Raw genomic sequence first — 72089 nt, forward strand, 5'->3', positions numbered from 1 at the left:
AATTTAAGGATTAAAAATAAAAGACTTTGACTTTTAGTAAAATAAAAATTACCAACATTAATAACTAATTATTAATTAATTATTAACTTTGTCCCTTTAAAAAGGGTACATTTAATGCTCGATATCTTCAAATAAGATTACCTCAAAAAATATGAAGATAAAAAAGATTCGAATTTTTATTTTTTTTAGAATAAGGACCAACCCTATATATATATATATATCACACCATGCATCAACCTCGTGTTCTCATTCAGTCACTTTCACTCAACAACACAACACAAAATCCACACCCTGTTCCTCAAACTATGAAACTTGTAGCATCCTTTTCAACACAATCCTAGCACAACACAAACACAAACCAAAACAGAGTTTTCATTTTTTTAACCTTAATTCAAACAATTAATCCAACAACAACAAACAACAATGGATCCATGTCCTTTTGTTCGTCTCACAATTGAATCATTAGCACTAAATCTTCCATTACCAACAAAATCATCACCAATTTCACGTATTCATCCATCAACAACAACATCAACACCATGTTTTTGCAACATTAATATACCCAATTTCCCTTCTCAAACCGCACTTCTCCCTGTTTCATCATCGTCGACACCGGAAACCACTGCTTCTGCTAGTGGTTTCCACCTCGACTCTGCTTCACTACGGCGTTTAATAGGGAAACAAATTCCTCTTCGTTTCTCTGTTTACGCCGGAACCATGAATCGAACCTGCGGTATCACAGGTATAGCAGGTTCGAAGCTTCTGGGTCGAGCTGTTGTTAACATTGATTTAAAAAATTGTCTTTCTCGTTCTGTTATGTTTCATAGCGGTTGGATTGTGTTGGGAAAAAAGAAGAAAGGGTTTGAACCGGAAAAAAATGATTCGGTTCGGCTTCATTTGGTGGTTCGGTGTGAACCGGATCCACGGTTTGTTTTTCAATTTGGTGGTGAACCGGAGTGTAGTCCTGTGGTTTTTCAGATTCAAGAGAATATTAGACAACCGGTTTTTAGTTGCAAGTTCAGTGCTGATCGGAATTCTAGATCAAGGTTAGTTTTTTTAATTTTATTTTGTGCATTTTAGTTTTCCATCATTCTCTATGCTAATGTGAGCATGAACCATGAGTTTTTTTTCCGGGTACATTAGACCAATCAATAAAAATTGAACCCATTTAGAAGGTTAAACCGGTCAAATCATCGATATTATTTTATTCTGACTCGAGCGGTTTAAAGTGGCTGAACAATGACCAAAACGTTTTGTCGGTTTGATGTTCTATTAAATTTTTAACACATTACCTTCGACCTTACTCTTATTTTTTTTGTTGATAATAATAAGCGCATAAACCCGACATTATTCTCATTTTCTATGCTAAATGTTTCTTTTATGAAAACATTAATTAAATATTGAGAAGGGAAGAATTACATATTAAATATCTTTTTAATTACTTTCCTTTCTAGTATGACAGATTAATGAGGATTTTTTTTATTATTGTGTATTATTTTAATTAACAAGAAATAGAAATACTTTTAGTTTTTACTATATTAAAAAATTTAAAGAAAAACTATCGTATTAATCTTTGACAAGGTATATAGTAGATGTTATTTGCCATTGAAAAGATTATCAAATTCTTTCATTTATTTATAACAGACAGCTGTATTACACTAAATGACAATAATGGTAAATTTATACTAGTATGTGATGATACTCTGTCTCAATCAGAGAAATTATTACTATATATAATTATTGAAGCTTTAATTATTTTATTAATTATGTACTTTTTTTCTTAATTTGTTTTTTTTTTTTTGTATAAATCATCAATATAATTTTTTTAGACATTTGTACAAAAAGAAAAATACTTTTAGACATACATTTAATCAGATAATTTTATAATAATATTTTTTTAAAATTAACTTAAAAAATATTTCTAGAAATACCTATTTTAATACCTATTTTCTTAGGTTCATTGAAAAAGTAATGTATTTAATCTATATTATTGATCAAATACATTTTTTTTTTTGGTTACAAAATACATTTTTTTTTATTAAACCTAAAAAGTAATTTTTTTTCTTATAATAAGAGTAGTCGGATGAAATATATAATTAAATGCACTTGTAGAAAAAATGTAAACCGTTGATGAATAGAAATTTTTTTTGTTTTAATTACAATAGAGTCAGAGAGGATTGAACCTAGAACATCTTGCATACTATCTAAATTCCACACCACTAAATCAAAGTTGATGAATAGAAATCAAATTACTCACAAGCTATGTTGCCCGGGTACCGGTACGGGGTACATCATTTTTAGAAAAAATAAGGTACGGGTACGTCCCTATAATTTTTTTAAAATATATATATATATATATATATATATATATATATATATATATATATATAATAGACTTATATTGTTAAAACAAATAATTAAACATAAAAATATCACACCACACTTTAAATGTAATTTAAATTGTTCGAAACATCAAAATATGAAATTAAAAACCAATTAGCTCAAAAAGAGTCAATTATTTCCCTCTTCATTATCACTAAAAAGAGTGACCTCTAGTTAGGTTCACCGCGATAAAGACTAGCAATTTCAAGAATATCAACTATATATTAAATAAACCTCATTCATCTCTACGAATATCCCATATTTTTGTTGCACTTTCATTATAAGTTAATATTTCTCTTTCTTGAGAGAAGACGAAGATTGGTATGAATAAAAACTAGATTTTCATCTCACTTTAAATTGAGTCTATTCCTTTTCAATGAATGAGTGAATAATTCCGGCGGTTACTTTGTTATTATTTTTTAGCAATAGTTGCTACTTTTATATTATAAACAAATAAAAAACGTAAATCTTCCTATAAAAAAAAATAATAATAAAAGAAAAAGAACAAAAAAAAATCGTGTTTTTTTGGATTGACGTACCACGCACGTACCACACGCGTACCCATTATAAGAAAAATAATTAGGTACGGCGTCGATGCGTACTGAGATAATACCGGTACTCATTTTAATGGATTACCCATGAAACATAAGCTCCCAAGTTGAAGTAATACTAAGATAATTATGTTACATTCATTTATTTGTTATTGTCATAAATCTTTGTGAATTTTTTTACAAGTGGTGGACTATATATATATATTATTAAAGTGGGTTAATTTGATTAACTATGGTTGGTTATGAATTAAATAAGGTATAGTTTAATTTAATCATGTGGGGTTGCTTATGAATATCTTTATTCTTTAGAGTTGGTACCTACCATATCCTACCATTAGGTGCACATGCTTAGTCTGGTCTCATCTTATACAGCTCAATTTCATTATCATGTCTCTCTCATGGCTATGGCTGCTTAGTTGTTATCCTTTTTGTTCTCATTTCATTTTGTGTTCATGAATTATATCACCTTAGTTTGTTTCTTTCTATTTTCTTGTGAAAGAAACACAAAAAACATGTTATTGTCACTTGCACCACAATTTTGACATTCTATAAACTTTTGTCATTTCCCTGTCCACAAGTTTTGTTTTGGGCAGTTACACAAAGTTTGCATTCATTCAATTATAAACTATGAGTTTCATCATTAAAATGTACTACCTCCTCCGGTCGTTATCGTTATTGGTGTATCTGGATTATATCATTGATCAAATAGTTTTGCACATACAAATAATTAGTTTAGTTAATATTTTTTTTATATTAAAAAGTTTAGAAATTATAGACTCATTAGAATTAAGGCAGATCTCATGTGCTGCGCTAGTTCTATACTCTATCTTCAATTGGACCTCTTGCTTATGAACGGTGAAATTGGTCTTCCGAATTAGTCGATGCTTAGGTTGGAAATCAAGTTTTCAAAAAGCGAAAAAATCAAAATAATTAAGACAATCTCAAAACTTAAAAAGCGCCGACAAAAGTACTTATAAATTACCTAATTGGTTTTGAATTTTCTTTATGTTAAAATATTTAGGTTTATGTCTCCTCAAGTTTTTGTTCTTTTTTCTTCTTATTTTTAATCTATTTCTAGCTTATATAAAACAATATTATAGGGTTTTTTTAACCTTTATTAAGATAGCATAGCATAAGCATATACTAGTATAGCATATTAACTTAGTACAATCATAAATTCATCATTCAAAAATGTGACAACTTTCTGCTATTTCTACCTTTAAACAAAGGTGTCTATGGTTTTAAGCAAAACCTCTGGTTTTTGCTGAATCTGAACTTGTTTTCTTTGCATGCAAGATTTCATAACCAATTTTAAACTCAATTTTTTTCCCACTTGTTCTTTACATTATGCTTAACCTTAAGGTTCACTCTAATTAATTAAAGTCCACTCATTTAAAAACAGGTTAACTATATACTAAATTATATTTAATCAAATTAGAAATTCGATACTAAATTATGATGTTTTAGAATAAATAGTTTATGTTTATAACTGCATAAACAGATTTGGTCAAACAGACAAGTTGAGATTTTCCAAACTTTGAAACATAACTGTCATGGATTCCCTCCCATGTGCTAGTATCTGGTTGCAAACTCAATATCTAATATATATAATTTATTATCCTAACAACATGTTTGACATTTTTATTAGGTTGTTACTTGCTACATTAAATTATTGAATGCTTAATTAAATATAGTACTTCTTAATTTGATTTAATGTTAGCTACCATTGACACAAGTGGTTAAGGATCTTGTGTTGACTCTCACATATTCCATTGGTGAGAGTTTGATTCCTCTAAACTAAATACCCCTCGGTCGTAAGCAACCTTCTAGTTGCATTTAGCAACGCGACAATGCTTGTGCTATAAACCAATGACTAAAATCGGATGGTTGAGATCTTTCTTTAGTCACTATTTGACTGCAGGAATCCATTTCCATGTGAAAACCGAAAAATGATTCCATCTTGAGTTTAAATTTGAATAGCGCAAATTTCATCTGACAAATGTAATTAGTAAACCGCGTGACTGCAAAATTCTCCTATGACTATAGGAAATTCATGTATGTAGAAAAGAAACGAAGAATTAATTTTAACCATGCCTCTTGTTGATGACTTTTTTTTGTTTGTTGATCTTTCAGGTCTAATGCCTCAGATTTTGCAAACACTCCTAGTAGATGGAGAAGGACATTCAGTGGTGTTCGAGAGCGTCATGGTAGAGAAAGAAAGGGGTGGATGATAACAGTTCACGATCTCTCCGGTTCACCAGTTGCCACAGCCTCAATGGTCACACCATTTGTCCCATCCCCTGGCACAGACAGAGTATCAAGATCAAACCCCGGCGCGTGGCTCATTCTTCGTCCAAATGGCGCCTGCGTGAGTAGCTGGAAACCGTGGGGACGCTTAGAGGCATGGAGAGAAAGAGGTCCGGTAGATGTCTTGGGATACAAGTTTGAACTCGTAACCGAAAATAACGGAATACCTATTGCTGAATCCACAATGAATGTGAAAAAAGGTGGACAATTTTGCATTGATTATAAAGTTATGAAAGAGTATTATGGATTGTGTTCAAGGTTACCACCAGGTAAAGGTTTTGTGATGAGTTCTAGTGTTGAAGGTGAAGGAAAAATTAGTAAACCTTTTGTTCAAGTTGGAGCACAACATGTTACATGTATGGCTGATGCTGCATTGTTTGTTGCTTTGTCTGCTGCAATTGATCTTAGTATGGATGCTTGTCAGCTTTTCTCACATAAACTTAGGAAAGAACTTTGTCATGAAGAACATGTTTCTTTTCCATAATAACATGGTCAAAGGTGTGTCCGGTGTCTGATACTGACACATGGTTGAAGTTGAAGAGAATTGAATTACATTATTCTTGCAATGTTACATTTGTAACACTAACACTTTTGATTGAAGGTGTGTTATGTGTCTGACACATGTGATTACATTTATTTAATCCATTTTCTCAAATTATTACTGATGTCGACATATCAATAATAATGTCGCATCTGGTGTCGGTATTTGTATCGGTGTTTGATAACTTGTTGCCATTTACCATGTGTTGCACTGATTGCCTGTTTCTACTTGATACCCTGTGGGAATATTTAGTTTGAGCTAGAGTTGCTAGTTTTGATTATCATTCTTTCAATTTAATTGATTTTTTTATAATATATGAAATTAGGAAATTGATTGTAACATTTATTTTTTGGGTACTGAATTGAATATTTGAATTGTACAGACAAACCAAAGTCTGCTTATATATATATTCTTTTTTCTTCATCAATGCAAATTTATATTTATTCTTAATAGAATTAACATTTGTGTTTTGCACCAAAATAAAATAAAATAAAATTAACATGTTTGTCTTTTAAGTACATATATTAGACTATTAATGAGAGTTTTTCCCCTCATAATAGAAAATAGTTATGAAGTTTCCACATCATTAGCGTTGACTAATCACAGTCAAGAAATCTGTGGGGCACATAAGGTGGATTTTTTCCTCTCAACCGATTTTTTTTATTGTATTTTAGCACATGTTTATTTGAATAATTATGATCTAAAATATGAGATTTTCTTGATTTAAATAAATTATTTGAATAATTATGATCTAAAATATGAGATTTTCCTGATTTAAATAAAGTTATTTACCCTTCAATATTGGGCCTAATTAAAGCCAAGAGTGCAATTTTTTTTTTTAAAGAATTTTCAGATTTCATATTGAACTAATAAATTATACTTGACACTCCACAACTTACACAACTAAGCTATAAGTATTATAGGAATCCATGTGATGAAAATCGAAAATTAAAAGAAGGAGGCCTATGATGTAAGCTAGTACAGTCGTACAGACACTCTTTCGATTAGACGTGTTAGTGTTGTGTTTGGTATCCGTGTTTGTGTCTGTATAAGACATAACATGCAAACTATCTAGTTAGTAGTTATATTATACATACATTAATTTATAACAGAATGGAATATAGCCAAGATTTTACAAACAATTCTACCCATAATAAAGCATGAAGCTTAATACACCATAATAAAGCAATTCCTTAAATACATGATCAACAGATTGCAATTAGTGTACAACATGTTAAATGTGTTAATCCATATTGTAATTAGTGTTAGTAGTTAGTTAGGTGAATAACTAACTTTCTGTTAGTTGGTTTAGTGTGTTACTTAACCAACAACTAAGTCATATAAATAAGTTGTAACCTTCACCATTCATTAATCAATGAATCATAGTTATAATCATTAACTCTCCCTTAGATATTCATTCATAAAATTTTGTTTTAGATTGAGTGATCATAGATTGCTTGTGAAGCAAGAAAACAAGTGTTGTGCTAACAGAACATTGGTCAGTACTATGAATTGTCTCTAATTAAAATAAGGTTAGATAGAAATTATGATTGTTCACATTTAATTAAACCAAGTTGTTATGAAATGGAATAGGGTCATCTCAAGCATAACATAGATATGATTTGTTTTTAATCTTCAAAGTTAGTTATGATCTCCAATCATATCTAACACATAGGTTTGATAAAAAACTTTTATAACAAACCTTTTGATAGCAAAAAATCTTATATTCGCGCATTGTAACAAATTAGAGAGAGATTCATGTGCATAAGACAACGATGTATTATTCAGCCTGTAGTTCTGGTGCAAGATGTCCTACTCAAATTTTGGAAGAAAACTTTTTAATTTATCCTCTTCATGTATTCATAAGCGTGTGAACATAAATGCACCATTTGTAAATTACTGGAATAAGTTGATGTTCATACTTTGTGTGTTGATAAACTTGGAAGGCGATTGGATTTCTTCGGTTCATTGCATTATATTTTGTTTGGTGAATCATATTCGAAACTCGTGAATTATTCAATTAGCTTTAAGATAGAATTAATAAAATGATTATCCCCAATCTCTTGGGAAATAATCCTCTCACTTAATCACAATTCCCCAATCTCTTGGGAGAATTCATGTTCAAGTGAGGTTTGCACAAACCTTTGATTCATTAACCACAATCAATTATCCTAAATCTCTAAAGTGAAAATCAATTGTTCAATTACTCTCAAGTCCATAGTTAATCCTCACTCTCATGATCAAATCAACTATTAAATTCATCACACAATTTCGTCAAATTATATAAAGCATAAAGCATAGAGAGATGATTGATTAAAGCTAAATCATAATCCATTTATCAAGAATTAAGTTCACATGGTTCAAACAAAATACAATTCAAATCCCCTAAAAATCCAATCTAAAGAACTTACCAATTCATGACAATGAAAAGAAATACATGAAGAAGAAAAGAAGATTGAATCATCACAAGATGTTTGGAGGTGTTTCCACCCTTAATTCCTTGCTAAAATCCACTACCAATAAGCTCCAATGACCAATTTTGCTTCCAAAATGCGTAACCCTTTCCAATGGGTATTTTTCTCTTCAAACAGTGCAAAAATGGGTCAAAAGGGTCGCGCCTGCGCTAGGCGCAACTTACATCAAGAAAAAGGTGAAAAATACAGCTTAATTGCGCTAGGCGCAGCATTTGGGGCGCAAGGCGCAACATTTTCAGCAACAGTTTTTAGGCCTTCAGCAACAGTTTTTGACAGCTTTTTGGCTTTCAGCAACACTTTTTGACAGCTTTTCCTTATTTCTTCCAACACAAACCAACTCTCCAAAACCTTGAATTTCACTTATTCTAAGCTTAAAAATCATCAAAATGTCCTCTAAATCTTCCTTGAATTAAGTCACTTTTAGCGTGTAATAACAGAGTTATCAGGGTGTACTTCTAGAACAGATTTACAATGTATAGGACTCTGATACAATTGTAGTTGTGCTATTTTATCTTGGGAATGACGTGATTGATAGTTTGTTTGCACAATTTTGGGGAGTGCTGCCAAATTTCTTAAAAAAAAGCGACCTAGTCTACGACTCATCCCGATAATGTCTTCTTTGACTGAAAAATCATTTTGAATCAATTTAATTCCAGTAACAATAGATATAAAATCAGATCAGACGCCACAACAATAGAATTAAAATAAGTCAAGAAATTTTTAAAAAGATACGCTATAACCATCACGTGTCTTATTCTAGTGTGTAAAACTAAATTTTTAAATCAAAACAAATCAACGAGTATTATTTGGTGTCAACAAATTTGACCGACCAACTCTTAATAGTATTTATTTTTTGCTTTTTTTTAAGAAGCCAAAAAAACATATATTAGACGTATAAGCACAAGGTGTGCCTAAAAACCAACCGTTATTAAGTGTAAAATTCAAACGAGAGCAAAATAAAAAAGACGTAAAACCTAAAGAAGCAGCTGAATTTATCATCAAAGAGTGTAAATCATAACAAAAATTCTTTTTTCTTGCCTTCAGTTAGATATTGTAGATTAGCTTTTCATGAGAAGATTCCTTGTGTTCAAACACTCTCTTGTTTCTTTCTTTCCACACAGGTCAGACTCTAGCCAATCAAATTGCTTCAATATCCATCCTAATATCTTTACGAAATAGATGAACTCCACAAAATTGATAAGCGAGAGAAACAACATTATTAGGGAGAACACAAAGCACGTCCACCCATCGAAAAATATCGCACCAAACTGATCCAAAAAAACACAATTCAAGAATAAGTGATTAAGATCCTTTGAAACTCCACACCCTGCAGGGCATAAAACCGAATCATTTTGAAGACAACCGCGAATAACTAGATTGGAATTCGTTGGTAATCTATCACAAAAAAGTCTCGCAGAAGTGGAAATTTCAATGGCACAAACTTATTCCAAACCAGATTCCAAAAAGTTGACACTTCCCTTTGGTTCAGGCGAGTCAATAAATGATACGCCCTCCAACAAAATAACATGTGTCAGGATCAACAATCCACACCCAAGTGTCTAAAATAGATTCATGCAAAATAATGTTATACAAAGGAAAACAACACTCCGCTAATAACTAGTATTCTTCCCAAGCGAACAAACGTCTACGCCACATCCACCCATTACCATCAGGCCCCCATCCCAACCTTCTCATATTATCCACCGTCACATCTTTATTTTCTATTTTTTCTCAATAAACTTAACTCAGTTGATAGAGACATCGTATTATTTATATTTATTTATATATATATATATATATATATATATATATATATATCATCTTAAAGTTAGAATTTTTAGCCACTAAGCTATTTTTTGACCAAACTAAAAATAATTTTTTAACAATTTTTTTTAAAAAAGGTTTAAATAATAATAATAATAATAATTTAATAAAGAACAATAATTATCGTAAAAACAATAACAGTAATAACCGTTTAGCCGTATATCTTGTAAAAATAACCGTATATACATACGTATATAGGATATTATTTTGGTATAAAAGGATTTTGAATTTTTGTTATCTGATAAATGACAATCATTCATTGAATACATTAAAAAAATTCTGAGAACAAAAACACGTCGCCGGAAACTGTTTCCCTGAAAACCGTCACCATTCGCCGGCGATGGATTCCGTCGCCCGGCTCACAATCATTCTATTCTTCTCATGGATCGGTCAAATATCTTCAGAATCAATACTAAAGCTTCCGTCGGAAAAAGAAATCTCCGGCGAGTACTGCGACAGCTGGAGATTAGCGGTGGAGACGAATAATGTCGGATCATGGAATCAGATTCCGGCGAATTGTGTTGATTCGGTAGCGGAATATATGATCGGAGAACGATACAAAAGAGATTGCGATGTTGTGGGGAAATTTTCAACCGAGTTTGCTAAGCGCGTGGCGATTGGTGGTGACGGAAGAGACGCGTGGGTGTTTGATATTGATGAGACTCTTCTTTCTAATGTGCCTTACTATCAAGCCGTTGGATTTGGGTACGTGATTTATTAGCCGTTGGATTTTTGTTTGTTCATTCGCATTACCATTTTTTGACAAATTTTAATCATTAGCATAGCTTTCTTTGGTTATATTAATTATTGAAGATTGAAATTATTTTAGAAGTTTATGTAATTAATTAGTGATGTATGGATAAACGATTCAATTAAGTGCTTACCATAAACGTGTTTAAATTTTGTAAAAAAACAAAACAAAAAAAGCAAGTGTTTATGTATATAAGTTATGTTAATAAATGAAGACAACATTAGAGATTAATCCTTATGCACCGCTATTCAATAAAATCATATCATATCATAGTATGAATTTGGTAAGTATGTTCCTAGAATATAACCTTAGATGTCTGCATGTCATGATTTGATTGGATGCGGATGTAAAATAAATTTACATCGTCGGTGTATATGTAGATTAAATCCATAAAGTTAAACTACTTTCATATAAATTATAGAGAACTTATGAAAATAAGCTTGAAAAAAGTTTATGGATATGTTGTAAATTGTTTTTATAAGGTCTTCGAATATGCTATGCTCTTGAGTGTGTATGAGAAAGATATCCATATTCAATAAGTTGTTTTATCCTATGAAAGTTGATTCAGTTGGTAAGAAATTGTTCATACATCATAAGATGAGAGTTCAACTCCTGCCGCCGGCATGAAAACTCTTTGTTGGGTGATCTGTAAGTACCTCTATCAATGCTTTTAAGCATTGAGATCTGCCTTGACTCTGGTTGAGGGATTTGTAATTGTTAAAAAGTCTCACATTGGTTGCGAAATGGCCTGACTAAGTGTTTATATACTAGAGACAATCCTTACTTTCCAAGCCGGTTTTGTAAGAATGAGTTAGGCCCAATACTCATTTCTAAGAGTAATCCTTTATGATTTGAACAGAAATTTTTTTCTTGAGTAAAATATAATTTTGCTGTTTCATACGAAAACATGTATAAGTTATTGTCAGTTACAATTGAACAGAAAATTAAAAGTAAACTCTGTATAAGGTGAAAACAACTTATTATAATAAACTATCTGAAGGAGCTTATGAAAATAAGTTCAAAACAACTTATGTAGATGTTATAAGTTGTTTTTGCTAATCAAAATGATTACCATATATGTACTTATGTCATAAGATAAACTCCCGTAGCGTTTGTTTAGATGAAGTTTTTTGGTTGAGTTCATTATTTATGAGGGTATCTTGTTTCACACTTTGGTGTTTGGACCACAGGTCAGAAATCTTCAATGAGACATCCTTCAATGATTGGGTGAACTTGGCTGATGCACCAGCTTTACCTGCCAGTTTAAATTTGTACAGAAAGCTTCAAGACTTGGGCTTCACAATATTTCTCTTGACTGGTAGGAGTGAGCATCAAAGGAATGCCACAGAGGCAAACCTTTTATTTGCAGGGTACAGAAATTGGGAGAGACTCATCTTAAGGTACATAAAAATTGTTGGTTCTTAGAAAATATGTTTGTTGTGCTTTGTGAAACATTTTTTTATAGGCGAATGTTAGTAAGTTAGTGCCTTAGTGGTTATGTTGATTTCGAGATTTCGAACTTTGAAACTCCTGCTCAAAACTCTTTCAGTGTCTCTTAGGCCACCAATCGAGCTTCCTACACATAATTTTTTTTTTTTTTTTTGACAGTATACACATAAAAATTGTTGGTTCTTAGAAAACATGTACGTTTTGATTTGATTAGTTAATTTTTTATTCTTTTCTTTTATAGGCAAATGCCAATAAGTTAGTGATTATGTTGGTTTTGAGAGTTTGAACCCTACTTAAAATTTCCCCCGTTTCTCTCAAGTCACAAGTTTGAGCTTCCTAATACATAAACTTTGTTGGTTCTTAGAAAACATGTACATTTTGTTTTGTTAAACTTTTTTATTTATAATTATAGGTAAATGTTAGTTAGTGATTATCTTAGTTTGGAGAGTCGAACTCTAGGACTTCTGCGTAAAACTCTTCCCGTTTTTCTTAGGTCACCAATCGAGGTTACTAACTAGTACATATACATCGTTGGTTCTAAGAAAATATGTTTGTTTTGTTCAACTTTTTTTGTATGCAACTATTAGTAAAGTTGGTGATTATGTTAGTTTCAAGTGTTGGTGATTATATTGTTTTGTTCTAGTAAAGTTTTTTTTTTGTATCCTACTTGAGACGTGTTTTGTTGACCTTAATATAAAATTCTTTGTTAATGATACAGAGGCCCTTCTGATCAAGGGAAATCAGCAACTAATTTCAAGTCTCAGAAGAGAGAAGAGTTGATAATTGAAGGCTACAGAATCCATGGAAGCTCCGGAGATCAGTGGAGTGATTTGTGGGGTTTTGCAGTCGCCTCACGGTCTTTTAAACTCCCGAATCCGATGTATTTTATTCCTTAGCACACAAACTTGTATGGCTTCTCCTATCTGTATTCATTTTTCACGATTTGCTTGTTATAACAAGTGTTCATAATTGTTGTTGTAAAATTATGCTTGTTATAACAGGTACTAGTTCTGATATGCTACTGTTATTTTTGTTAGATAAAAGACTTATTTTGAGCTTTCAATGTTTTTAGCTTTCATCAGATAACTTGAGTAAATAAAAACTTGCATTATTTGATTGTTTGATCAACAACTTGTTAGATTTGGCTCATCTGAAGCGAGAAAACGGTTTTAAAAAAGTAAAATAAAAATCCTTAATCGTTTATTACTAAATAAAAATTTGATTGTATGCGCATATGCATACTTTTCAAGTGAATTCCCTTCTAATATGAAAATCTATGCAAAATTTTCGCTGCATTATTTCCTGTTTAACCATTACTATATTGAAATAGTATTGCCTTTTCGTAGTTGAATTCTCACAGATATGGGTTGTGTGCGGTTATAGTCTTGTGATTGCACGCAATCAACCACAGGACAGTCTAAATTGAAAACTTGTAATGAAATCTAAACCTTTCAAATTTTGGTTGGACGGTTCAGATGTGTCTGACTGAGTGCAATCACACTGCGCACAATCTAAATCCAATTCGCGCAGGTGATTTTTTTAAACCCAAGTGGTTATGATTGTGTGATATTGGATGTATAATCTAAAGCATTACACAGTGCTCAAAAGCAATAAAAATGCCTTTGTCAATTGCTTGGAATAAAGTTGTTGAAGAAAGGTATAAGAACCCGTGATATGAACTAATGCACTTTAAATTAACAAATCAAACATGTCACGTGAAACATAAATTATCTATCTTTTTATAAGGTTCAAGACAGATAATTGATGTTTCACAAGTTGCAAATAATTTCCCTGCATGTCTTATCCATACAGCTTAAATATAATTACAAAAGAAATATGCTTACTGAATCTATAAAGAATTTAAATCAAAAGAGTCTGAATTAATAATATTGGTGGTAGCACTAATTAATAGAAAAATCCAAGAACAATCTTTAACTAACTATACTCTAACTTAACTTATGTAGCACAACACTTTAGATTTATGACGTGCCTGATATCATTTGATATCAGACATATGTAAGTGTCCAACACCGACACTGACACATATGGTTACATTTAATTATTCCACGTATAAGTGTCAGTATTATGTCTGGTGTCCGTGTTTGTGCGTCATGTAACTATCAAGGAGAATGTGATTGTGAAGTGGAATCAGTGTTCTTAGAAGCACTTACATACATAGAACCACAAACAAGAGGTTTAGGTGTTGGAATTCTGAGACAACTTAAGCTTCCACCTGGGATCATAGAACACTCAGGTTCAGGTCTCTGCATGATCCTCCCAGGAATACAATTAAGTGAAAAATCAAAACCAACATTCCTAAAATTCAGCTTTGAGCATTGTTGACTAAACCCAGAAAAGAAATTATAAGCAACAGTTAGATTAGCCAAACTTCTCAAAGAACAGATTATATCAGATAATTCTCCAGAAAGCTGATTATGAGCCAAATTAAGCACTTCAATATTCTGTAAACAAGATAATGTATCAGGTAAATGACCCATCAATGAATTGAAACTCACATCAAGAACTTCCATTTCAGTAAAAAGTCCAACTCCTTCTGGTATACAACCAGTTAACTGATTATTCAGAAACAAAATCTCTTTTATCTTTGATCCCATGAAACCAAAACTAGCTGGAATATTTCCACTCAATTTGTTGTTAGCTAAGTTAATCACAGAAGCAGGTGAATTACCTAAGTTTGTAGGAATTTCACCTTCAAATTGATTATTGTTGAGAAATATAGCATCAAGATTCTTGTTGAAAAGCTCTTGAGGTAATGAACCTGAGAAAAAGTTGAATCTTATATCCAAGTAAATGAGACTTGGCATATATAAAGTAACCAAAGGAAAAGAACCAGAAAGTTGATTATTACTTAAATCTAACTCTTGAAGAGAAACAAGATCTTTGAAGTTTTCAGGAACTGTTCCACTGAATCTGTTACTGTTGAGATGAAGAAGTGTCATATCAGTGAGTAAAGATAATTCTTTTACAAATGTTCCTTTAAGATTTGCATGGTTTAGATCTATTCCAGCAACAACTACTGAAGCAGAAGCTGTTGTAGAAGCTATTCCATTTTCAGGATTTGCACAGAAAATTCCTTTGTATGAACAAACATTTGAACCAACCCAAGAATCTAGAATCTTTAAAGGGTCATGAGTGATGGAAGATTTCCATGTTTGTAGAACTGAATAAGCTGAATCCATTTTAGATGTTGGAGATTCAAAGGATTTTGGGTTTTGGTTATTGTTGTTATTTCCACCCCCTATCCAAACAACTCCACCCCCAACACCTACACCAACACCAAAAGAAGCTTTTGTTGTAGTAAAATGGTGAATGAGAATGAGAAAGAGATAATAAGCTAGAATTAAGCTATTTTGACTCTTCATTGTTTAGCTCAAGATGGTTTTGGTTGGTTTGGTTGGTTGGTTTCTAAGGTTGTCTAAAAATGTAAATAAGGTTGATGCATTGAAGTGAGAGAGTGATGAATTGGTGAGGTTGATTGAGGTTTTGAATGAATATGAATGTGTTATGTTTTATTGTTCATATCATTTAACATTTTTCTTTTTTAGTTTATAGTTTGATTATGTGATGAATTTTTGGGCCATTACTTTGTTTTGTACACCCTTTTGTTGTGTATAGATGTTGACTTGTGTTGAATGAAATTTTGTGTGTCAGAAGAATAGGTTTGCTGAGTAATCAATAATAATCACTAGCTAGTGCAACTTTTTGGTGTTTATTATTAGTAGTCACATTTATTATTGGTGGTCACATAAAATATATCTTTTGGGTGTTGTGTGGTTTTAATGTGAGATGAGAGAAATGATCTTTGTAGAATAAAAATTTGTGGTAAAATGTAAATTGTGAGTATTTTTTAAATGGTCTTGCTAATGATTATCTCGGGATACTCTTTAAACATTTTATTTAAGGAAAGACTTTGGAGACACTCGTTAACATTTGTCTTTTTTAAATACGTGCGTGAAGTGTAAAAGATAAAAAGTATGAGAGATAGATATAAATATACGGTGTTACATATGTTATCGATATTTTAATGTTGAAATAACACATCTCATGCTAAATTGGTGTATGTACTTTAGCAAGTAGTCTATCTTTAGCATCCACAACACAATTGCTTTATCGAAATTAGGATGAGTCATAGTGAATTTGTAAAAATTTATATAGTGTATTTTTTATTTATAAATAAATTATGATTCATCGTAAATCTAACAAATTTCCTGTAATATCAAACATTCATTATGCACTAACAGAGAAAGAAGAAAATATAAATTACATCTCTAAATTAAAATCAATAGGAGAGAACAAAAATAGATTATTATAGTCAAATATATTGAAATTAATTTTATACATTGAGTTAATATTGTTGGAGTTGATTGCAATGTAAGTTCCATATTGCTAATGAAGAAGAAAAAAAAGGGTCAAAGAAATTATATTGAAGAAGTCTCACATCGCTTAGAATAGTGAAGCAATGAGGGAATCAAGACTATATAATGGACCTAAGTTCTTTGTTTATAATTGCACCAGTCAGTAGCACTTTAAGCTTATATCTGACTTTTTAGTTTTTCTCTTGTACTCTTGTATTAGAGGGTTGATAGATGTAGTTAGGTATTTGTTTTGGAGAATATGAGTGTATTGGGAGCCAAGGGAAGATTGATGATAGTCTATGTGTTGTAACAATTTTCATATAGTGTTTATTATCTGGTTGTCGGTTTTGACAACGACCGTGATTTTTTCTCCAATTTGAATTTTCCACGTTATATTCTTATATTGTTGATTGTTTTCTTTTATTTTCTCTGTGCCTATTTTTCCTAACAAATTTACATCTCCAAAGATACACTATAAATTTTGCTCGCTAGAAAATCCTTGATCATTTTAAATTCTTACTAATTAATATATATATAACACTCCCATGACTCACTTAATTTTTTGGATGCATTGTCCTCTAAGGTCCTCTAAGGCTGTAATTGATCTGTTTCTTCACGTGTAGATTGCAAATGAAAGTGACATCAAGGTCCAGTGACCTAAGTTATAAGGGCCTACTATGACTAAATTTTGGTCTATTTTTCAACTCAACATTTAATAAAAGAATGTACACTCACACAACATGATTATCAAAAGTATTTGTATTTGCCCATTTTATTTGAAACAACTTTTAAATTTGTCCGTCTTACAATAAAATCTTCAACTCTTAATTTCATAAGTGAGGAAACTCATGTCAACTACACAAACATGTTTCTCTCATATCCACCCATATACCATAATATCCGCTGGACAAAGTGTCAATTTTTTTTTTTGGGTTAGTTAAGAAGTTCACCGTTGCCTGCTTCAAAGAAATTTCCGCAAGCTTAAAAATATCAAAAACCACATCTCTAACCATATCATGCCATGCCTATATTTAAAGTTTGAAATCTCTGTACAATAAGCTGCATACTCCCCAAAAGTATCAAGACATACTTTACAATAAACTGAACAAACATCTTCCTTAGAAAATAATAGAATCATGAGACGATACTTAAAGAATAATACAATACTTTGTCGGCATTTAAAAATAAACTTGGATATAATTGTGAAAAGTGAACACTGTAGTGTCAATGGCAATATCCTTACTATAGGAATGAAAAATGTTATTTTGAAAACAATTTTGTTATTGTATATCTATAAGGCATAAATACGATTTCATTTATTAATAATTTTTTTTTCTCTTCTAGTCAAATCAATAGTTATAAATATATAATGTAGTTTTATATATATTGTTAAATACATTATCAATTTTTAAATGTTTAAATAACATCTCTCTTAGAATTACAATGTTTGTGAAGATATAAGTTTTACTTGATAATGAAGTTAAGGTGTTGAATATAAGAAAATTTAAGTTTTTTTTCATCAAAAATTTATAAGAAAGTAAACATATTCGAAACTTGTCAGAAATTAAATTTAAATACCTCTCTCGATAAAATATAGATAGCTTAGTTAAAATTACAACGAGTTAATTTTTCTCCGTGGGAGTGGTAGATGGAAATGGAATTTAATTTGTGATAATGGTTGCCAGATGGTAGCTACACTTGTACTCATTTTTATCTTTTTTTGGGTGATAGTGATACTACTTGTACTTTTTTTTTTGGGTACATACTACTTGTACTAATTATCCATGCTTATATAGTTTTTTGTGTATTTTTTTTGGTTACAAGCTTTTTGTGTATTTATTTAATTTAACGTAACTATTATTACTTGTTTTTAATTTTCAGTTCCGTATCATGTTAGATTTATCTCCTTTTAATTTTCTTTATTTATTAATTTAAATAAGGGATAATTACTACTAAGTGCATATTGTGGTAATTATTTATGGTGAGCACTCCGGTACACATCTTATGTGGCCGTGTACCGGTACACCGTTAAGGTGTATAATTTTAATTGGTCCACATGTAATAATAATTTAACATGTCATTTCAAGACTTCTTTAAATAGAAATTTCCTAAATTACTCTTTTAATTTACAAAAATTTTAAAATGGAAATTAAAGAAATTTCCTAAATTGTTTTTTGTCAAAATAAATAGAGATGTTTTGTAAAAAAAAAAAAAAAAGAGATGAGATGTTTTAGATGAGATGAGGTTTTTAATTTACAAAAATTTTAAAATGGTTTTTTTTTTTTACAAAAGGGTTTTTTTTTGTTGTGAAATTGACAAAAGGGTTTTAATATGTGTGTTTTTTTGCTTTTCATCAATTTCTATTATTTTTTATTATTATAGCATCACTTGTTTTGAAGTATTTCTTTCAATTTCTCGTAAAGTTCATATTTTTGTTTCATATATGCAATTTCAAGGTTTTTCAATTTCCGGCGGTTGATTTTTTTTTTTAGGTTGTGGGTATCATTCTTCTCTTTCTTGCATCAAAAAATTCTTACTAAATACCCCCTCCGATCCTATATATAAGAAAAAGTTTATTTTTAAATTCAATGTAAAGTTGATGTATCTAGACTATAATGTTATCTAGATACATCAATTTTACAATGAATCTAAAAAATAAACTTTTTCTTATATATAGGATCGGATAGAGTAACATTTTCCTTTAGGGTATGTTTGTTTAGAAGTAGATGGAGTGAAGGGGAGGTGAGGAAATATTTGTAATAAAGGGTAATTTTGGTAGAAATGCTGAAATATCTCAAATGTTATATATTTTTTAAAAAACTCTCTCAAATATTATATATTACCTTTTCTTTTTTTTTTTGAAAACTCTCAAATATATTTTTTGTACAATATTTGAGAGTTTCTACCAAAATTACCCTTTACTAAAAATATTCCTTCAAAAAAAATTTAGTTTTTAATCAAACAAACTTAACGCCTTTCATTAACTAGTAAATGTTCAATACATAAGAGAATAATCTCAAATCTATGGAAACTAGCTCAAGAATTGGCCGCCCGAGCAAGTGAATGAGCAACCATATTCACTTGTCTCCTAACAAACTTCACTTCAAAGTTTATACATAATAACATAATTTGGATAATATCAGCAACAATTAAACTAAATTCCGGATTATCACTATGTCTCGTTCGAATAGCTTCAGTTAAAACCTGCGAGTCGTTTTCAAATTGAACCCTATCCAGACCTCTATTAGGTAAATGAATATTTTTTCGATATATTAGATCATTAAATTATTAGGTAAATGAATATTTTTCCAAAATAAATCATTTTTTATCATTTAAAATATTATAATAACTAAATACTATTTATCAAAATTATAAAAAAAAAATAAATTTTTTATCACTCATAATAGTCAATATTGATTTTTTTTTTATGAAAAAATGTAAAAATATTTGTGTATTGCTTATAAAACATTGAAATTGTGTCTTTTCTTATGAAATTATTATCTCTGAAATACAATAATCGGCAACTAATTTTTTGATTTAATAAATAATTATTAATTAATTGATCTAATGTACCGGTAGATTGAATTTTTCATATGTACCATAGAAGCCCCTTAATAAGTTTGAGGGCTTTACTTACTTAAGCCCTCAACAAGTTTTATTAGAAAATTGAGGTTTTCATGTAGTGTGTGATTCTTAAAAAAAAAAAAGATATGCTAAAACTTAAGGGACTTGACAGGACAACTGTACGTGTTTGATTTTAATTTTTTTCTCAAACAATTCAATACCACCTAATTGGAACGAGACCCATGACATTTAAATTTTTAGCAATATAATATTTGGATGTCAACTAATTGGATTACATGTGAATCAAAAACCTAGTTTGTTGGAACAAAATTGATTTAAAAATGTTTGCCCCTAAATCTATAAAGGTTTTGATGATAACAAAGTATTAATTAACAATTGGAAGGACTAAAAATTTATTTTAAGTGTGCAGATATAAGCATCATATAAGCTCTGAGTGAAGTTCAGAGGATGTGAATTCAGAAGTTCACAAGCGCTCAGAAGATGTTAGACTTCAGAAGTTACAACATTCAGAGGATGAAGACTTCAGAACTTCTTGTCTGTCTACAAGCTTCATCAACCTCTGAAGATCTCTTTGAAAGCTGTAAAGATTCCCTTTGCTAGTCAACTCTTCTACCAATGGAGAAAAGGACCTTTCAAGCCTGATCAGTTCAGCTACCTCTGTTTTGTCTGTCCTAACCTGAGAACGTGGGTCTTCAGTTTTGTTAGCTGAATAAGGAAAGTCTTCTCTGCAGTAGTCAAAGTAACTGAAACTCTTTCTTAGTTTTGGATACAACCAAACTGCATCAAGACAGACTGCTTGAAGACAAAAGGTTATCAACTCCAACGGCTCCTTTTGCAACGACTCTTTTCTAGTGGTATATATACTAGAAGGATCAGCTGCAACTTATAGACAATTATCAAGAATTGAACGTGCGCTGAACAAACTCTGAACTCTGTGATATACAAGCTCTGAACCTTTCTCAAGTGTTTTTGCACTTTAGCCAAATACTCTGTAATATTTGTATTTGCTCTATTTAGGTTCATCTAAGAGCATTTGTATATTTTTATATACTTTACTATTTACTTGAGGAAACTTAAGCTTGTGTGCTTAAGTGTGTAACTTAAGCTTGTGTGCTTAAGTGTGAAGTCTCTTGCTTGTGTGCTTGAGCATTGTTGAGAAGTCTCTTGCTTGTGTGCTTGAGCATTGTTGAGAAGTCTCTTGCTTGTGTGCTTGAGCAGGTGTAATCTTGTGTGATTATAGTGAACTCCCTTGGAAGTGCAAGGGGACTGGACTACTCTCGTTTTGTGAGAGGAACCAGTATAAACTGCTTGTGTGTTTTTCTCTCTCTCTCTCTTGTTATTATTTGTGTTATTTATCCGCTGCGAACGTAGCTGAGTTAAGAACTTGAAAAAGTTTTAACTTAGCTAAAACACAATTCAACCCCCCCCTTCTTGTGTTTTCACACCTTCAATTGGTATCAGAGCCTGGTTTGTTACTTTCACTTAACAGTGAGACAGTAAAGATCTTGTGAGAACACTATGTCTGGAGGAGATGATAGTAGTACTAGAACTACTGGTGAAGGTGAGGCCAGTGGTGCTGGTGGTGGTCCTAGAAATGCTTTTGGTTTTGACTACTTAAGTAATGAATCACATGAACATAGTGGCAATAGAAAAGCCCCTATATTCAATGGTGATGCATCATTATTTGAGTGGTGGAAGGAAAGATTGTATAGCAATATTACTGCTATTGATCATGAGTTGTGGGATTTGGTTGAGCTGGGAGTAACTTTTGAAAACTTAAATGAACATGGAAGGTTGTCCATTGAGCATAGAAAGTTACTCACACCAGCTAACTTAAAAACCTACACTAAGCATCATAGAGTAAAGGACATTGTTGTTGGTGCTATTAGACATGAAGATTATGTCAGAATAGAGGACAAGTCTACTGCTAAATCTATTTTTGATTCTATGTGTGCTACCTATGATGGTAATGAAAAGGTTCAAGAGGCTAAAGCTAGTCTTTTGATAAGGCAATACGAACTATTCACTATGCAACAAGATGAAAACATTGAGACTATGTTTACAAGGTTTCAAATCCTTGTATCTGGTCTTAAAGCTCTTAAGAGAAGTTATTCCACCTATGACCATGTTCAGAAGATTCTGAGAAGTCTTCCTATTGCTTGGAGACCCAAGGTCACTGCAATAGAGGAAGCTCAAAATCTCAAGACTCTGAGTCTTGAAGCTCTGATAAGCAATCTCAGAAGCCATGAGATGGTTCTGGATGCTGATTCAGAAACTAAGAAGAAGTCTAAGTCAGTGGCTTTACAGTCAACTAAGACTACTTCTAAGGCTCTTAAGACTCAGCTTCTTGATATTGAAGAAGAATCTTCTGCTGATGGTCAAGAGGATGAAATGAATGAGGATGAGTTTGCTTTATTCACCAAGTTTCAGCAATGGAACAGATTTAACAAAAGAAATTTCAGAGGTAACAGCTCCAGAAATTTTGTCAGCAAAAAGGATGATCAGAAGAACTGCTTCAACTGTAAGAAGCCAGGACACTTTATTGCTGATTGTCCAGAAATGTCTACTAAAGACAAAAGCAAAAGATACAGCTCAAAGAAGCAACAATTCAAGAGTAAATTGAGAAAGAGTCTGATGGCTACTTTTGAAGAGCTATCATCTGAGGAAGAAGTTGAGGAAGAAGAAGAGGCAAATCTAGCCCTGATGGCTTCAGCTGACTCAGATGTAGACTCAGACGATGAATCAGAATCAGATTCAGAAGTAACTGATGAGGTATTTTCTGACTGCTCTAAATCTCAACTTATAATTGCACTTAACAAGGTCATTGAGAAACATCTCAGAGTGTTAAGTAAACAAAAAGTTTTACAAGAAAAGCTTAACACTCTGACTGAGCAAGCAGAACATTTTCAAGGTCTATATCAAGAAACTCTGAATAGAGTAGATGACTTTGAAAAGGGTTGTGCTGTTTGTCACAAACCTATTGATGAGCAGGAAATAGCTCTTCAACAGTTTGTGCATCTCAACCTTGGGAAGAGCAAAGCTGCTAATAGAATTTATAATGTCTTGAGACATAGAGGAGAAGGACTTGGCTATGAATATGGTAGAACATATTCAAAGCTGAAGACCTTTGCCAAAAAGGTTGGAAAATCTTGGGTTTATTATGTTGTTCCACCAAGTGAAGAGGGAAAGAATCCTGGTAGTGTTGAAAATGACAATGATGATCTGAATGATTTAGAAGCTGACAGCTCAGAGGAACCAAGTGCCTCAGGATCTGGAAAGAAAAGTTCAGAAGATAGAAGCTGTTCAGAACCTGAGAACATTAGTTCAGATGTTCTGAAAGATTCAACATCTGAGACTTCAAATTCTGAATCCAAAGGAACTTCAGTACCTGAAGCTAGTCAATCTAAAAAATCAGAAGTTTTTAAAAGAAAAAATTCTAATTTCAAATCTCAGATGAAGTACAGGACTCAGATTATTTATGATTCTAGAGTCAGTAGATATAATCAATCAGAACTTGGGATTGATGATAAATACAAACCCTGGAATCATAAACAATCCAAATCCTGGAATAATAACAAATTTCAAAAGAAAAGATTTCAAAAAGGTCATTATTCCAAACCAAGATCTTTCTCTAACACTAGACAACATAATAAGCATGTTTGGACTAACAAGCGTGGACCCAGAAGATGGGTACCAAAAGCTGAAATCATGTATCATTCAGATTTACCAACTAGGAAAGGATATGTCCTACCTAAAGTATGGAAACAAGTCCTATGCAAAGGAAGAAGGGCTTATGTCCTTGACCAATGGCTGACAAGTTCTCAAGATAACAATCAGAACTTGATAAATGAAGAGGAAGAATATTGGGATGACCTTATCATTAACTGTGATAAAGAGTTCCACCGTAGTGATTAAAGTTGTTTCTCATACAGCCTGTCACTCATAGAAGTATCATGAATCATTCATGGTATCTGGATAGTGGGTGTTCAAGGCACATGACTGGTGATAAACAACTATTTTCTAAGCTGACTATGAAAGAAGGAGGTTCTGTTGGTTTTGGAGGAAATCAGAAAGGAAAGATAATAGGTACAGGTACAGTAGGTAATTCCTCCCTATCTATTAATGATGTTTGGTTAGTTGATGGACTTAAGCATAATCTATTGAGCATAAGTCAATTTTGCGACAATGGTTATGTAGTTGTCTTTAATAAGGAATCATGTACTGTGTCTAAACAATCTGATAACACCATGATATTCAAAGGTCTGAGAAAGAACAATGTTTATAAAATTAATCTTTCTGATTTGAATGAACAAAAAGTAATGTGTCTTTTGACCTTGAGTGAAGAAAAATGGATCTGGCATAAGAGGTTAGGCCATGCTAACTGGAGGTTAATCTCTAAGCTTAGTAAGCTTGACCTTGTCAGAGGTTTACCTAAAATTAAATATCACTCAAACACACTTTGTGGTTCATGTCAAAAAGGAAAGATTACAAAATCTTCTTTTAAACCTAAGAACATTGTCTCTACCTCAAGACCATTGGAACTTCTTCACATTGATCTTTTTGGGCCAGTTAACACTGCTTCAATCAATGGAAAGAAGTATGGATTAGTAATTGTTGATGATTACAGTAGATGGACTTGGGTAAAATTCCTAAGAACAAAAGATGAAGCTTATGATGAGTTTAGCATCTTCTGCAAACAAATTCAAAATGAAAAAGGCTACACTATTTTAAAAGTTAGAAGTGATCATGGTGGAGAATTTGAAAATGAACCTTTTGAAAACTTTTGTGAAAAATATGGCATTCTGCATGAATTCTCTTCTCCTAGAACTCCTCAACAAAATGGGGTTGTAGAAAGGAAGAATAGAACTCTGCAAGAAATGGCCAGAACCATGATGCATGAAACAAATGTAGCAAAGTTTTTATGGGCAGAAGCTGTAAACACAGCATGTTATGTTCAAAATAGAATCTATATCAGATCTAAGTTGAACAAAACTGCTTATGAATTGTTCAAAGGAAGAAAACCTGATATTTCTTATTTCCATCAGTTTGGATGTACATGTTACATCTTAAATAACAAAGTCCATCTAAAGAAATTTGATGCTAGAGGTTATAAGGGTATCTTTATAGGATATTCTGAACGCTCAAAAGCATACAGACTGTATATTTCTGAAACACACACTGTGGAAGAAAGTATGCATGTCAAATTTGATGACAAAGAGCCTGACCAAGTGTCAGAGCTTGTGGAAGGTTTGTCTAGATTTCAGGTATCAGAGGATCAATATTCAGATATTCCAAACTACTCAGAACATCCATTCTCTGAAGTACCTCTGAGCACAATAGTTCCTACAGACTCTGAACAACCAAGAACTGAAGCATCTGCTGAACCTGATGTTGATGAGTCTGAAGATGATGAGCCCCCAAGAAATACTTTCAAATACAAATCATCACATCCAGAGGAACTGATATTAGGCAACAAGGATAGTCCAAGGAAGACAAGATCTCAACTGAGAAATGAGGAATCATTAGTTGGTCTTATCTCAATGATGGAACCTTCAAAGATTGATGAAGCTCTGAAGGATGATGCTTGGATTGTAGCAATGCAAGAAGAGCTGAATCAATTCCAAAGGAATGATGTATGGACTCTAGTGCCTAAACCATCACACAAGAACATTATTGGAACAAAATGGGTATTCAGAAACAAGCTGAATGAACAAGGTGAAGTGGTAAGGAACAAGGCTAGATTGGTTGCACAAGGTTATAGTCAACAAGAGGGGATTGACTATACTGAAATCTTTGCACCAGTTGCTAGACTTGAAGCAATCAGGTTACTTCTATCTTATGCTGTTAATCATGGAATAACCTTGTATCAGATGGATGTTAAAAGTGCCTTCTTAAATGGTTTTATTTCTGAAGAAGTGTATGTTAAGCAACCTCCTGGTTTTGAAGATGTCTCAAACCCAGAACATGTTTTTAAATTGAAGAAATCACTGTATGGTCTGAAACAAGCTCCAAGAGCTTGGTATGATAGACTCAGTAATTTCCTTCTTGAAAAAGGTTTTGAAAAAGGAAAGGTTGACTGCACACTCTTTAGAAAAACAACCAAAGAAGACATTTTAATCATTCAAATTTATGTTGATGATATTATTTTTGGTTCAACTAATGCTGCTTTGTGCAAGAATTTTTCTAAGATAATGCAGGATGAATTTGAAATGAGCATGATGGGAGAGTTGAAGTTCTTTCTTGGAATTCAAATCAATCAGAAGAAGGAAGGAACTTATGTTCATCAATCAAAATACACTAAAGAACTTCTGAAGAAATTCAATCTAGATGACTGCAAGATAATGAATACTCCTATGCATCCAACTACCAACATGGGCAAGTCAGATGATGAAGGAAAGGTAGATCAAAAGGTCTACAGAGGTATGATTGGTTCCTTACTCTATCTGACAGCCTCTAGACCAGATATTTTATTCAGTGTTTGCTTATGTGCAAGATTCCAGTCAGATCCTAGAGAATCTCATCTTACAGCTGTAAAGAGAATCTTTAGGTATCTGAAAGGAACAACTAATCTTGGACTTCTCTATAAGAAATCCAATGATTATGTGCTAAATGGATTCTGTGATGCTGACTATGCTGGAGATAAAATTGAAAGAAAATCCACAAGTGGCAATTGTCAATTTGTTGGTGAAAACCTTATCTCCTGGGCTAGTAAGAGACAAACTACTATAGCTTTGTCTACAGCAGAAGCAGAATACATTTCAGCAGCTAAGTGTTGCACACAACTACTCTGGTTAAAATATCAGTTAGAAGATTACCAGGTAAGCAGTAACAATATTCCTTTATATTGTGATAATACTGCAGCCATTCATTTATCTAAAAATCCTATTCTACACTCTAGAGCCAAACATATTGAAATTAAACACCATTTTATCAGAGATTATGTTCAGAGAGGCATTATAGATATTAAGTTTGTTGATACTGAAAATCAATGGGCTGACATATTTACTAAAGCCTTATCTGTTGAAAGATTTGATTTTATAAAGAAACATCTGAACATGTTTTCAATCTCTGAATGAAAATTTTTTCTGGCAATTAAAGTGTAAGAGGTTATGTATATCAGAACTTATGATTCAGAACATCTGAAACACAAGCTCTGAAGTACTTAACTCTGATAGAGAATTTTAAATAACTCAGAGGCTCTGAACTATTTAAGTGGGAAACGTTTAGTATTCACTGCTGAACAGTTGTCCATTAAAATAGCAGTTACCGAGTAAATTTCTGCACGTGGTCTACGTGTGTCAGGTAGTGGGTGGTTAATGATGATTTTTGGTATTCAACTTTCTGTCAATTAGCGTGACTTCCCAAATTTGCTATTTTCGTGTTAACTGTGTGCATTTAAATAAAACTTACACAATACACTTGCACACTATTCACTTTCACAACCTACACTTTCATATTCTTTCTAAACCTCCAACAAACTTTCTTTCTCTCTCGTTAGTTTTCCAAACCTTACCCTAATCTCCAACAATGGCTGGTGCTTCGTCTTCTTCGTCAAAAAGGATTCCACCGTTTATTTTCAAAAATCTTCAGATCGTTGGGAACGAGATGGAGTTTCCAGAATCTGAACTTACTTTTCTTTCAGAGAAGATGGTTGATTTCGATGGTCTACAAGCTAATGGGTTTGATGTTAAAAAGTACTTTATCACTCAGGGATGGGATAAGTACTTCGACATGCTTAATGGTCCCATTTATCCAGATTTGTTGAAGAAATTTTGGATGAAAGCAAAGGTATTTGATAAGCATGAAGCTAAGAAGGAAGAGCTTGCAGCAATAGAAAGGAATCCTAGTCTGAAGGGTAAAACTAGGAAGGAAATGGGTTTGCTGGATTATACAGGTGTACAAATTAGGTCAAATATCTGTGGGATGAACATGGCACTCTCGCCTATCCATTTCAATGCTCTTCTTGGTCTACCTAACTCTGGGATAGAGTTAGATGTGTTTGAAAAGGATACAAGATACAGGGATGATCTTCTGCATCTCATTTGCACAGATTTCTCCTTAAAAGGGAAAGTAAAGGGTTTGACTGATGAATGTAGAGTTCTTTTCAAGATCATCCTAGCAGCTATCAGTCCAAGGGTTGGTGGGACTGATACAATCTCCTGGACTCATCGTCATCTGCTGTATTTCCTTCTGACTGGAAAGAAGGTTAATCTTGGAGATTACTTTTTTGAACGTATTTGTGAAGCCATTTTTGCAAGTAAATCTCAGAGGAAAACTACTATAGTTTATCCTAGGCTGTTGTCAGACCTTCTGCATCAAGGTCATGTTGTTCAGAACTTGAGGAAATTCCACCCTGAATTGGTTGAGAAGAGGTTCTATCCAGAAATTCTGAACGCTAACTTTCTGTCCAAGATGCGTTTGATTGCATCTAAGCCTGTTGCTCCCCCACAAGAGTTCACTGTTAGGCTTGAGGATCGTCTGTATGTCGCAGGCTACCCAGTTATATCTGAAGCTGATGCTGAGCATGTAATTCAGGATTACTTGGAAGTGCTCAGACAAGAAGGTTTTGTTGTTGATAGGAGTATGGTTCCTCCTGCTCCTGTCAATCTGTATAACCCTAAGAGGAAACCAAAGAGAAAGGCTGAAGCTCAAGCTGATCTTCCTAAGCCAGATCTTCTGGTTCAGAAGAAGATTAAGGTAGAAAAAGCTTTGGTTGAGCAAAGGACTAAGAGGAAGCATGAAGAATCTGCTACCAAGGCTGCTGAAGGAGCTTCAAAAGAGCCTATTGTTATTGAGGAAGATAGTTCAGACAGTTCATCTGAAGGATCTACGTCAGAAGATGAGACTGAATCTGATGAGGAGACTCTTGCTGCTCGTTTGAGGAAAAGACCTGCTCCTATTTCCAAAGATAAAGGTAAGTCTACTCAGTTCATCTTTAATGAAAATGAGATTGGATTAGGTTACACCAAACCTCTCAGAACTGTTTTACCAACCTCTGATATTCCAACCTCTGATAACCCCCTATCTGAACTAGAAAAACATCTTAGTCCAGACCCTCTTAACAATCAAACTTTCACCCAGAAGTCTTCATCACCTCCTAAACCTAAATCACCTCAACCTCAACCTCAATTTGAAATTTCACCATCTGAACCTCAACCAGATATTCCTGTTACTGAACCAATCTCTCCCACAAAACAACCTTCTCCACAAAAATCTCCTAACCCAACGTCTGAACAAATTGCTCCTGAACCATTCCCTGAACCTAAATCTCCTGAACCAACAGCTGAACATAAAACTCCTGAACCATCTCCGGAACATATTTACCCTGAATCAACTTCTGACATTTCATCATCTGAACCAACCCCTGAACACCATCCTAACCCGAGTGCTGAACATGCTTCTCCTGAGCGTATTCACACTTGTGCTCCCAAGCCTTCAGAGGCAGAAGTTGTGGTTATTAACAACCCTGCTACTGAAACACCTACTCTCTCTACCATTCCCAATCCTTCACCCTCATCATCCAACCCTTTTAGTAATCTATCCACTCAATTTCATGAAGATTTGCTTAGATTATCTACAATAAAGGACAGGTTCTTAGTTTGTCCGTCTGATGTGGACCTAGAAGTTTCAAGCATTAAGGCAAGGATTTGCAATGCTTTGGATGTTGCTGCTGCAAAGATTAAGGCTGTTGTTAGTAGAAGGGATCTGGATGGTATAAGCTTCATGAGGAACAGTTTGGCTAGGGCTGAGTTGAAAAGGTTAACGCCGTTCAATCATGAAGAGCATGAGCGTGCTAAGCTTGCTGCTATAGCTGGTGCTGTGAGGCGTCTGTCTGCATTCAAGGATTGCTGGGTTGATTCTACTCTTTTGCAAAGTCTTGAGGATCAACGGATTGAGTATGAACGACTTGCTGAAGCTGCTGCCAGGCTTGCTGAAGAAACTTCTGAGTTAAACCAAGAGGATGCTACAGATGATGTGCTTGCTTCTCAGGATCAAGAGGATGTGCTGATGATAGACTATCCAGAGGAAGGTGAACCCTCTGATAAAGGAAAGGCACCTTTGGTTGAAGAGCAAGCGCCTGTGATTGAAGATCAAGCTCCTGTTATGGCGGATCAGTTGCAAATATTTCAAGAAGCCCTGAGGGAACAGCAAGAAGGTTTAGAACGTCAAAGAGCTGCTCAAGAAACATTGGAAACCAAGGTGGATGGTTTAGTTTCCAATGTGGGATCCTTGAATGATAAATTCGACCAACTCTTAGCCTTTCTTAAGAAACCCTAGGATTCTATGCACATGTTTTATGCTTTCTTTTTATTCTCTGTTTATCCTCTGAACAATTTTCTTTTTAAGCTATTTGTTATGTGGTTTGGTTTATGTTTTGTTTGTTTTGCTTGTGCTAATTTTTTGATAAATAAGAACATAAGAACACAAGATGCTTTTAAACGAAAATTTTTTATTAATGCTCTAACCATGTTGAGTACATTGGTAAAAAGAAAAAGAAAAAGACAACCTAATCCTAATCAGATGGATAAAACTCAGAAGAAATCTCTGATTTCTCCTCAGCATCCTCTGATGAAATTTCTATGGGATCTGGGTTTTGTTCTTGTTCTTCTTCTTCTTGTTCCTCCTCTGGAACATAGCTAGCCAAGAACTCAACATAGTCAGCATCATCTTCATTCTCTTCAGCTTCAGAATCTGATGAGATGATTATTATCTCAGCATCTTGTGGTATCTTGTTGTCTTCTTTATCCTTCTCTTCGTCTTCGCGTTTCTCCTCGTTTTTCTTTCTCTTAAACTCTGCGATGCGTAAACTAAATCTTTTCATTATTCCTACCTTCTCTTGCTTCTCTTGCTTATTCTTGTTTTTACGAAGAAGGAATGTTAACTCTTTTCCCTTTTTATAAAACCTTGAGCGCGTTGGTTTTCGTTTTTGACATTAATTCACCTTTGTAACAACCTCTCTTCTTTCTTTGACTGTCTTGGTTTTATCAAATTTTTTTTCCTTTTTGATAATGACAAAAGGGGGAGTAGTTACGCATTAATTGATAAGTTCCAAAACTGAAACCACGCCTTTTATCTCGCTTTTATCTGTTATGTTAAAAGTTGTTACGTTTAAGTTGTTTTACGTATTTCAAGGTGGAGACTAAGTTAGTTGAAACTAAAATAAATTTCATAAGTAAGGATAAGTTAAGAGTGCAATTTTAACTTAGCCTTATGAGACTTAGGGGGAGAGCTTGCAAACCTCTCACTCTGAAGAAAGATATGAAACTTATTTTATTTCAAAATTATCTTAATCTTATACTAAATTAATATATCATGGATAAAACATAAAGTTCAGACTTTATGGAGTATCAATCTTAGGGGGAGCTTGCAAACCTCATAAACCTAAGAGAAACATGATAAGTTAATTTAACAACAATTGTCAATTAATACTGATGTTTGTCATCATCAAAAAGGGGGAGATTGTTGGAACAAAATTGATTTAAAAATGTTTGCCCCTAAATCTATAAAGGTTTTGATGATAACAAAGTATTAATTAACAATTGGAAGGACTAAAAATTTATTTTAAGTGTGCAGATATAAGCATCATATAAGCTCTGAGTGAAGTTCAGAGGATGTGAATTCAGAAGTTCACAAGCGCTCAGAAGATGTTAGACTTCAGAAGTTACAACATTCAGAGGATGAAGACTTCAGAACTTCTTGTCTGTCTACAAGCTTCATCAACCTCTGAAGATCTCTTTGAAAGCTGTAAAGATTCCCTTTGCTAGTCAACTCTTCTACCAATGGAGAAAAGGACCTTTCAAGCCTGATCAGTTCAGCTACCTCTGTTTTGTCTGTCCTAACCTGAGAACGTGGGTCTTCAGTTTTGTTAGCTGAATAAGGAAAGTCTTCTCTGCAGTAGTCAAAGTAACTGAAACTCTTTCTTAGTTTTGGATACAACCAAACTGCATCAAGACAGACTGCTTGAAGACAAAAGGTTATCAACTCCAACGGCTCCTTTTGCAACGACTCTTTTCTAGTGGTATATATACTAGAAGGATCAGCTGCAACTTATAGACAATTATCAAGAATTGAACATGCGCTGAACAAACTCTGAACTCTGTGATATACAAGCTCTGAACCTTTCTCAAGTGTTTTTGCACTTTAGCCAAATACTCTGTAATATTTGTATTTGCTCTATTTAGGTTCATCTAAGAGCATTTGTATATTTTTATATACTTTACTATTTACTTGAGGAAACTTAAGCTTGTGTGCTTAAGTGTGAAGTCTCTTGCTTGTGTGCTTGAGCATTGTTGAGAAGTCTCTTGCTTGTGTGCTTGAGCATTGTTGAGAAGTCTCTTGCTTGTGTGCTTGAGCAGGTGTAATCTTGTGTGATTATAGTGAACTCCCTTGGAAGTGCAAGGGGACTGGACTACTCTCGTTTTGTGAGAGGAACCAGTATAAACTGCTTGTGTGTTTTTCTCTCTCTCTCTCTTGTTATTATTTGTGTTATTTATCCGCTGCGAACGTAGCTGAGTTAAGAACTTGAAAAAGTTTTAACTTAGCTAAAACACAATTCAACCCCCCCCTTCTTGTGTTTTCACACCTTCATAGTTATCAGAAAAGGATTATTAAGTTGCTACCAATTATGTCGGTCCTAAGACCGGATACCAAGTTTTCAAGAAAAAAAAAGTTGCTACCAATTCTACCGATAAGAACCAAAGAAATAAGTTGACCAAATTGAAATGTAAAACACTTAAGAATTTAAATGTCGACAATGTAACAGTTCAACATCAACTAGTTAGATTAACTATGACTCAAGAAACGTAATTCATATGAAATGAGTGTTAAGTCTCAACTAATTTTCTCAATTGTGATATAGGGAATCAATTCATCTCAGTTAATCTATTCAACTTGACCTAATTGAAATGATAAACACTTAAAAAGTTGAATTTCAACATTCTAGCTAACAGTTCAATCTCATATTGTTGGACGAACTATTACACCAGAAACCTATTTATTATGAAAGGATTGTTAAGTCACAACCAATTAGACTGAAAGGAACTAAGGAGATCAAACATTCTCAATCTCACTATTCAACTTGACCAAGTGGAAATGAGAAACACTTAAGAATTCAAATTCTAAAATCAAACAATTCAACCTCAACTAGTTAGATTAACTATGACTTAAAAAAACATAGTTCAAATGAAATGACTATTAAGTCTCGACTAATAATGTCAATTGTGTCAACAGAAATAAAAAATTTTAGATCAAACCCTTCAACATGAAACATAGTTCATATGCAAACTTAACTAATTATACTTACTTTATTAAGGAACTCAATTTTTCTCAATCAAGTCGTTCAATATCACTTAATTGGACTAACAATAACTTATGAATTTGAATTTCGACAATTAAGCATGTCTAGAACAATGTCAAAAGTTCATTTACAAAACTTTAGTATTTTTTAATATGAGACGAATTAAATATGAATTTTGTAAATCAAAATATCAAGATAAAAGTAACGAATATTTTGACCTAGAAATCAAATTTTGTGCTCCTTACTTTTGGACAAACTTTTTATAATGCGCTATACATATTTGCAAAATCATCAGAAATATACATCAACTTTACAACATGACCAAAATTGCATGCATAAACATTTTGTGGGGATCAAAACATGACATTTTCTTATGAAGAAGAAAAATTAAATTTAGTAATTTTGTATCGATAACAAACTTATTTAACCCTGTAAAATATAACGAATCACTAAAAATTAACAATATTACAATAAATATATTAACATATTAAAAAATTTAAGTTTTTTTTACTAAAAAATAAATATTTTTTAATAATTATATGCACTAATGATTATGTGGTAAATGAATATTAATCTTTATAAACTAATAATATTAAAAAAAAATTGAAAGGTAATAATATTGAAATATTAAAATCGTAGTTGGATCAATCATATTAATAATTTTAAAAGTTTTTTTTGTTTGAATAATTAAAAAAGTTATTAAAATCATATTTTAATTTTTAAGAAAATACAAAATACTCAAATAATATTATTTATAAGATATTAGAATAATATTAAAATATTTGAATTTGTCGAAAATCATATATAAGTTGAAAGATATGATGCATGGTTTGATTTATTGTGGAAGGATATATTTGCCAATATTAAAAAGTAGTGTTTAATATAAAAAACTTAATATAAAAACAAAATCCGCATTAATTTTTTTTTTGACAAATCTGCATTAATTACTATATTACTTGTTAACCACATCAGCGATGTACCGATACACATCCACATAATATGTGTACCGAAGAATTCACCATTATTTATTAAGCCTAAATTGTGGTATTTATTCTTTTCCTCAAATATAGTAACCGCCCATAAAGATAGTGTGACAGTTATGATTGCACTTAAGATATTTTTGTGATGGACAAAATTATAAATAGAGTGCAACCCTTGTTTTGGTTTTCTAAGTCTCATATCTCTATTTAGTGACTTACACCATTTAGTGACTTACACCATCTAAGGGAGATTATAGAAGGTTTAGAAGAGCCTCAACAACCTCAAGCAAGATCAACAACCTCAAGCAAGATCGATCCTCAACAGGAACAAGCTATAACAATGGCGGGAGGTATCTCGGCTATTTAAATTCAATTTCGTTTCCGCTGTTTTAAGATAGAATTTCGTTTATGAATTTGTAGAAATTCTAACAGAAATAAGAAAAGAAAGTAGATCATAACATAAATAAACTTCATAAGTCTAGCAATATATTTTTCCCTTTGCATATAACAAATAGAATATGATTTGATAACTTTATAACACACTTATAGAATTGTAAAGAGAGTCGTCATTGATTGTTTAAATTTGTTTTTTATATAGAATTGTAGGGATACAATTACACCGATTAGCAGCAGTACACTTCACATCCCAACCAGACCTACACTTAATATGTATACAGTCACCGTCATTATGACATTCAACTGTAATGAAAATTATAACACAAGAATGTTATTATTAATTAAAGGGGGATATATGTTAGAAGCAAATAAGAACATTTTAGAAGAATGAAAAATGGCTTACGGTGGTAAGGAAAGAAAGTAGATCATAACATAAATAAACTTCATAAGTTCAGCAATATATTTTCCGCTTTGCATATAACAAATAGAATATGTTTTGATAACTTTATAATAATGTATAAAGCTCAAGCTTTCTTTACACAAGTTACATAGTTTTTAACATTTATATATGTTAGAAGTAAACAATAACATTTAGAACTAATATAAAATATCTCTTAACTGCATTGAAGTGTTGTGTTTGGGGCTCTAACACACTTAGAAAGGAGGTGGCATAAATATAATTCAAATTATTAGACATAATTTATATGTTTTAACCTTTCATGATAATGAAAAAAATATTAATGGTATTATTTGACCATGTATACCTTCTAAACTTTGTGAAAAACATAAAAAAGGAGTTTTGAATTGGATTTTGTTTGAATCTATTTGAAAATGACTTTTTGTTTTAAAATTGCTTTGAACGGGTAGAACGGGATTTGCTACAATGACAAGGTTATGTAGCTGAATATGATAGCTTTGAGGTTCAAGCACGAAGGCAAATGCACCTGAAAATGTTAGCACTCCAACGCTTAAAATAGTATTTGAGTGAGGGAAATACTAAAGAAATTGTGTGAATATTGCGTACCTTAGGTGTTGCCCCCCCGCCGAGTCCTTGTTCTAGATGTAGCAAGGATTTAAACGTCTTGTGTGTGGAATGGGGGTTTCGTCAGCAATTCTCAGTTCAGGACGTTATTTATCTCAATATGCACCTCCCGAAAATAGAGACAAATAAGTAATGTGCCATGCGAAACACAATATGGCTAAGTGTGGCATTAATAAAATAATTATCTTTGTCTGTTGACAACGCTTTAGTTGTGATGACTGATGACGATGATCTTTGACTTTGGACAGAATTTGGTGTTTAACTTTCTTAATCTGTTCCGTTGTTGATGGGTTCCATCAAAGATTGTTGGGAATGTGTTGTGGGCGTGACGTGATTGTTTTCATTCTCGTAGGTACCCGTTGTGCTCAGAGAGTCTTGGTTCCCCTTTCAAGTACCAGGTGTCCTGTAACATGAAATTTGATGGCAACAAGGGGTTGTTTGCGTGCGCTTGTCTCCCACTCGCGCGTAGGTATACAGTGGCGTGCCTAGGTTACTCGAGTACTTACGGTTCCCAAGTTATCTTTTGTACCATTAATTTCCAACTTCGATTTTCTCTCGTTCTGGAACGTTGGTTTTTTCCCGTGGCTTATAAATAACCGAGAGTTTTACAAAGAGAAACTTTCACTCACTTTTTGTTTTTGCTAAGAAGACTCTACTCTTTCCTTACCGCTTCAACTCTACTCATCCTATTCAAGTTTTTCCCTGTTGGTAGCTTCTTCACTGCTTTGTTCAAAGGTAAATTACATTCTTCTTTTCTTTTTACTTTGCTTTATTGTTTCCCGCTAGAATATGGTAGGAAAGATTTAGTTTGTGGTGGGGTTAAGTTAAGTAAATTCGAAATGGGAAAAATTATAGTTTTTGGGATGTATCCGCTAGTTTTGGTTCGGGGATTCATGGTTTGAAGTGGGATGAGGATTTTCGCCCATATCGTGTCTTTAATAAACGAAAGAGGGTTGTTGAATAATATTATGGGCGTTCTTTCGTGCCGAGGGAGGTTTCGCCTCATATCAATGAGCATGTTAGGCTTGATTCTTATAATCTTGACCCTTCTCCTCCTCTTTTATACAGTGTTTCGCTTTCAAAAATGGGTTGAAAGAAGCCAAAAATTGTTCTACCTCCTAACACTGCATAGCTTAAATGGTTTGTTCCTGACATTTTGGGCGTAAAGTCTATGTATGATACGCAAGAATCTTTGCACAATTTGGATGTAGAAGTGGGTCCGTCCAGCGATTGGGGCCTTACTCCCGTGTCTAGTGATAAGAGGCTTTGCAGCCGTTATTCTGGGACTTGATCGTTTCCTATGTACCAAATCCTTTTTGATACCATGTATGTCAGTCTTCCCTTTTCAGATTTTGAAGCTGCCATTCGCAATCATTTGTGTGTGGCTTCTTCTCAAATTCTTCTCGTGGACTGGGCTCAAAACAAAACCTTTCAGTACTAGTGCTAGTGGGCTGGTGGATCTCCCACTATCAATTTATTTTTTCATATTTTTGGGATTCTTCAGAAGAAAGCTGACACTTCTAAGGCCCAGTCTTTCATTTCTTTCAAGCAAAATGTGTGACTTTGTTTGAGATCTATCAAAATTCAATGAAATAGACCCACACTGAGTATTTATTGCTCCATTCTCTAAACGATGAAGCACATAATCATTTGTTCTTTCTTGATGGCAATAAAGGTGTTACTCCCTCTTCTTCAGGTCAGTCTAACTCTTCTTCTGGGAGTAAGGAGGAAGGACCAAAGAAAGACGGGAATCAAGCTGCTCCTGGTGGTACTCTCCGTATCCAGAAGTGGTGGGGTCTAAATGTCGTTTCTGTCAAGAGTCAGGGAAGTACCGTTGTAATGAGAACAAGTTGTTTGAGGGAGAGAAGGCGTTGCTAGTACGGATGAGGGCGTACGTTGCTGGTTTTAAACTTCAGCAGGCTGACACTTTTTTACTGAGAAAAAGTCAAAGGGGGAAAAGGCTCAGAAGGGTGAGGCTCATATGGGTGAGTCCAAGAAGAAAGTAAAATTGACTGCTGATGATCAATTTGTGGTCCACCTTATAGATGTATTATGTGTGATGGCGGAGAAAGATGAAGTTGGCCGTAAAAGGCTCTTTGGCGACGGTCTCCAAGCTTGATTTTTCCCAAAATCTTTACTTTCGTTTATTTTTAACTTAAAAGATGAACTTAAGTTGGAATTACAAAACAGAGTTGTTAAGTTAGAATTACTGCAGAATATAATATCTAGCAATTCATATTCTTTTAGCTGTTAGCAAAGCTACCAACAATATAAAGAAAGCTAAATCATATATTAGATCATCAGCAGAAATGCATTAGTAAAGGAAGTTGAAGGGTGATGTTTTTGGGACAATCCAACTAGAGAATTATTAAATACCTTTGAAATATAGAATGATGTAATGTTGTTTCTTAACTTACATCTCAATTCATACAAAAGAATAATCACTAAATCCTACTTATATACGAATACAAGAATCCTAAACTAAGTAATACAGAACCTAACCACACGATGCCAAAGGCTACAAAACAAACACATCCAAAAACTACATAACCAAAGAATAACAAACAACCAGCAGGTCTATTGTCTAAACCCCCCATACAACTCAAAAACAAAAAAACCACCTACAAGAACAGAACCCAACATTTACATCTTAAATACAATATAATTGTTTTGTTGGAATTAAAACAATCTCCTGTGGATACATATTATTTTATTACTTAAAGATATTTTGATACATCTACAAACATAGAAAGTAAATAAATATAAGAGCATATTTTAGTTACAATAGGAGAAATTAAGACAGTGGAAGACTAACTACATTGTCTTCCACTCTCATAACACAAATACAAGTATTAAATGACTTATCATATGTCATGTTTCATACACCCTCTGTGACAATATATAAGCAAAAACCATCGTTTTAGGTTCATTGTATATTAAATGTATCTGGTCTATATTATAGGTCGGATATATTAATTATGCATTGAACCTAAAAAGGTGATTTTTGTTTATATATTGTCACGGAGGGAGTATATCTTTTGCTAGTGCCAGAAATCATTTTCCCTCATTTTCCCCTATAAAAGTTTGTGCACTCTCTTGGGTTTTGTACCCCAAGCTTGTGGAGATGAAGGGACACATCTACACCAATGAGCATAACTACATTGCGCAAACCAATCAGGCTTACACTTAATATGTTTACAGTCAAGGTCATTACGACAGTCAACTATAATGAAAATTATAACACAAGAATGTTATTATTAATTAAAGGGGATATATGTTAGAAGTAAATAAGAACATTTTAGAAGAATGAAAAATGGCTTACGTTTACTGTTTGTTGCAACAAGAAATTGTTAGATTTATCTCCTTTTAATTTTCTTTATTTATTAATTTAAATAAGGGATAATTACTACTAAGTGCACATTGTGGTAATTATCCATTAAGCCTAAATTGTGGTCTTTATTCTTTCCCTCTAATATAGTAATCGCCCATAAAGATAGTGTGGCAGTTATGATTGCACTTAAGATATTTTTGTGACGGACAAAATTATAAATAGAGTGTAACCCTTGTTTTGGTTTCCTAAGCCTCATATCTCTATTCAGTGACTTACACCATCTAAGGGAGATTGTAGAAGTTTTAGAAGAGCCTCAACAACCTCAAGCAAGATCAACAACCTCAAGCAAGATCAATCCTCAACAGGAACAAGCTATACAAATGGCGGGAGGTATTTCGGCTATTTAAATTCAATTTCGTTTCCGTTGTTTTAAGATAGAATTTCGTTGATGAATTTTTAGAAATTCTAACATTTGGTATGAGAGCCTTATTTGCCTCTGCCTTGCAATTTTCCTATTCTGATTTTGGAATTTTTGTTTGCAATTAAGAATTTTCGATTTCATGTTTTGGCCATTCAGATACAGAAAAATTGTTGGACCATAAAGAAATAATTTTCGGTTCATTATTCTCTGTTTAAGTTTCAATTTTGGTGTTAAAATCCTATGAAATCGGAAGTTTCAAAATTTGGGTTTTTGCTTGAATTTTTAAGTAATTTCGATTTCAGATTATGAGCGTTTTTTATGCAGAAAAATATTGAATCACTAGAACATTGACCCGTGCGGTGCACGGGTTCTGATTAGCTGTAAGATATATAATGATTAAATAAGATATGATAATTCCAATAATGTAAGGTATATGAAAAAAGTTGAGTAACATTAAACGATAGTTCAACAATAATTTTGGAAAAATATTCATACAAAGAAAATTATGTTATATTACGGAAGACTTCCTTATAGACCACATTCGAAGTCTTAGTCGTATCTTCACCGTCGTCATCGATGATCAATATTTTTAATCATTTTCTAGAAGTAACTCTTGAAATTGCAACATACAACTAACCATGTGGAAACACTGGCGACGGAAGATATATCCCAACATGCTTTAAAGATTGTCCCTAACTCTTATTAATAGTCATCGCAAAAGAAATCATTATAGGAAATTGTCTCCGTTGAAATTTAAAAAAATTCTCACGTCAGATGGTGTCGGAGAAAATCTAGGTATGAAAATTTGATCACCAATATTACTTCCTAAAATAATTTTTCCTTTAAGAGCACATTTTCCCAATCTCGTAATAATAAGTCTTGTTCCATTGCATAATCCTAATTTTTTATTCAAATTCCTTAATAGCATAACTGGAACTCCAACTTTAAGTCTCAACTTGTGATTTGGAAGTCCCGACGTAGAAATCGTGTTCAAAAATTCGGGAGTATGAACATCATCCAATGTTTGACCGTCTACATTTTGTGTGAGTGGAGTATCATAAATCAAATATGTTTTTTCTTCACCAGGAATTAAATCCAATATATAATCATTTATTGTGTCGACTATTGAATTTTTAGGAGCTAGTATATGTAACGCCCCAATATTTTATACATTTATTTTATTGATTTGTTATTTGATAAATAAATTAAATAGTAACTATTTTATATTTCATTATCGTATTTTATTTTAGTATTTGATGAGATGATATGTATTTTAATTTTTATTTAACTAATTTGTGAGTTTTGATAATAATCATATATGAGACTTAATTTTGACAAAATCAAAATGGAATTATTTTTGGTGTTTGATGCAAAGTATATCACACGTGAATGGACCTAGTAATAAGATCATTTGTTTCTATGATATTAGAACCAATTATCCCTATTTAATATAATTTATGATAATTGTTAGCCAAATTAAGTTAGTCATGCAATCAAAACTTATTGGCCATTGAATTTCTGATGAACCGAATATGTTAGCAAATCAAGGGATATCTTTTAATTGCCATTATTATAATTGATGATTGATGATTAGGAGATGATATCAGTTTATTGCCTTGCCATGTTTGCAAAATATTATAAAGCTCTTTCTATGATAGAAGACACACGCTCAGCTTTCCTAAATTTCTCTAAGTCTCTCAAAACTCGTCCTTGCATCATCCTCTTGGGTTGTTCCTCCTCACATAAGTTTCCAAATTAAGCTTTAGTTTTCTCTCTTTGTGCGAGCATTATTTCGTGGACATTAGAGTTTCATTGACCAGGAAGTAAAGCGCCTAAGGTAAGGGCTTTTTCCCCATACATTCATGCTTCATAGGAACTGTGTTGTGAGATGGTAGTAGAACCTTTGTCTATTGAAAGAAACTAATAAAAAGTATTTTTGATTAATTAAAAGAAAAATGTTACTTATATGTATGTAATTATACGGTGTTATACCTTCATGAATTTGCTTATATATGCTGTTATGGTTGTGAAATATATTATTAGCTTTACTTGTAATTTGTTTGGTATATGTATTGATAAATTTATTTGTTCGTCCTCACTTTGTTTCGGATATTAAAAGAAAATATACAAATAAAAAGATGGTATGGTCAGTTACTTGTTTCGGTCGGTAACACGTCAGGTTGGTTTTGAAGAAAAATGATCTATTATCGAGACATGCATCATATAGAATGTGTATATAAGAGAGTTCATTAAGAGCCTGTGTGGCATGTTTTAGGGCCTGTGTGGCAGAACTTACTTTTAGCCTGTGTGGCAGAACTTATTTTTAGCCTGTGTGGCAGAACTTACTTTTTTAGCCTGTGTGGCAGAACTTACTTTTTAGCCTGTGTGGCAGAACTTATTTTTTTAGCCTGTGTGGCAGATTTTCCCCATTGGTATGGGATGTATTATCCGGATCATGTGTCTCGCATAGCATGTAGTATTTGAGGTCACATTGCATTGCATCGCGAATCATTTGACAAAAAAGTTTTGAATAATAAATAAATTAATGAGAAAAAAATACAATAGTATATAATTATTACAGTCATAATAAAAACAAAGAAAAAGTATAGTTAGTCCATGGTGAAGCGGTGATCGTTGCCTTCTCCTCTTTCATTATGCAATGCAATGCAACTAAGACAATCCTATATGAGACAATGATCCGGATAAGAAAATATGCCACACAGGCTTCTGCCACACAGGCTAAATAGTAAGTTCTGCCACACAGGCTAAAAGTTCTGCCACACAGGCTAAATAGTAAGTTCTGCCACACAGGCTAAAAATAAGTTCTGCCACACAGGCTAAAAAGTAAGTTCTGCCACACAGGTCCTAAAACGTGCCACACAGGCTCTAAACAGACTCTTCTCTACACATCTATATGATGCATGAAACCCCACTTCTTTAACAAGACCAACCTAACCTGTCACATAACTATTCCTCCCTACACTTTTATTTATATTTCCCTTATTTATACCAATGAGCAATAAAAGAAGTTTTCCAAGCATAATCATCACACGAACTTGCACAGCATACTATTCTTATATCACATGGTGAATTTATATGTAAATAATACAATAAAGAAACCAACACAAAACTTAAGTCCAAAACATATATGTAGAACAACACAAAGAGTATTTTGATCATAATTGAATCCAAGCATAATAACACGACATATTTATTGCACATAACAAGCATTATCTATTTATTACTATCATTCCACAACAAATCCCTATGTAGCATGAATGTATGGGGAAAAAGCCCTTACCTCAGACGCTTTCCTTCCAAGCACTATACTAGTTAAATTCGCAGCTACAAAGCACACACGACATCTCATGCTCCAGAGCTCGTTTCGACGATCCAATTTTTAAATATGAAACACCGCGTGTTGTGTACGAGAAGTGTGAAAATAGATGTTAAGAGTTTGAACTCGCGTTTCAAGCACCATCGTGGTTTAAGGAAAGTTGCAAGGGAAGCAAAGGTTATTAGCGTGAAGGAGGTTAATGGGAAAGGATAGGTTTTTGCTATCATGGAGGATATGTATGCAATAGTTGCAAATATCTTGACGCGAGTACACGTGAGCAATTTGGGTCTACAAGAATGCTTCCTTATATTTTGGCCAAAGACATGCGCTAATATAGAGTAATATCTCCTTAAATATAGGAAATGCAAGGTATTAATATGGAATTGAAAACGAGATAGAAATGAGAGGAGGGATTATTAACATTAGTTACGATTAAGAAATAAAATAGCACTAATTAAAAATAAATAGCAATAACTAGGCATGAAACAGGCTGCCAGCTATGTGGCGGTTATGGTATGCTTCGGGTCAAAGGTCCAAATTTAAATTTGAATTGTTTTCAATCAGGTGGAATAATTCTGCTCCTATAATTTTTAGCCAAGGCAATAATAATGTATAATGACATTTTATTGACATTTAAAAACACGTGATTAAGAGAAGCAAATGTGCCAACCAAAAATCGGAATAAAGGAGGAAATGATTTGCAAATTCAAGGACTCTTACCAGATTTAGGCATCAAAGTTAATAGGAGTAATTGGTTGACAAATTGAGAGGTTGTGTAATATAATATTAAGGCTATTAAAATGTAATCAATGCGTGAGGGAGTACCCGATCAAAATAATTAGGAAGTAATAATGGTAATCATTGTTGTCTCTAATGTAAATTAATTGATAGAACAAAATATGGGATCTCATGCCATTCCACGTGAAACCAAAGTGCATGATGAGAAATTAAATAAATATAATTAAACAATATAAGAGTTCCTAATAACTAAATAAACTATGTAGTGGCAAAGTTTTATTAACTACTTTAGAAAAAATATATAAGATAATAATAATAATTCAATAAAAATCGCAAACAAAGAAACATATAAAATATTGGGGCGTTACAGTATAGCTCTATTTTGGAAATACGTTATATCGTTCATGTTTTGTAAAAGTTAGGGATATGTGCTTTCAACGATAGAAGCAAGAGGATCACCTGAATTTGGAATCAATAAATCTGATGGAATGTCAAGTTCTAAATCATCGTCATTGTCATCTCCAATTTCTCCATAGCCAACACCCAAAACCCATTCAGAAAACAATCTTCTTTGTTCAACGTCTGCACTCGAAGCACCACCGAGAAGCCTCATGTTTTTACTCAATGTTAAAACTTCACAAAAATTCCAAAGAACCGAAGAATTAATAGTAGCATGAACAACTTCTGGCCTTGTACCTTTGGGTATTACTGGTAGAATTTGTCTAAAATCTCCGACAAAAACAACAACTTTTCCACCGAAGGGAATGTGTTTATTTTTTTCATCAACAGACTTGAGAATATCTTTTAAAGTTTGATCAACAACTTCGAAACAGTGTTTGTGCATCATTGGTGCTTCATCCCATATGCATTTTGTATTAATAGCGCCAAAGGGATTTTAGGAACTATGGTACATGTTGAAAACTCGTCAACATTTAGAGGAATACAAAACCTTGAATGTGTTGTTCTACCGCCCGCCAGGTATAAGCAATGCAGCGATCCCACTTGAGGCAACTGTTAAAACTATCTCACCTTTTGAGCGTAATGCGGCGGCTGACATGGCCCTCCAGATAAATGTCTCTACCGCCATAACCATAAAGAAAAAACACACCAGGTTTGTTTTCGTTAAATCTTGTCATGATTGTGTCATATACTTTACGTTGCTCTGAAGTCATAGTTGACATCAATCTAACATGTTCCTCAGCTAATGATTGTCTGTTATAATTCAATTCGTCGTGTATTAAACTATTTTGTATATCAAGAACTAATGATGAGTCTGCTCTAGGCATTGGAGGATAATCTTTTAAACTCTTTCCACAACCACGTAACATCATCTCAATATCTTCTAGTGCATATTGTATCAATTGATCATCGGTTAATATTAAATCTGCAATGTTAAAATCAAAATAATGAATGTGATTAGTGACATGACTATGATTGTGTTTGGTTGTATTGCAAAAAAAAAATTGATTTAGCAGAATTGAGTTTGATAGATTTGATTTTGGTTAAAAGTGAGTTAAACAGAATTGATTTATGTTTAGATACATTAACGTAAAAATAAAGGGTATGGATATCTAGAAGAAGAGGTTTAAAAGAAATAGGCTGAAGGATTTTCTTCTAGTGGTGATGAGCTTTTGGTATGCAAGCTTAAGAAATCCATATATGGACTCAAAGAAGCTTCTCATAAGTGGTATTTAAAATTCTCATGATGTCATCTCTTCATTTGGATTTGTAGAGAACATTATGGATCAATGTATATACCAGAAGGTCAGTGGGAGTAGAATTTGTTTCCTTATTTTGTTTATGGATGATGTTTTACTTGCTACAGATGATAAAAATTTGCTTCATGAGGTGAAACAATTTCTCTCTAAGAGTTTTTTATATGTAGGATATGGGTGACAGTTCTTATATCATTGACATTAAGATTCAAAGAGTCTGAATTCGTAGAATTCTAGATTTGTCATAAGAGACTCATATCAATAAAGTCTTAGAGAGGTTTTAGATGAAAGGTTGTTCACCACGTATAGCACCCATTGTGAAGGGTGATAGGTTCTATTTGGACCTATGCCCGAATAACGATTTTAAGAGGGAACAAATGCTTAATATTCTATACGCTTCCATCGATGGAAGCCTAATGTATGCTCAGGTTCGCACACAGCTTGACATTGCATTTGCAATTGGAATATTATACAACTATTAGAGTAATCCAGATATGGAACACTGGAAAGCTGCAAATAAAGTAACTAGGTACCTTTAAGGAACCAAGGACTACATGCCTATGTTCATGCGAACGTAAATTTTAGAGGTCAATGGTTACTCTAATTAAGAGGTTAAGGGCTGCGTTGACTTAAGAAAATCAACATCCGGTTACATTTTCATGTTAGTCGGTGGAGTTGTTTCTTGAAAAAGCGCAAAACAGACCTTGACCGTCACTTCCACAATGGAAGCTAAGTTCGTATTTTGTTTGAGACTACATCACATGGTGTATGAATGAAGAGTTTAAATTATGGGTTGAAAATTGTAGATTCAATCTTTTGACCACTAAAGTTGTATTATGACAATTCAGTTGCGGTTTTATGGCTAAGAATAACAAAAGTGGAAGTCGGACTAAGTATATCGACATTAAGTACTTAGCCGTGGAATTCGAATTACGTATATCGACATTAAGGACTTAATCGTAAGAGAGCGCATTAAGGATCAAATGATTGTTATTGATCAATCATATTAGTACTGAATTGATGATTGTCGATCCTTTAACTAAAGGCATGCCATTGATTAGTGCATTTTGGCACATATTTTATGACTTTGTACTTTGACATATTGGAAGCTTTTCTAGCCTAATATTAACTTTTTACCATGTTTCTAAACTTTGGGTCATAATTGAGCTCGAATGTATTTCGTTGATTAATTTTCGGATTTATTTGCATATTGATCCTGCTCACTCTACAGGTCATAACTTGAGATACGAGTATCGGATTGAGGTGTGCGAATATGCGTTAGAAAGCTACAAGAAAGAGCTGCAACTTTCATGTTGAGGTCAGAAGCCAGTTCGGAGCGCAAAGCAGTCAAATATTTACGTTTATGTTCCAGACTTTATGAAAATAATGTAATTTCAGGTCAAACTTATGTTTTTCGACCCGTAGCTTTTTAAGCCCAATTTTCTATGAGTACTTAAGCAAAAACACAGCCTAGGTCAGAGGTTTTTATTCACGCAAAATAGAAAACAAAGGCTGCTTCATTCTCATGGAGAGCTAATTCCTAGGTTGATCCATTGGCATACGGAAACATCGTTCATGACTTCTTGAGGTTCAATTCTTAATAGCAATTTCGTTTATATGTTTATTGTCTTCTTGTGTCAATTTTGTTTCTCTATAATCTGTATGAATTTTGATTCTCAATGATGCTTAATTATTCTGTTTCGAATTTATACCGTTGAGATTATTCGTATTAATTCATCGCTTGTTTAAATTAATTCGAATAGAAATTGATACAACTTTTTGCGCTTAGCAATAGGGTTGATTGAATTTGTCATGATATTAACCGTGTTCTAGATGACGCTTGTTCACTACCCATGGTTAGTTGAACACATATGATGCTTAATCAAATGAATTTGTATAAAACTGATCGCCGCTTGTGTAATTAGTTTTATGATCAACCATGGCATAAACAATTGAATGAATATTTTCATGAACCTATGATAGAATCATAACGAGTTTCCTAAACTAGTGGATTGACTACTTTTTCTATTAATTGAAACCTTCGTGCATTATTTTCTAAAACAACAAACCCAAAACCCCCATAATTTCATTGTGTATCGTTCTTATTTTTGCTGATTATCAAATTAGAGGTCCTTGTGAGACGACCAAGGTTTAACTACCTTGCTACTACTTTTCTTAATTAAAACTTATTTTGATCACGAAACGACAGTGATCAAATTGGCGCCGTTGCCGGGGATCTCTGATTAGGATTAGTAAAATTTAGAACTAACTAACGTTACTAACACTTTTTGTTTTGTGAGTTTTTGTTGTGTTTCAGGTTCTGACGTTGAATTTTGCAGTGAAGCTGAAAAATAATTAATTCTCGGTTGATATCTCAGATTGATCCGAAATTTGGTCCACAAATTCGAAAAAAATCAAGGAACAAAACTTTCGTATCTTTGATACGAAAATTGAGGCTGAAATTGCGAAATTCCTTCGTTTAGACCACTTTTTATTTTTTTTGAATTTTCCATACATTTAAAAAAATCCCAAAAAAATTATATTTAGATTTGTTTGATTTTTAGAGATTTTAGGTGTTATTTTTAATTTTTTTTTTTTAGATTTTTTTGATTCATTTTTTATTTTTCTCTTCATTTTATTTAGACAAAAAAAAAAACAATAAAGAAATGGGAGATTCATCGGACCAGTTGGCTTATATCATAAATTGCTTGGATGCAAGAAAACAACAATATTGCTATCAAAATTATATTCCAACTGTGATGTGTAATATTTGTTCTTCGAGTTTTCATATTAGTGATGATTGTCCTATATTTTTAGATACTTTTTGTGGTGAGACACAATTTGTAGGTAATTTTCAAGGACAATACTATCAAGAACAAAATTCATATCCTGCTGAGCAGCCTATTTGGTCATATCCACAGTTTCAGCAAATTGATTCATTGGTGGTTGAGCCACAACCTAGTTTGGAAGAATTGATAAAGCAGATGGCTGAACATAATAAGCAAATGGATGAATGGATGCAATCCTCTCTTCAAAGTTTAGCAGTCCAAGTTGAGCAAATAGCCTCCAATGCCCATCTAATTCAAGAGAAGAAGATGTTGCATGATGATGTACAACCTGCTGCACTCTTAGAGGTAATGCAATGTGATACAAGTGTTGATGAAACTCCAGGTGAGCCCATTGAAACAATACTTGTTCCTGTTGATGAACACAAAATAAGCAACATAAATTCAAGTGAATGCATGGAAGAGATCACACCACAAAATTCCTTCGAATCTGTTATAGATGAATTATATACTTCGCTTGAAGTCGATAAGTCTTTTGAAATTTTTGCTTCTAAATGTGATGTTTGTAATGTTTGTTGTGAGATCAATGCAGCCATTGTAAGTGAAGAAATTTTGATGCCGACAACCACTTATGCAGAAATTCAAAAGAATTCAATAACAATTGAATTTGACACTACAAGTGTGGATGTTAGCCGCAAGCAACCATTGCCCATAGCGGAAAAATTGTTGATGGAACCTCTGATTAAGCCACGCAACATGCAGTTGTTCTTCACTATTTATGCATCTCTTCCACCTATTTTATCCGACTCACCAGTTAACTGTGGATTTTGTGATTCCCGTGCTTTTGTTATTGCAGGTCCACCATATACATTGGCTATTCCTCCTAAGCCACCAGATTTTTTACTAAAGGGCAAGTCCACTTGCCACTTGCTTCTTCCTGTTACGTGTATTCGTAGTGTGGAACGACCTCCTCCAAAACCACCAGACATGAAAGCTACACCTTAGCCCTCGGGTGTGTTCCTTCCTTTTCTTTATGCTTATTGTTATACATTGCGGACAATGTCTGTTTTAAGTGTGGGGGGACATTTATTTATTTTATTTTCCTGTCAATTAAAAAAAAAATATAATAATAATAAATAAATAAATTTAGCATGCATGCAATTGTTATGAGTAGTTACATGTTTTAGGACTAGAGCAATATAACTGTAGGATTGGTGAAATTTTTGGAAATTCTCGTTTTCATACTTGATATGATGATCTTTGCACCTTAATGCACAATTGCTGAAAAACTTGCAAACTTAGTAGTGGCTTGATAAATCTTTAAAATACACAGTCATCAGCTAAGTTGTCTGAGTATAGAATACGATAAAGAGGTATGATTAGGACTAAGTTTGGGGGAAAACTGAATTACTTGATTGTAGGATCATGGCTAGATTAAATGATGGGATACTATACAATAAAAAAAATTAAAAAAAAATAAAAATAAAAATAGAATAAGTTCCTGTGCCCGAAACTGGAGGAACAATAATGAATATGTTGAGTTCCTGTGCCTAAAACTGGAGGAACAAATGCTGTGTAGGGTGCTCTATTCGGAGTAACAGGTTGGACTCATTACAAGTGAGATCCCGTCAGGTGAAAAGATAGAGTAGCACCTAAAGCATAACTAAAATGAACTTAAGTGGTATCCTTGCATATAAAAATCAAAAAGCCTGTGAGAACAAGAAAAGAATAGCTTCCCCTCAAGCTGAAATCTAAACTCAAACTCTGAGTTGTAGGAAAGAAAAGGTAGCTTAGTATCCTGACTGTGTAGTTTTTGAGAAGGATCATGTCATGACTCTGGTTGACTGTAATAGGCAGTACACACACTTGATTATCATTGACGGTTGATTTACATGAGTTATGCCAATCTTTGAAATACAATCCATGGTTTGAGCTTGAATCTTAGAATGTGTTGATTGCTTACGACGTTGCATCATGCTTTGTTATCTCTTCAAAAAAAAAAGGTTTTACTTTAGTCTTTAAACTTGAGTTTTGCTCAGGAGAGCAAAAGAATAAGTGTGGGGGAATTTGATTAGTGCATTTTGGCACATATTTTATGACTTTGTACTTTGACATATTGGAAGTTTTTCTAGCCTAATATTAACTTTTTACCATGTTTCTAAACTTTGGGTCATAATTGAGCTCGAATGTATTTCGTTGATTAATTTTCGGATTTATTTGCATATTGATCCTGCTCACTCTACAGGTCATAACTTGAGCTACGAGTATCGGATTGAGGTGTGCGAATATGCGTTGGAAAGCTACAAGAAAGAGCTGCAACTTTCATGTTGAGGTCAGAAGCCAATTCGGAGCGCAAAGCAGTCAAATATTTACGTTTATGTTCCATACTTTATGAAAATAATGTAATTTCGGGTCAAACTTATGTTTTTCGACCCGTAGCTTTTTAAGCCCAATTTTCTATGAGTACTTAAGCAAAAACACAGCCTAGGTCAGAGGTTTTTATTCACGCAAAATAGAAAACAAAGGCTGCTTCATTCTCATGGAGAGCTAATTCCTAGGTTGATCCATTGGCATACGAAAACATCGTTCATGACTTCTTGAGGTTCAATTCTTAATAGCAATTTCGTTTATATGTTTATTGCCTTCTTGTGTCAATTTTGTTTCTCTATAATCTGTATGAATTTTGATTCTCAATGATGCTTAATTATTCTGTTTCGAATTTATACCGTTGAGATTATTCGTATTAATTCATCGCTTGTTTAAATTAATTCGAATAGAAATTGATACAACTTTTTGCGCTTAGCAATAGGGTTGATTGAATTTGTCATGATATTAACCGTGTTCTAGATGACGCTTGTTCACTACCCATGGTTAGTTGAACACATATGATGCTTAATCAAATGAATTTGTATAAAACTGATCGCCGCTTGTGTAATTAGTTTTATGATCAACCATGGCATAAACAATTGAATGAATATTTTCATGAACCTATGATAGAATCATAACGAGTTTCCTAAACTAGTGGATTGACTACTTTTTCTATTAATTGAAACCTTCGTGCATTATTTTCTAAAACAACAAACCCAAAACCCCCATAATTTCATTGTGTATCGTTCTTATTTTTGCTGATTATCAAATTAGAGGTCCTTGTGAGACGACCAAGGTTTAACTACCTTGCTACTACTTTTCTTAATTAAAACTTATTTTGATCACGAAACGACAGTGATCAGCCATCGTAAAAATTTAAGGATCATATAGAAAGAATGGGACTTGGTTCCTATATCTGATTTTCGTTATAATAACGTTTTTTTTTTTTTTATGAAACTCTATATATATATATATATATATATATATATATATATATATATATATATATATATATATATATATATATATGATATTTTCTCATATTTTAAGTTCTAAAGTGTACGTACACATTTGATTTTGAGAAATATCGCGTAAGTTTGAAACCTGAATAAACATAAATGTTATGAGTTTATTCATTAAGTTATATTCGGTTAGAGAATCGTTACATTGTGATACATAGAAGATAATACTCGATTTATAGAGGACCTATCGCTATGATCCATGTGTCTTGTTTCTTATTATTGTGAGTGAAAGAATATGTCGACCAAGTGGGAGAATGTTAGATTTATCTCCTTTTAATTTTCTTTATTTATTAATTTAAATAAGGGATAATTACTACTAAGTGCACATTGTGGTAATTATCCATTGAGCCTAAATTGTGGTTTTTATTCTTTCCCTCAAATATAGTAACCGCCCATAAAGATAGTATGACAGTTATGATTGCACTTAAGATATTTTTGTGATGGACAAAATTATAAATAGAGTGCAACCCTTGTTTTGGTTCCCTAAGCCTCATATCTCTATTCACTGACTTACACCATCTAAGGGAGATTGTAGAAGGTTTAGAAGAACCTCAACAACCTCAAGCAAGATCAATCCTCAACAGGAACAAGCTATAGCAATGGTGGGAGGTATTTCGGCTATTTAAATTCAATTTTGTTTCCGTTGTTTTAAGATAGAATTTCGTTTATGAATTTGTAGAAGTTCTAACATATCAAACTATTTTTTCTTCTTCTTTTTTACCTTTTAATTTTTATATGTGAACTTATAGTTATAGGACGTCATATAAAATGAAATTTTCTTTCTTTTCAAACAAATTTTTAATAGGTTAATGAGTGACTATTTATTTAAAGGATCCATATTCTTTACCATACTTAAACCAATTGGTTATGGATAAATATTTTTATTTATAATTATTGATTATTTTACTCTTATTGAACTCATTATTATTAGTTTAATACTAACAAGCTTTTTTGTAGTAATTATAGACTACTTGTATTATACTCCCTCCGGTCCTTTTTATAAGGAACACTTTGAAAAAATTACACAGATCAAGGAAGCACATTTAACATAGTTATTTTCATTTAATACTCTTATAAATTTAATTTTTTTCCATGTATACCCTTATTTAATTACTCTTTATTCAACTAACTTTACTTATTTTTAAATTCTCTCATAATAAATAAGGGAATAAGTGAAATTGAACATTTAAAACATTTGAAAATTGGTCAAAGTTTCTTATATAATGGACCAATTTTTTTTCTCCAAAGTGTTCCTTATAAAAAGGACCGGAGGGAGTATATTAATTTAATACCAAGTACTAACAAACTAAAACTTTTCATCTTTGCTTAAAATTTGTACAACACTATATTTCTTCATATAACAATGAAAAGTTAAACAGAACAAAAAGATATGAATGTGACTTAAATTATTTGGTGACCCAAAATATAGTTGAAGGGTGACAACTCCTTTGGTTTTCAATTCTCAGCTTATCTTGATTTATCTTTTTGGGGTCTAAGTCTCGGCTTATCTTGACAATCCATTCAAATAATTCATTGAGAGTTTATCAGGAGAAATTGAATAATTTAAGTAATTTAAGGGCATTGTCTTGAAAATGAATGACAAGAAAAGGAATTAAGTCAATTAACTTAGCTAGTAAGTTTGATCAAAGAAGGGTGGTTTTAAGTTGAAATTTTATTGGCTCCAATGTAATCAATGAAGATTTATAATATAGTTAAATATGTTTTTAATCTCTACATTTCAAACTTCTAAAAATAATCTTTATATTTTTTATATTATATTTTTAATTTCTTATATTCTGCGGTTTTTTTTTTTTTTTTTGAAGAAGAAGTTAAATTAGCCCACCCAAATTGGCGCCAGAGAGAATCGAACCTCAGACCTCAAGAGGAGCACACTCCCAGCTCTATTGTGAATAGTTTGTTAGTGAGTTTGACAATAGCAGCTCACATCAAAATAATAAAAAAGAGGAATTAACTATATGAGCAAATTATGAGCATGTACTTTAAAATTATAAAGGAATAGTATTTTACACTTGAGGACATTTTTATTTACACTTTTCATAGGGTTGAATAGATGATTTAATCAATTAATTATACTCTTTCCATATCCAATTTACTTTCTAAGCGACTTTAACCTTTTCTCCCTCACGGGCCGATATCTTACTTGGGGGGTATATATCTTAATTTATGTGACCATAATATCTTATGTTAGTTTTAATTAATTAATATTTCTTTCCATGTATTATGGTCACATAAATTAAAGATTTTCTTGAGTTATCTCATATTATAGGCCTAGCCATGTACCCAAAAAAAATTAGGTCTTAGCCAATTTGAATTTTTTCTTTAGTAGATAGACGAAATGATAAGTCATTGATTATTCAGACACAAAGTGGATGAACAGAGATTTGAACTCCATCATTACGTCCGAGTGTCCAACCTAACAATTTCAGCAAATCTGTCTGTTGAACTAAGATTTGTGGACAATCATTCCAACATTTAGATAAATGTGTTTCACCTTATTATCAATATACTATTGTAAAATATTTTTCAATAGGATAGAATGTATATACTATTGGAATATATCTTTCGATAGAATTGAAAGAATTTTGAGAAACAGAGAGAAGAACAATTTTTTTTTTTTTTTGGAAAAACAAATTTATTAAAGCGTGAATTAAAATTATGCACAACTCACTACTCTAAAACAACGAGACACTACATATACATAACAGAGAGAGGAACAATTACTAACTTTTTTTAAAGATTAATATTATAATGTGTTAAGATGATTAAATATATTCAACATTGATGTAATTTTGTTTTTTTTAACCTAGTGGTTATAAATTTTATCCTTAAAATGAATAAGTGAAGTGTCCGGGATTCGAACCTCAGTCCAACATATAAAATGAAATATCTCTACTAACTTAGTTAAACTCATGCGATCACATCGTTAAAGAAAGTGGCATTACCACGAGACCATAAAAACTTGGTTAGATGTAAAACTTATTTACATCTATATATAGCTATTATAAAACTCTTTTTTATTTTTTATTTTTTACATAGACTAAATACAAAGTCATCATAAACTCATATAAGTGAGAGAGTCGGAATTCGAATCTCAATTATAATATCCGGTCTAACAATTTCAGTATTTGTTTTTGCCAGTTAAACTTAGACTTGTATTCAACTATTATAAAACTCTTATCATTAATTACATGCATATAAAACTTTTTTACGACTTTACCCTTACATGGTACATGAGCTGTCACCAATATCAATAGGGTTAGCCATTTAGGTGTGGTGTGTGGTCATGTATCATTACTGCAGTATGGGTTTGAATTTAGGTACCATATGTATTAATTTGATCCTTTCCTTGTGGTTGTTAGCTCTTTGCTGTATTAAGATTCAACATATTATGGTATCCAGCATATATATACTATTGTTGGATTAACACTCACTTATCGAGTACTAATTAATTGGTACATACTTAATAATGTAATTTGTGATAATGATTGTTGCAAGGACAATTTGTGTGTGCTTAATATCCAATGAAGGATTTTTTTTGTCAGTGGTAACTGTGAAGAATTATCACTTCTAAAAAGTATATCATCTCAATTTAACACAATAGGATCTACCAATTTTTATTTATCTCAACCCAAGTTTACACCTGTCATGCCTCCTATGAATAAATATATTATGAAAAACATAGTTCATTACTGAGAGTGTAAATTCAATTTTCATTTTAATCAGTGAACCTTATAAAAATTTGGCCACCGTTTAAGATCATATTTTGATTGGTGCTAGAGCAACTATGACATAGTATTGATCAATCACATACACACACATACACAACACACACCGTAGAATTCTATAAAATTAAACATCTTTTTTCTTTTGCTTTTTTAATCACTCGCTCATATAGTATTTTATTTAAAATATTTTCTTAGGAGTGAATGAATGTTCATACTTTAACTTGTGAACAATGTTTCATTATAAAAAAAAAAAATAAAAAAATCATGGGAGGTGTGGAAAGGGTGAGGAGGACAAAAAAAAACTTGATTTTAATTATAAATGTTCACCAGTTACTTAAGTAGCAAACTGTTTTTCTCAGTTTTTACTACTTTACACACTTGCTACCTATTTTATGAGAGGGTAAAATTGGAAGTTTATGGGACGCAAAAAAGAAAAACTAGTTGGAGAATGTAGTAACCCATGAGCTAGCAAAGTGGGCTGCTGTTGAGCCCAATGGCCAATGGTCATCAAACTCGGAAATTTCTCAACGCACCCACCCACTTTCTCCCCCACTCCCCAAAAAATTCGGAAAACGTTTTCCGAATTTTTTATAGTGTAAATTTTACACTAAAAAACAGTTCGGAACGTATTTTCCGAATTTTTTTAGGTGCGCTAGGGAGTGGGGGAGAAATGTTAAGGTGCGTTGAGAAATTTTCCAACCCCAATGTATTTTGTACCATATTAAACTTACAGATTTTCCTAATTTGAGTTAATCACAAGAAGATAATAGCTTAGTTGGACCATGTTTGGTGTCATTTTGGTGATGAGAACGTTGTTTACGGTGAAATTAGACGATAAATTGTTTGTGATCTTGATGAAACGAGAAAACCATGTTGTGAAATTAATATTTATTATAATAATAATAATAATAATAATAATAATAATAATTATTATTATTATTATTATTATTATTATTATTATTATTATTATTATTATTATTATTATTATTATTATTATTATTATGTATTTCAAAAGTCTGTTGTTATTATGTCTATAGGACCTCAACATTCAGTTTCGATTATTCCACATGACCAAATATATATACGCAGAAAAGTATGGTGTAACACAGAAAAATATTATGCAGAACCAGTCTCTCCCACTCTCAAAACCAGACCACTATTGTTGCTATATTTCCTTCCCCATCATATGTTGAGTCTCTGAATTTAACATTAACCTGTTTCAAATAAATTCTTCTCGCTAATTATGTTACCTCGGATATGACTCATATTTGGGAAGGACCTGTTGAATCCTGGGGAATTTGCGCTTATGAGGCGGATAAATCCTTAAGGACAGTGCGATCAGCACGCCTCATGTATCATTTCTTTGTCTACGGTTTTGCAGCTGAGGATGGTTCGGTTCGTCGTTAGCAACATCAAATATTAAAGATAAGTTTACTGATATTTGATCTCTACTTTCTTTTATTATCATTAGTATTTATTTGATTACTTAAATTTATATGTTGTTTATTATCTGAGTACAAGGACGGAACCAGGTAGTGAAGAAAAGGGGCAGCCGCCACCCCATCATACATATAGTAGTAGTATACTATCCTATGTAACATATATATTGCCACCCCTGTTATTAAAAAAAAAATTAGTAGTCTGTCACCCTTCTTGTTGGTCCACTCAATCTTTTATAAAGATATACAAGTGTGCTTATAAGATAATAATATTTGTTAACTATTTTAATTTAAGTCTCGTGAACCTAGCTCAGTTGGTATAACATTTCTTATATATGTAGGACGACGGGGTTTAAATTTTGTTCATCCCCCCACTTAACCAGTAGACTACTTGAAAATATAACCATAGTAAAGTAAATAAGTAACCACTTAGACACTAAACTACTTTACCAAACACTTTAATTTCATTCTACTAGATTTTCTAAGCATGGTTATTTTAATATGTTATAATCTAAAAAAAACACGGACACTCTTTGAATTAGACGTATCCTAGTGTCCGATACCGATACAACACTGACACTCTTTAAATGGGCTGACGAGCAGAATGATTAATGTCATAATGAGAGCAATTTGAATCTTCATTGTTGCTTGCTTCCGCTTCTTGCTTGTATATCGTATATAACAGTGATTTTGCGAGTACAATATGGAAATATTTTGATCCTAATTAGATGATATAGGCTTCAAAATGTTATGCCTCTATATAACTATGTTATTCTGTTTTATAGGGCAATTAGTAGTATGTTATTGTTTATAGGACAATTTGATGCACAAATCCTAACACAACGGGAAAAAATGTCGAAATTGCTAGTGTCGGACTTCAGGACCGGGATTCGAACCTCGGTCACTCCACTTTGTGTGTGTGAGTTTTCAATGACTTTGTCATTTCGTCTAACAAAAACAAAAAAGTACACTTACAATTTTATCTTATGGAAAATGATAAAAGGTATGAAGTAGTCAAAGCAAGAAATACAAGAAGGCTTATTTTCATGAACACATACCCCCCATAAAAGCTACTTCACTAATTAAAAAACGACACCTCATGTTTCTTGCAATTCTTAAAACATACATAGCTCAAATTAAAAAGGAAGGTTGTGAACTGACTTTTGGAACATGAGAATTTATTTTGTCATCCTAATAATTTCTCGTGCTCCTTATATGTTTCTAATTTTATCATTCCGCTATTTAGGAAACAAACATTATAGCGATGAGAAATTTGTGAAAAAACACCCCCTTACATGAAATTCAATATTTTAAATGTCAACTATTTAAGTAGCGGATTCTGTCCGCTACCTAAGTAGCGGACGTTATAAAAACGAGAAATTTGAGGAAAAACACCATTCTAACATAAAATTTTTAAGATTTTAAACGTTACCTACTTAAGTAGCAGACACTACTACAGTTGTGACTTTTAGTAACACCGACTTGTAACATTGATAAAATTGTTACTGAAACTAGTGATTATGTAACATTTGTCAAAAAGTGTTACATGGATTACTCTGAATTTGACTTTCTATTGCTAACGGTGTTTATAATTTGCCTTTTTAAATAAATTTCAATTTGAACTCTTTTAACTTTCTCTCGACCGTCATGAAACGAAGAAGCAAACGTCAGAAGCAAAAATGACGTGATTTCAATTCTCTCTCAGAAGCAAAATCCCTAACTCGATTCGGTTTACTCTCCGATTCAAGTTTCAATCCTCTCTCTTGATCATGAATCCCTAATTTCTTAGGTTGACTTATGATTAAGAGAGGAATTTAAACTTTAATCTTTTATATCTCAATTATCAAACCGAAATCTCTTAAGTGAAAGTTAATTGAACTATTATTCCTAGATCGATGATTCATCTTTATTCTCATAGTAAAATGAATTATTGGAATCATCACATAATTGGCGAAATCATGCAAAGCATTACATACAAGGAATAATTGACCGAAACTAACTTCATAATTCATTAATATATCAATAAGGATCACATGGTTCAAGAGAAATTATAATCAGAACCCCCTAAGGATCAATCATAAGAATTTAGCCAGACATGATAAATTCATAAATTACATCAATAAGATTGAAGGAAAGCATAATTACAAGAAGAATTTGCATGTGTTTTCCACACTTGAATCCTTTGCTTGACTTCCTTTCTAAACGCATAAATCCACCGTCAAAAGTTTGTCTTCGATCCGTAATTTCGTAACCTAATTATGCAGCTGCATTTTAAATTTATTGAAGCAAAATTCCGCACCTGAGCTGGGCGCAGGAATCCTGAGCTGGGCTCAGATGACAGTTTGCTCAATTTTTCTTCTTTTCTTGTGATTCAATCAATCTTGTACTTCAATGCATTTTCTTCTTTTTTTTTTTTTATGTTGAAAACATGGTAAAAACATACTGATTTGCTTGCATTTGCTTGAAAAAGATAGTAATAACATGAAGTCATCATTTTATTTCCTCTATTTTTTTCTTCACCAACTAAATGAAAATAAGGAAGGGACTACATTGTTCTTGTTTATTTTTCTCAAGGATAAAAAATTATTTTTATTTTTAATTTCTCAAAGACTAAAATGAGTCTTCACTCTAAATAGAAAATATACCAACATATACCATCGATTATATAAATTAAAATTATATGTTATTGACTACTTTTTCTATTAGAATAAAGAAGACAACAACTCATGGTTATCTACCTTTATCACTCTCACAACCATAATACATGCAAACTACATTACCATGCATATGTTAATGTAGCATTTTGGTTGGCTATCAAAGCAAACAAATTTAGTAGTAATTTACTAGTATGAAAAAGTATCACTAACCATGATATTAAGCTCAAGTGATTAATAATATGTGGTCTTGGAAACTCAATTGGACGGCAGCACTATGCAGATATTGAATCTTTCAATGAATTGCATCAATTGCTTGAACAGGTTCGGCCTAACAGATCACGTGTAGGTACTGCTCTGGATACACATACAGTGACAACATTGAAAAGATTATGGAAGAACAATGTTCCATCAAAAGTTAGCCTTTTCGGTTGGCGGTTGTTACTTGAAAGGCAATCATAGCAAGCGAATCTGTCATATAATTTGGTTGGCGACGACGTGGAGTATTTGGCGTACGTGTAATAACATTATTTTTAGAGGAGACTGTGTCAATATATCATCTTTAGTGGAACAAATTATTTATTTTTCTTGATTTTGGTTTATAGGTCGAATAAGGAACAATGTTAATTTAACTTTCTCTGACTGGCGTAATAATCATTTAGATTGTTTTCAACGCATCTAAAGTGATATATTCTTAATCGTAAGGGTTGAGTACCCCTTGTACTCCTTATAATTCATTTTTTGCTTATAAAAAAAAGAAGCTCAAGTGATTAATAAATTCTCCCTATAATGGATCATTGGGATAATTTAAATTCGATTTTTTGTAGGAATAATTATTATCTAGACTTTCCTAATTTCGCGGCTGAACTTTGAATTACCGGGATCTCTTTCCCTGAGAATCAGATGGCTAATACAAAAAAATAAAATGGATGGCTTGGATTAGCTGGGCGGTGTCACTCACTAAGGCATGCATCAGCATGTAAGCTTAGGGACCATAGTTAATGTTCTTTACCTTATTGGTACACATAGTTTTGTGTCAACGTCCATGAAAACGAACCCTGTTCTCACGTACGAATGATCTCACTCACTTGGGACCTTCCAAGTGCTTTTTTTTTCTATGGCATCATTTTTATTTTTATTTTCTTACAAACAATTTATTATTATTTGAACATATCATAAACTTCATGTGATTCAATACCTGTGCTGTGTCGATTTAGAATGCGACCTTGCACGCGGGAATAACTAATTATTTTCAAATACATTGCATAAGTCATGCCCTTTATCATTCATCAAAGTTCCTTGAAAATAATTTAGTCTATATAAATAAAATATTGACAAAAAAAGTCTATGTAAATTAAATTCAGCGACTTTGATTTTTTTTTTCTTTGTCAAATAGTCTAATGACTAGAAATTCACTTTTTGAAATAAAGAAGTGATAGTATTAAAGTTCGAATTCCAGTTCATGAATATTATATACAATGTCCGTCCACCAATCGAACTTAGTTTACGGGAATAACGACTTTTGTTTTTTACTCTCAAACCAATTTATTCTTGTTAGCATCTCATGCGTCTAAGTCCCTTTCATGTGGACTTATATGTAGTTGACCAATTTAAGTTCCATTCTGCTTAGTTATTAGGCTTTGCTTTCTTAACTTTCTTGGCACATGCCCTTTTGACATTGGTCCTAGCTAGCTAGTCCTTGAAGCATTTAACTAGTGTCCTTATTTATTATGTCCTCATCATTTTCCCCCTCTTCATGTGAATTCAATCTCATATTAAAATCTTCATCACTTACATCAAAAGGAGATCAATCGGCATCATATTCCAACTCATGTAAGTTTAAGAACAAACCTTACTGCATGACATTGATAATTAATAATATTAATTTTTTATTGAGAAAATAATTAATGATATTATGTTCTCGACTTCTTTGGACAACTTTTAATTATATGGTTGCTCATATATCATGAAAAGTGTGAATGTGATCACAACTTCAACTAATTCTCATATACAGGAGTTAGGTAATTTTTGTTTTCTGTCCTTTTCTTTTTGTTTCCGTTTTGTAACTAAAAAAATTGGGCAACATTGTTTTATTTTTGCGGGAAATTATATATTAAGAACAGTGACATGTACCATGCGTAACAAGGTTTTCCCTTTTACAATATTTTATTTTGGGTAAGACTTCTTTAATTATATTATTATATGTTTTTTGACAGTACATCATCCATCCAATAATTTAAGTAAAAAAAATAAAAAATCATCCATCCAATAATTTTTAATTATTGAATTAAATTTGCTTCCCCAGATCGATGTCTATATCAACAATAATGAATTGTAAAAATTGTTATAATAATACTCTATAACATCAGCTCACAATTTCTGATAGTTATTTTAAAATTTATATATTCACTGAAAATTTTATATACTATACTATTATAATAAAATCCTATAATTAGTCAAAACAAATATTAAAAAATCCTGTATTATCAAATGAGAATCAGATAAGGCAACATTATGTACTAATTTTTTTACTTTTATTTTTGTCCTTTCAGAATTCGAATTGCTGATACATACATTAAGTAAAGCTAATTAAGAATAAACCATGAGTGAATATATACAAAACCTGTTGAATTAATCTCTAAACTAATAAAAATTTGTTAATTTGGTTCCTATAACATCTTTATAGAAAGACTAAATTATGTTTTTTTATATAGTTTAGAGACTAATTATTATATTTACATTATATAAAATTGAAGTGGTGATAATTCAAGATTAAATTGATGGTTTATACAGAGAGTAATGTAGGGAGTTGAGAATATATAATCCAATTTTAATGTGATAAATTGGTCATTGTGATTTTGAAGCAAAAATATAAGTTCATGTTAAGAAGTCTCACACGCGAGATGACCTTGATATGTGTTTATAAGTGAGGGTAATCCTCATCTTATAAATCGATTTTGTAAGGATGAATTAGGTTCAATATGCAATTGTATGATGATATCAAAGTCTCTTCACGATCCTTTGGGCCGCTGCAATCAGGTTTATGATCGGATCATCCACCATTTATATCTGCGCTGGAAGCCCAACAGTGTTGGGTGCGAGGGGGTGTGGACAATTTTCACCTTACATGTCGGTCATTTTGTAAGGATGAGTTAAGCCTAATATACAATTCTAAGATTGTATCAGAGCCTCTCCACAATCTGTTGAGCTGCCTGCAATCAGGTTTCTGATCGGGTCATCTACCATTTATATTTGCACCCCAAGTCTAACAATGTTGGGCGCGAGGAGGTGTGTTAATTAAGAAGTCTTAGATCGCTTGCGTGATGACTTGAATATGTGTTTATAAGTGAGGGGGTGTGTTAAGATGTCATTTGTTGTGTAAAAATATGCCACATTTTAAGGAATTGAAATTTTAGTATTAGCACATTATTTTAGGATGGGAATTCAACCCTTATTAATTCTACGAGTACACACAAAAAACATCCATATTGAGTAACGTATAAACTCGCACAAGAGTATAGATCCATGTATAGGTAATTATTCGCAAAATTAAGCGGATATGAGCATGGCCGACTCATATGCATGTGTCACATGGGTCATTGCATAGGACTTCATGAAAATGGGGTCTCAACAAAAAGTTATAGGGTAGTAGTGTTCATAAATGAGGGGTACAAAAATGAGGAATTGTGTGCCTCAAAATAAAGGATTATGGAATTCAAGTATTTGAGATTCTCTTTATTTTAAAATGAAAGATTTATTAGTTAACTCACTTGGGTTGATGCATTGGTATTGGCTTGGGACCTGGGAGTGTGCTCCTCTTGAGGTCTGAGGTTCGATTCTCTCTGGTGTCAATTTGATTGGGCTAATTTAGCTTCTTAAAAAAAAAGATTTATTAATTAAAAAAAGTCATAAAATAGATTATTCTATTGTGAATGGTCCTAAAGATAAATTTTCTAGACACTCCATAACTAATTGATATACTATAGTTTTATCAAACGTAGAGATTGACAACATTAAATTGGTGTGATTGAGACTGTGACTTCAAGTAGGATTCATAACTCAATTCTCAGTATTGAGGTAGGAGGGGTGAGAGTGGAAGGGATATTAAGGGTGTACAAGAAGTTGTCTTTAAGCAGTTTGAATCACATTTCAAATCTCACATGATTGGATAATCTCCAGTTTCATTAGATTAATTAAAAAAGATGATATTGTGAATTGATTAGAGTCACTCATAAAGAAGAGATCAAACATGTTTGAGATTGTGAATCGTGATAGCTTCAAAATTTCTGACCTAGATGATGTTAATTTTGTATTCTTAAAAGTCATTAGCTAGACTTAAGAAGACTGTTAGGGCATCTTATATGAGATGTGGAATCTATCATCCGTCTTCTTCCTCTTCTTTGTTAAGAATCCCATGAACTTGAGGAAGAGAGGATGTTGCTTCCATATCTTCTTCAGCTTGATGGTAGCGAACAAAACACAAATCATGTCGATGACTTTATCAATTTCTGCTTTTTCCTCGGCTTTGTCGCTAGGATACTCTTTTTGTTGGAGATCTTGCTCTTGAATCTTCCTTGGTTGGGGTTCAGCTCCCCTATAGAAATTTTCATCTCGTACATTTGACGTTGGTTTTATAGCTTCTGCATCACGTCGGTCTATTTCTATTTCAACCAATTGTCTTTCCACATCATATACTTTCTCAACTTGATCACCACATTGAGCTTCAATTTTATCGATGGAAGCTTGATCGGTGGCCAACATTTCATACTCTGGAGAGAGCATGTATTCAGGTTCCTGTAGAAACTTTTCGTTTTCCATTTGTTGAGACACATAATCTTGAAAAAGTTTGTCTTTATCCTCCTCTTTATCTTCTTCATTATGTGCTTCTTCCACATAGTTAGTTATTAGCACAAGTTCCTTTTTCTTCATTTGATATCAATGCACGACTTGCTTCTAAGAATGACTTTCCAAAGATGATAGGCATGTCCTTATCTTCATTACCTATAATGACAAAGTCTACCAGAATAAATAGGTTATTGACTTTGACAGGCACATCTTTTAGGATACCTCATGAGAAGATTGTGACGTGATCGACCAGGTAGTTCTCGTCTTTGTACGCTAGTGTCATGAGTGTGGTTTCCAGCTTCCAAGGATCTGTCATTAACCTGTTTACAAGAGATAGAGTCATTACATTTATGTTAGTGTTTAGGTCACATAATGCTTCCTCAATATCTGCCTCCCCAATAGAACAAGGTATTGGGAGACTTTTGAAGTCGTCCCGCTTTTGTTGAGGCTTTTTTGTGAGAACTTCGCTACATCCTTCAGATAGGAATATCTAGTCATCTAGTTGTTGCTTTTCTTTTAGTGAACTTGTTTCTAACTCCTTCAATGTGTAATGCTTTACGATTGAAGCAATGTAACCATATATTGTGGGAGTTTAATATGTTATACTAGACTCAACTTCTCTTAGTTTTTTTTCTTGTGCTAAATAAGAAAAAGATTGACAAAAAAAAATATATAACTAAATTTAAACGGGAGAGATCAAATTATAATGACATAACATTTGAGTAATATTACATCTCTCAATAATATTTTAATGAATACAAATTTTATAAAATTCACCAATAGATTGAAATTAAGTTTATATAATATAGATCATTCATAAAATATTTTAAATAAATCTAAAATAATTTGATGTATATTATTGAGAATCATTAAGATTAACACTATTCAATAAAAAAATATAAACTCTTAATTGTGGTCGAAGCAAATTACTAATGAATCTTCATAAGAGAACAATGAATCTCTCCATAAAAGAATATACCAAACACACAAAGTGATTTTTTTTCAATTGAATTTTCTACATACACAATAATCATTCATCGAATCTCTAACGGTTTTTTTAAGTAGTCCAAATTCGAAATAATCTTATAAAAGACAATTTTAATTTTGGTAATAATATAAAAATACATTTCTTTTTTAAGGAAAAATAATAATTTTTATTGTACAATACATTGAACAACAACAATAAAATAGAAGAGGGAATTTTTTTTCTTTGGTTTCAATCACTAGTATCCGGTCAACTAGACATCTGGTTTGGGGATCAGTTCTGACTTCCAGTAGTTTAAGCCTCCTCCCGATTGCAGTTGCAGAAAATTGAACCGTGGTCCTTCCTACTAAGGGCCCGTTTGGATTAGCTTATTTTGAGCTTACAGCTTATGCAGTTTTTATGTATTATTATAAGTTTGTCAATGTAGTTTATGATAAAGTAGCTTATAAAAATACAATTTTATAAAATAGCATAAAACCTAATTTATATCGCATAAGCTCAAAAATAAGTTAATCCAAACGACCATAAGTTCAACATCGATCACCACTAAACCAATTAACGATCAATTATTCAACATGGATTTTGACCATCCAACAAAATTTTAATAATATTGATCAGATTAATTTACTCAAATGAACGGTTGTGATTTCACTCTGTTTCTTACAACCTTTTTAACTTATTTGTCAAGACAGGAAATAAAAGCACAAACAAGGCAATAAATTTGGAATCTCCGAAGGTTTATTCTAGAACAGAACATAAGCCACCAGTATTGTTATCACTCTTTTCCACGCACCTTCTCCTCAAAACAAACATCAACCAAAACCACTTCTTTGTACTATGTACGTATATGTCAAAAACCAACTAAATTATTTTCTTTTTCTTTATTTTTTCACCTTTCTTTTCCTCTTTTATTAATATTATATTATTGCTACATGTGATTAATGATCATGAAATACATTTCAATTTGGTGCCACCAATTTTGATTATTGGTCAACCTCAACACAACTATTTACTATAAATTCAAACCGTTTTTCTTTCTACTCAACTATTATTTAATCAAATACTTATACTACTCTTCTTTTTGATTGATTCAATTTTGAAGGGATCATTGATATTTCGTTCTATTACAAACAAAAATCATCATCAACAACAAAAAAAACAAGAATTTTCGAAGCTGGGTTCTGAAGCTGTTAAGAAAATGGGTTTAACTGAACCTAAGGTTGTTACTGGTCCTGGTGGTTATGTTCTTGAAGATGTTCCTCATTTGTCTGATTACATTCCTAATCTCCCTGTAAGTTTTTCTGCTTTTCTCTAACGCTACTTTTCACTTTCTTGCTCAATCATTAATCACTTTGTTTTTTAATGTTTTTGTCTTACAATAATAATTGTAAAATAAAAAAACAAGGTACTTTTAATATTCTTGTTCTTTCTGCCGACATAAAAAAATTAGCTTTTTTTTTTAATTAATTATGTTGGAATTTTTTGTGTTTGCTTTTTCTACTTAGAAATCAGACTTGAATAATTGGATGCAAAAATTTTAATTTTTTTTAACTGTATAATTTTTTATATTTTTTTGGGATTTTGTTTATCAATTTTAGTGCAGGGTGGAAAAGATTAAAGTTTTCATTTTTTTTTTATAATAATTGTTTTTGGTTAAGGAAAAATGATCAATGGATGATGAGTACTATGATCATGATGTATAAGTTTTTTTGGGGGTTAGTTGATTAACTATTAATATATGGTTTAATTCTGATTGGTGTTATTGCAGACATATCATAATCCTTTGCAAGACAACCCTGCTTACTCAGTTGTTAAGTGAGTTTTTTATTTTTTTGATGATTTTGATTTGTGTGGTGATTTTGTTTTTTGTTTTTTTACTTAAATTTCTTGATTGATAAACTGAATTTTACTTTTTGTACTTTTTCAGACAGTATTTTGTGCATGTTGATGACACAGTTCCTCAAAAGGTTGGTATACATTGATTGATCCAAAATTTTATGATCAAGAGGTTTTTGTGAAGTTGGTTGAAATGGATTGTTTCATTTATTTTTTCGATTTATTTATTTATTTCGATTTTGTTTTGACTCATGACAGGTTGTTGTACACAAAGATGGTCCAAGGGGAGTACATTTTCGTCGAGCTGGTCCGCGTCAGAAGGTATGTTTTCAATGATATGTGAATTTATTTCAACAATTATTAATATTTTGTGTGCCTAATTTTTGTATATTGCATTTCGAAATCGGGAATTCAGGTGTATTTTGAATCAGATGAAGTTCAAGCTGCTATTGTTACATGCGGAGGTCTTTGTCCTGGACTCAATACTGTGATAAGAGAATTAGTTTGTAGCTTACACCATATGTATGGCGTAACTCGAGTTCTCGGAATCGAGGTACATTGATGTTTATGACATTAACTCACATCCTTCAATTCATGGATGTTTATGACGATAACCTAAGAAAATGTTTTTGATGTGAAGGGAGGATATAGAGGCTTCTATGCTCGCAATACAATCACTTTATCTCCTGCGAGTGTTAATAATATTCACAAGCGTGGAGGAACTATCCTTGGTACTTCTCGAGGTGGACATGACACTAATAAGATTGTTGACAGTATTCAAGATCGGGGAATCAACCAGGTTTGTATTTCTTTCTATACACCGATTTTTTTTTTTTTGTGTGTATGTACATCAGATTAATTAACATGCTTCTGAATTTCAGGTTTATATAATTGGAGGAGATGGAACTCAGAGGGGTGCATCTGTAATTTTCGAGGTAACGATAATTTAAATGAGACTATGAATCTTGTCGAGTTTTTGGTTTAAGGAATGTATTATATGAAACTAATAATTTATTAATAGTTCAACTTGATTATCGATACAGGAAGTCAGAAGGCGTGGTCTCAAATGTTCGGTTGTCGGAATTCCCAAAACCATTGATAACGATATCCCGGTAAGTCCGTTTTTATTGCATATAATTATAATCCATTTATTAGAACTCATTAGCATCACTAACTTGGTAAGTTTCTTCAACTGTCTCGTTCTTTCTTAACAGATTATCGATAAGTCCTTTGGCTTTGACACTGCCGTTGAGGAAGCTCAGCGTGCTATAAATGCAGCACATGTTGAAGCTGAAAGTTTTGAAAATGGAATCGGTGTGGTCAAGCTGATGGGTCGCTATAGTGGTAAGTTATTGTTGGTGTTTTGCGATACACTATTTAATACAAAATGTTGTTAAGTAGTGACTATAGCAGCGATATAGCCAGTTACGTACCACAATTGACAACATTGATTCAATGTGCAGGATTTATTGCAATGCATTCTACTCTTGCAAGTAGAGATGTCGACTGTTGCTTGATTCCGGAGTCACCGTTTTACCTAGAAGGTCCTGGTGGACTTTACGAATATATAGACAAAAGACTCAAGGAAAACGGTCACATGGTTATTGTGATTGCTGAAGGAGCGGGACAAGAACTTCTTTCTGAAAGCAACCAATCTGCCAAAAAACAGGATGCTTCTGGAAACACACTTCTTAAAGATGTCGGACTTTGGATCTCCCAAAGTATTAAGGTTTGATTCTCATTTGTTCTATTTGTAGTCGATGCATCAAAATCACCTATGTTATAGTGCAATGGTGTCGTTATTTCAAAATACTGATTTGATATAAGTGGTCAAAAGTATACCATTATCGATTATGAAGATATTTTCTACTGCTTACTTTAAGTATTTTGATCTTCCAGGAACATTTCGCGAAAGAGAAGACGCTTCCTATAACTCTCAAATATATAGGTTTGTGAAAATTTAAATTCATAAAGAATTACGTGCTTACTCACATACATGCATAGACACTCAAAAGAGAGATTACTAATTGAAAGAATATATTGCTTTCTCTTTTCTGCGTTACAGATCCAACCTATATGATCCGAGCTGTTCCAAGTAATGCTTCTGACAATGTTTACTGCACACTTCTTGCCCAAAGTGCTGTTCATGGAGCAATGGCGGGTTACACTGGCTATACAAGTGGACTTGTCAATGGAAGACAGACTTATATACCCTTCTACGTAAGTTCGTTGATCATTATATTTGTTGGTTTTAATATATAATATCACGAGTGTTCGTGGTTAGGTTTAAACAAAACCCTGAACCGTTACAACAGTTTGATAAAACTGAACTGAACTATTAATGGTTCATCCCTAACCAATTCGAATTGGTATTATAGTTTGGTGCACCGGTTGTGTTTCTGAACTGGAACTACCTTTACAAATAATTGAACTGCACCTTTTCGAACCAAAGTGATTCTTTGCGAACTAAACTGTACCAAATTGTTCGCATTAACTGATATTAGGATAGTTCATGAAATCAGCTGTGCTACAGGCTGGTGTTTTTCAATGTAGTTCGGTTCGGTTTTTGAATTATTTTTTTAACACTCCTACATAGCATTTGTATGGTAACTTTAAGATGTTATATTAGTATTTATCAAATATTGCTGTAAGCATGGTGCTCTTTTGGCTAACTCTATATTTTGTTGCAATGTTATGCAGAGAATCACAGAAAGACAGAACAATGTTGTCATAACTGACAGAATGTGGGCCAGGCTGTTATCTTCGACAAATCAACCTAGTTTCATGGAGGTCAAGTCTTCCGATGAAGACATAAAAGAAGAAAACTCATTTGATCAGTTGGAAGATGTTCATTGTTCAGAAGACCATTTGGTTGATGATATCAGCAGCAACCCGGGATTCATAGCTCCGATTACAGTACCCATATCGCGTACGGGCTTGAAATCTGGTATTTAAAAATATTCAAGTTAGCAGATGGTTGTTGTTCAGAAGATACCTCGGTTGATGAAATCACCCGCATTTGCTTTCTAATTGTTATTTTTCGTTCTGTTATCGATGCTTTATAAGCAGTATATATCATAGAGTTATCAATTTTTGTCCTTCCATGTCCATAAGAGATGGCTGTGGAAATCTCAGCCTGACATGATCCTTATATTAGTTAATGTTGTTACTTTGTATGCTCAATAATTTGAATTGATTCTGCTTTGTGCAGAAATGAACTTTGTTAGTTTGAATGTATTATCAATGACTCGACTCGCTCAGTGGTCTACTTGAATAATATAGGAAAGAATTTCCAAGAATTTTTGTCCGTTGGATTGATCTAATGATTGAGAACTCGAGTTATAAATAGCTCACATTACAGGGGTGTAAAGACCTATTAACCCTATTTTTTATTTGTTAGACTGGTTAAACATTTGAAATTTGACCGGAGAAGTTGCAAAGGAAATAAGTTTACATACGGATCAGGATCCCTTGCTGTAATGAAATCATGGAATTACACGGTTTTAATCTCAACTGTAGTTCTCCGATTCAATGACTCCAAATACGCAGTACAAAATTATGCAGTTACATGTTATTAATCTCGGTCGTAGATCTGCAATCCAATGGCTCCAAATGCATATCCTAGTTTTTTTAGTCTCGACCGTTCATTTTAGACTGGATAGTCCAGATCAGTTACTGTGTGACGCAATGCAATAACAGGTCAATAAATTTGTTTGACGTTGAATTTCTATGATGAATTCAAGGTTGTTAACTTCTAAAAATTGGGCTTATGAAAAATAGAACTTCTAGAAATTGAGAAGTTTGTATGACCGAATTTTACTGTGTGCACATGACATGTTGCATCTTCTAACTGCAGTGAAATCAACATCCACATGGACTGGAAATTCTAAAAACCAAGAAAAATATTTGACATCATTCAATCAGATTTTGGTAAAAGTAATATTAAATGATTAAAATAATAGGAGCTACTTATCTAGGAACAATCAATATTTGTATTTATTCTAAAAAAATTGGTAAAAGAACCTTTCATTATTTAATAGAGCTGATAGAATATCAAGTAACATGACCACATGATTGATATTCATTTTGCATGAGGAGGTGAATATGCAAATAGCTAAGGAAGAATATATTTTATTGACTTATGAAAAAGTAAAAGTTAGATATTACTATTCATGTAAAAGTTATTGTTGTTGGGGGAGAAGATAACCAACTTAACAAAAATTGTCATAATGCATGAATAGAGAATGAGAATGAAAATATTCACTTAAAAATCATTGATTTATTGTTTTCGTGCTTTTTAGATGTTCTTGTTCGTCTCCGAATTTTTTTAAAATACCTCTTCGCTAATTAATTAGCGAATCTAAGGGGCGCACAATCTGAAGGAAAAAAAAAAACAGTTCGCATCCTTTATAAAATTTAATATTTTTGTATCTCCACCTTCTTTCGCCTCTATTTTATAAGGTTCACATTATAGTATACGAACAGTTTTTTTTCCCAGTTTTTTCTATTTACATACTCGCATCCTACGTTGCGAGGGGTAGAATTGGAAAACCGTAGGGAGCGTGAAAGACTCGGGGGCGCGGAAAAAAAAAAGTCAAAATTATTTATTCACATAATTCCTTTTATACAATGGTATATGGGCTTATTAGAAAGCCCAAAACACCCCTACAATTACTAATACACCCCACACAACTAATGATAGCACCTAAAATTGAATTACCATCTAATAATTATTTACTCAAGTATTTTTTTTTCTTTCTTAAACACATATTCGTTGTACAAAGCAGCACCAAACTCACCAATTTGAAAAGAAAAAAAATGTATTAAAGAAAAATAAACTCCTCTATTCAAATTGAATGACTATCATTTCTTTTATTTCTATATTACCACATAACGTTTACACGAAGTTAAC

At 32.5% G+C, this 72089-nt stretch overlaps 4 protein-coding genes and 1 long non-coding RNA gene across 6 annotated transcripts; 3 read left to right on the top strand and 2 right to left on the bottom strand.

The window, feature by feature from the left end:
* Positions 1 to 243: 243 nt before the first annotated feature.
* Positions 244 to 6000, top strand: LOC123887462. Its single transcript, XM_045936779.1, has 2 exons — positions 244 to 1046; positions 5067 to 6000. Exons 1-2 carry the CDS (start codon positions 424 to 426, stop codon positions 5722 to 5724), a joined length of 1281 nt encoding a protein of 426 aa, XP_045792735.1. The 5' UTR covers positions 244 to 423; the 3' UTR covers positions 5725 to 6000.
* A 4308-nt stretch (positions 6001 to 10308) lies between these two features.
* LOC123886988 (acid phosphatase 1-like) lies at positions 10309 to 13342 on the top strand. Its single transcript, XM_045936251.1, has 3 exons — positions 10309 to 10784; positions 12021 to 12230; positions 12998 to 13342. Exons 1-3 carry the CDS (start codon positions 10420 to 10422, stop codon positions 13173 to 13175), a joined length of 753 nt encoding a protein of 250 aa, XP_045792207.1. The 5' UTR covers positions 10309 to 10419; the 3' UTR covers positions 13176 to 13342.
* Positions 13343 to 14138: 796 nt separating this feature from the next.
* On the bottom strand, positions 14139 to 16010 carry LOC123887222 (leucine-rich repeat extensin-like protein 4). Of its 2 annotated transcripts, XM_045936505.1 has the most exons (2): positions 15149 to 16010; positions 14139 to 15058 (listed from the first exon to the last, which is right to left on the bottom strand). In XM_045936505.1, exons 1-2 carry the CDS (start codon positions 15660 to 15662, stop codon positions 14400 to 14402), a joined length of 1173 nt encoding a protein of 390 aa, XP_045792461.1. In that variant the 5' UTR covers positions 15663 to 16010; the 3' UTR covers positions 14139 to 14399. The 2 variants fall into 2 exon arrangements, with proteins under 2 accessions (XP_045792461.1, XP_045792459.1); XM_045936503.1 differs by having other exon boundaries at positions 14139 to 16010.
* Positions 16011 to 34965: 18955 nt separating this feature from the next.
* On the bottom strand, positions 34966 to 35549 carry LOC123885367. Its single transcript, XR_006801145.1, has 2 exons — positions 35317 to 35549; positions 34966 to 35216 (listed from the first exon to the last, which is right to left on the bottom strand). It is a non-coding gene; the product is annotated as an uncharacterized LOC123885367 (long non-coding RNA).
* Positions 35550 to 66043: 30494 nt separating this feature from the next.
* LOC123883027 (ATP-dependent 6-phosphofructokinase 3-like) lies at positions 66044 to 70476 on the top strand. Its single transcript, XM_045931712.1, has 14 exons — positions 66044 to 66180; positions 66444 to 66632; positions 67110 to 67156; positions 67269 to 67308; positions 67436 to 67498; positions 67593 to 67730; positions 67818 to 67976; positions 68059 to 68112; positions 68221 to 68289; positions 68392 to 68521; positions 68641 to 68906; positions 69077 to 69125; positions 69243 to 69397; positions 69878 to 70476. Exons 2-14 carry the CDS (start codon positions 66540 to 66542, stop codon positions 70130 to 70132), a joined length of 1518 nt encoding a protein of 505 aa, XP_045787668.1. The 5' UTR covers positions 66044 to 66180; positions 66444 to 66539; the 3' UTR covers positions 70133 to 70476.
* Positions 70477 to 72089: the final 1613 nt, after the last annotated feature.

The sequence above is a fragment of the Trifolium pratense genome, linkage group LG5 (genome assembly GCF_020283565.1).
Source record: "Trifolium pratense cultivar HEN17-A07 linkage group LG5, ARS_RC_1.1, whole genome shotgun sequence".
Taxonomy (NCBI): domain Eukaryota; kingdom Viridiplantae; phylum Streptophyta; class Magnoliopsida; order Fabales; family Fabaceae; genus Trifolium; species Trifolium pratense.

Excerpts from the sequence above, each read along its gene's own strand:
- LOC123883027 (XM_045931712.1), top strand. The coding sequence starts at position 66,540 with ATGGGTTTAACTGAACCTAAGGTTGTTACTGGTCCTGGTGGTTATGTT. Across the intron at positions 68,907-69,076 it reads GGATCTCCCAAAGTATTAAG|GAACATTTCGCGAAAGAGAA; the intron begins GTTTGATTCTCA and ends TTGATCTTCCAG. Across the intron at positions 69,126-69,242 it reads TATAACTCTCAAATATATAG|ATCCAACCTATATGATCCGA; the intron begins GTTTGTGAAAAT and ends TCTGCGTTACAG.
- LOC123886988 (XM_045936251.1), top strand. The coding sequence starts at position 10,420 with ATGGATTCCGTCGCCCGGCTCACAATCATTCTATTCTTCTCATGGATC. Across the intron at positions 10,785-12,020 it reads TATCAAGCCGTTGGATTTGG|GTCAGAAATCTTCAATGAGA; the intron begins GTACGTGATTTA and ends TTTGGACCACAG. Across the intron at positions 12,231-12,997 it reads TGGGAGAGACTCATCTTAAG|AGGCCCTTCTGATCAAGGGA; the intron begins GTACATAAAAAT and ends TTAATGATACAG.
- LOC123887462 (XM_045936779.1), top strand. The coding sequence starts at position 424 with ATGGATCCATGTCCTTTTGTTCGTCTCACAATTGAATCATTAGCACTA. Across the intron at positions 1,047-5,066 it reads GATCGGAATTCTAGATCAAG|GTCTAATGCCTCAGATTTTG; the intron begins GTTAGTTTTTTT and ends TTGATCTTTCAG.
- LOC123887222 (XM_045936503.1), bottom strand. The coding sequence starts at position 15,662 with ATGAAGAGTCAAAATAGCTTAATTCTAGCTTATTATCTCTTTCTCATT.